The sequence below is a fragment of the Hypanus sabinus genome, chromosome 26 (genome assembly GCF_030144855.1).
Source record: "Hypanus sabinus isolate sHypSab1 chromosome 26, sHypSab1.hap1, whole genome shotgun sequence".
Lineage (NCBI taxonomy): Eukaryota > Metazoa > Chordata > Chondrichthyes > Myliobatiformes > Dasyatidae > Hypanus > Hypanus sabinus.
In genome coordinates this window covers 37,104,143-37,173,621 of record NC_082731.1, presented here as the reverse complement: position 1 = coordinate 37,173,621, position 69,479 = coordinate 37,104,143, and the positions used below count along the sequence as shown (strand labels likewise).

At 46.9% G+C, this 69,479-nt stretch overlaps 1 protein-coding gene across 2 annotated transcripts; it reads right to left on the bottom strand.

Annotated features, from left to right (window-relative positions):
* Positions 1 to 31,707: 31,707 nt before the first annotated feature.
* On the bottom strand, positions 31,708 to 64,913 carry dmac2 (distal membrane arm assembly component 2). Of its 2 annotated transcripts, none has more exons than XM_059950874.1 (6): positions 64,441 to 64,913; positions 51,141 to 51,322; positions 48,186 to 48,266; positions 44,436 to 44,575; positions 42,569 to 42,731; positions 31,708 to 32,999 (listed from the first exon to the last, which is right to left on the bottom strand). In XM_059950874.1, the coding sequence occupies exons 1-6, from the start codon at positions 64,471 to 64,473 to the stop codon at positions 32,798 to 32,800; spliced, it is 801 nt and encodes a 266-aa protein (XP_059806857.1). In that variant the 5' UTR covers positions 64,474 to 64,913; the 3' UTR covers positions 31,708 to 32,797. The 2 variants fall into 2 exon arrangements, with proteins under 2 accessions (XP_059806857.1, XP_059806856.1); XM_059950873.1 differs by lacking the exon at positions 64,441 to 64,913 and adding an exon at positions 58,258 to 58,371.
* Between the last annotated feature and the right edge of the window lie 4,566 nt (positions 64,914 to 69,479).

Below are 69,479 nucleotides of genomic sequence, written 5' to 3'. Positions count from 1 at the left end.
CTCAAAGTGTGTCTATCAAAGTGTCTCTCCAAGTTTGTCTCTCCCAAAGTGTCTCTCTCAAAGTGTCTCTCAATGTGTCTCTCCCAAAGTGTCTCCTCAAATTATCTCTCAAAGTGTGTCTCTCCCAACGTGTCTCTCCCAAAGTGTCTCTCTCAAAGTGTGTCTATCAAAGTGTCTCTCCAAGTGTCTCTCCCAAAGTGTCTCTCTCAAAGTGTCTCTCCCAATGTGTGACTCTCCCAAAGTGTGTCTCTCAAAGAGTGTCTCTCAAAGTGTGTCTCCCAAAGTGTCTCTCCCAAAGTGTCTCTCCCAAAGTGTCTCTCTCAAAGTGTGTCTCTCAAAGTGTGTCTCTCCCGAAGTGTCTCTCCCAAAGTGTCTCTCTCAAAGTGTGTCTCTCAAAGTGTCTCTCCCAAAGTGTGTCTCTCCCAAAGTGTCTGCCTCAAAGTGTCTCTCAATGTGTCTCTCCCAAAGTGTCTCCTCAAATTGTCTCTCAAAGTGTGTCTCTCCCAAAGTGTCTCTCCCAAAGTGTCTCTCTCAAAGTGTCTCTCCCAACGTGTCTCTCCCAAAGTGTCTCTCTCAAAGTGTTTCTCTCAGTGTCTCTCTCAAAGTGTCTTTCTCAAAGTGTCTCTCCCAAAGTGTCTCTCCCAAAGTGTGTCTCTCAAAGTGCATCTCGCAAAGTGACACTCCCAAAGTGTCTCCCTCAAAGTGTCTCTCAAAGTGTCTCTCCCAAAGTGTCTCCCTCAAAGTGTCTCTATCAAAGTGTGTCTCTCAAAGTGTGTCTCTCCCAAAGTGTCTCTCCCAAAGTGTCTCTCTCAAAGTGTCTCTCCCAACGTGTCTCTCGCAAAGTGTCTCTCGCAAAGTATCTCTCTCAAAGTGTGTCTATCAAAGTGTCTCTCCAAGTGTCTCTCCCAAAGTGTCTCTCTCAAAGTGTGTCTCCCAAAGTGTGTCTCTCTCAAAGTGTGTCTCTCCCAAAGTGTGTTTCCCAAAGTGTCTCTCTCAAAGCGTCTCTCCCAAAGTGTGTCTCTCCCAAACTGTGTCTCTCAAAGTATCTCTCCCAAATGTCTCTCCCAAAGTGTCTCCCAAAGTGGCTCTCTCAAAGTATGTCCCAAAAAGTCTCTCTAAAAGTCTCCCTCAATGTGTCTCTCTCAAAGTGTGTCTCTCTCAAAGTGTGTCTCCCAAAGTGTCTCTCTCAAAGTGTGTCTCTCAGTGTCTCTCTCAAAGTGTCTTTCTCAAAGTGTCTCACCCAAAGTGTCTCTCCCAAAGTGTGTCTCTCAAAGTGCATCTCGCAAAGTGACACTCCCAAAGTGTCTCCCTCAAAGTGTCTCTCAAAGTGTCTCTCCCAAAGTGTCTCCCTCAAAGTGTCTCTATCAAAGTGTGTCTCTCAAAGTGTGTCTCTCCCAAAGAGTCTCTCCCAAAGTGTCTCTCTCAAAGTGTCTCTCAAAGTGTCTCTCCCAAAGTGTCTCTCTCAAAGTGTGTCTCTCAAAGTGTCTCTCCCAAAGTGTGTCTCCCAAAGTGTGTCTCCCAAAGTGTGTCTCTCAAAGTGTCTCTCCCAAAGTGTCTCCCTCAATGTGTCTCTCCCAAAGTGTCTCCCCCTAAAGTGTCTCTCTCAAAGTGTCTCTCCCAACGTGTCTCTCGCAAAGTGTCTCTCTCAAAGTGTGTCTATCAAAGTGTCTCTCCAAGTTTGTCTCTCCCAAAGTGTCTCTCTCAAAGTGTCTCTCAATGTGTCTCTCCCAAAGTGTCTCCTCAAATTGTCTCTCAAAGTGTGTCTCTCCCAACGTGTCTCTCCCAAAGTGTCTCTCTCAAAGTGTGTCTATCAAAGTGTCTCTCCAAGTGTCTCTCCCAAAGTGTCTCTCTCAAAGTGTCTCTCCCAAAGTGTGACTCTCCCAAAGTGTGTCTCTCCCAAAGTGTGTCTCCCAAAGTGTCTCTCAAAGTGTCTCTCCCAACGTGTCTCTATCAAAGTGTGTCTCTCAAAGTGTGTCTCTCCCAAAGTGTCTCTCTCAAAGTGTCTCTCAAAGTGTCTCTCCCAAAGTGTCTCTCTCAAAGTGTGTCTCCCAAAGTGTCTCTCCCAAAGTGTCCCTCTCAAAGTGTGTCTCTCAAAGTGTGTCTCTCCCAAAGTGTGTCTCCCAAAGTGTCTCTCTCAAATTTTCTCCCAAAGTGTCTCTCCCAAAGTGTGTCTCTCAAAGTGTGTCTCTCCCGAAGTGTCTCTCCCGAAGTGTCTCTCCCAAAGTGTCTCTCCCAAAGTGTCTCTCTCAAAGTGTGTCTCTCAAAGTGTCTCTCCCAAAGTGTGTCTCTCCCAAAGTGTCTGCCTCAAAGTGTCTCCTCAAATTGTCTCTCAAAGTGTGTATCTCCCAAAGTGTCTCTCTCAAAGTGTCTCTCCCAACCTGTCTCTCGCAAAGTGTCTCTCTCAAAGTGTGTCTATCAAAGTGTCTCTCCAAGTGTCTCTCCCAAAGTGTCTCTCTCAAAGTGTGTCTCCCAAAGTGTCTCTCCCAAAGTGTCTCTCCCAAAGTGTGTCTCTCCCAAACTGTGTCTCTCAAAGTGTCTCTCCCAAAGTGTCTCTCCCAAAGTGTGTCTCTCCCAAAGTGTGTCTCCCAAAGTGTGTCTCTCAAAGTGTGTCTCTCTCAAAGTGTGTCTCCAAAGTGTCTCCTCAAATTGTCTCTCAAAGTGTGTCCCTCCCAAAGTGTCTCTCCCAAAGTGTATCTCTCAAAGTGTCTCTCCCAACGTGTCTCTCGCAAAGTGTCTGCCTCAAAGTGTCTCTCAATGTGTCTCTCCCAAAGTGTCTCCTCAAATTGTCTCTCAAAGTGTGTCTCTCCCAAAGTGTCTCTCTCAAAGTGTCTCTCTCAAAGTGTCTCTCCCAACGTGTCTCTCACAAAGTGTCTCTCTCAAAGTGTGTCTATCAAAGTGTCTCTCCAAGTGTCTCGCCCAAAGTGTCTCTCTCAAAGTGTGTCTCCCAAAGTGTGTCTCTCTCAAAGTGTGTCTCTCCCAAAATGTGTCTCCCGAAGTGTCTCTCTCAAAGTGTCTCTCCCAAAGTGTCTCTCTCAAAGTGTGTCTCTCAAAGTGTCTCTCCCAAAGTGTCTCTCTCAAAGCGTCTCTCCCAAAGTGTGTCTCTCCCAAACTGTGTCTCTCAAAGTGTCTCTCCCAAATGTCTCTCCCAAAGTGTCTCCCAAAGTGGCTCTCTCAAAGTGTGTCCCAAGAAGTCTCTCTAAAAGTCTCCCTCAATGTGTCTCTCTCAAAGTGTGTCTCTCAGTGTCTCTCTCAAAGTGTCTCTCTCAAAGTGTCTCTCCCAAAGTGTCTCTATCAAAGTGTGTCTCTCAAAGTGTGTCTCTCCCAAAGTGTGTCTCCCAAAGTGTCTCTCTCAAAGTTTCTCCCAAAGTGTCTCTCCCAAAGTGTCTCTCTGAAAGTGTGTCTCTCAAAGTGTCTCTCCCAAAGTGTCTCTCCCAAAGTGTCTCTCTCAAAGTGTGTCTCTCAAAGTGTCTCTCCCAAAGTGTGTCTCTCCCAAAGTGTCTGCCTCAAAGTGTCTCTCAATGTGTCTCTCCCAAAGTGTCTCCTCAAATTGTCTCTCAAAGTGTGTCTTTCCCAAAGTGTCTCTCTCAAAGTGTGTCTATCAAAGTGTCTCTCCAAGTGTCTCTCCCAAAGTGTCTCTCTCAAAGTGTGTCTCTCCCAAAGTGTGTCTCCCAAAGTGTCTCTCTCAAAGTGTCTCCCAAAGTGTCTCTCCCAAAGTGTGTCTCTCCCAAACTGTGTCTCTCAAAGTGTCTCTCCCAAAGTGTCTCCCAAAGTGGCTCTCTCAAAGTGTGTCCCAAAAAGTCTCTCTAAAAGTGTCCCTCAATGTGTCTCTCTCAAAGTGTGTCTCCCTCAGTGTCTCTCTCAAAGTGTCTCTCAAAGTGTGTCTCTCAGTGTCTCTCTCAAAGTGTCTTTCTCAAAGTGTCTCTCCCAAAGTGTCTCTCTCAAAGTGTGTCTCTCAAAGTGTATCTCTCCCAAAGTGTGTCTCCCAAAGTGTCTCTCTCAAAGTTTCTCCCAAAGTGTCTCTCCCAAAGTGTCTCTCTGAAAGTGTCTCTCCCGAAGTGTCTCTCCCAAAGTGTCTCTCTCAAAGTGTGTCTCTCAAAGTGTCTCTCGCAAAGTGTGTCTCTCCCAAAGTGTCTGCCTCAAAGTGTCTCTCAATGTGTCTCTCCCAAAGTGTCTCCTCAAATTGTCTCTCAAAGTGTGTCTCTCCCAAAGTGTCTCTCCCAAAGTGTCTCTCTCAAAGTGTGTCTCTCAAAGTGTCTCTCCCAAAGTGTGTCTCTCCCAAAGTGTCTGCCTCAATGTGTCTCTCAATGTGTCTCTCCCAAAGTGTCTCCTCAAATTGTCTCTCAAAGTGTGTCTTTCCCAAAGTGTCTCTCTCAAAGTGTGTCTATCAAAGTGTCTCTCCAAGTGTCTCTCCCAAAGTGTCTCTCTCAAAGTGTGTCTCTCCCAAAGTGTGTCTCCCAAAGTGTCTCTCTCAAAGTGTCTCCCAAAGTGTCTCTCCCAAAGTGTCTCTCCCAAAGTGTGTCTCTCCCAAACTGTGTCTCTCAAAGTGTCTCTCCCAAAGTGTCTCCCAAAGTGGCTCTCTCAAAGTGTGTCCCAAAAAGTCTCTCTAAAAGTGTCCCTCAATGTGTCTCTCTCAAAGTGTGTCTCCCAAAGTGTCTCTCTCAAAGTGTCTCTCAAAGTGTGTCTCTCAGTGTCTCTCTCAAAGTGTCTCTCAAAGTGTGTCTCTCAGTGTCTCTCTCAAAGTGTCTTTCTCAAAGTGTCTCTCCCAAAGTGTCTCTCTCAAAGTGTGTCTCTCAAAGTGTGTCTCTCCCAAAGTGTGTCTCCCAAAGTGTCTCTCTCAAAGTTTCTCCCAAAGTGTCTCTCCCAAAGTGTCTCTCTGAAAGTGTGTCTCTCAAAGTGTCTCTCCCAAAGTGTCTCTGTCAAAGTGTGTCTCTCCCGAAGTGTCTCTCCCAAAGTGTCTCTCTCAAAGTGTGTCTCTCAAAGTGTCTCTCCCAAAGTGTGTCTCTCCCAAAGTGTCTGCCTCAAAGTGTCTCTCAATGTGTCTCTCCCAAAGTGTCTCCTCAAATTGTCTCTCAAATTGTGTCTCTCCCAAAGTGTCTCTCTCAAAGTGTGTCTATCAAAGTGTCTCTCCAAGTGTCTCTCCCAAAGTGTCTCTCTCAAAGTGTGTCTCTCCCAAAGTGTGTCTCCCAAAGTGTCTCTCTCAAAGTGTCTCCCAAAGTGTCTCTCCCAAAGTGTCTCTCCCAAAGTGTGTCTCTCCCAAACTGTGTCTCTCCCAAACTGTGTCTCTCAAAGTGTCTCTCCCAAATGTCTCTCCCAAAGTGTCTCCCAAAGTGGCTCTCTCAAAGTGTGTCCCAAAAAGTCTCTCTAAAAGTGTCCCTCAATGTGTCTCTCTCAAAGTGTGTCTCCCATAGTGTCTCTCTCAAAATGTCTCTCAAAGTGTGTCTCTCAGTGTCTCTCTCAAAGTGTCTCTCAAAGTGTGTCTCTCAAAGTGTCTCTCCCAAAGTGTGTCTCTCCCAAAGTGTCTCCCCCTAAAGTGTCTCTCTCAAAGTGTCTCTCCCAACGTGTCTCTCGCAAAGTGTCTCTCTCAAAGTGTGTCTATCAAAGTGTCTCTCCAAGTTTGTCTCTCCCAAAGTGTCTCTCTCAAAGTGTCTCTCAATGTGTCTCTCCCAAAGTGTCTCCTCAAATTGTCTCTCAAAGTGTGTCTCTCCCAACGTGTCTCTCCCAAAGTCTCTCTCAAAGTGTGTCTATCAAAGTGTCTCTCCAAGTGTCTCTCCCAAAGTGTCTCTCTCAAAGTGTCTCTCCCAAAGTGTGACTCTCCCAAAGTGTGTCTCTCAAAGAGTGTCTCTCAAAGTGTGTCTCTCCCAAAGTGTGTCTCCCAAAGTGTCTCTCTCAAAGTTTCTCCCAAAGTGTCTCTCCCAAAGTGTCTCTCTCAAAGTGTCTCTCCCAACGTGTCTCTCGCAAAGTGTCTCTCGCAAAGTGTCTCTCTCAAAGTGTGTCTATCAAAGTGTCCCTCCAAGTGTCTCTCCCAAAGTGTCTCTCTCAAAGTGTGTCTCCCAAAGTGTGTCTCTCTCAAAGTGTGTCTCTCCCAAAGTGTGTTTCCCAAAGTGTCTCTCTCAAAGCGTCTCTCCCAAAGTGTGTCTCTCCCAAACTGTGTCTCTCAAAGTATCTCTCCCAAATGTCTCTCCCAAAGTGTCTCCCAAAGTGGCTCTCTCAAAGTATTTCCCAAAAAGTCTCTCTAAAAGTCTCCCTCAATGTGTCTCTCTCAAAGTGTGTCTCTCAAAGTGTGTCTCTCCCGAAGTGTCTCTCCCAAAGTGTCTCTCTCAAAGTGTGTCTCTCAAAGTGTCTCTCCCAAAGTGTGTCTCTCCCAAAGTGTCTGCCTCAAAGTGTCTCTCAATGTGTCTCTCCCAAAGTGTCTCCTCAAATTGTCTCTCAAAGTGTGTCTCTCCCAAAGTGTCTCTCCCAAAGTGTCTCTCTCAAAGTGTCTCTCCCAACGTGTCTCTCCCAAAGTGTCTCTCTCAAAGTGTTTCTCTCAGTGTCTCTCTCAAAGTGTCTTTCTCAAAGTGTCTCTCCCAAAGTGTCTCTCCCAAAGTGTGTCTCTCAAAGTGCATCTCGCAAAGTGACACTCCCAAAGTGTCTCCCTCAAAGTGTCTCTCAAAGTGTCTCTCCCAAAGTGTCTCCCTCAAAGTGTCTCTATCAAAGTGTGTCTCTCAAAGTGTGTCTCTCCCAAAGTGTCTCTCCCAAAGTGTCTCTCTCAAAGTGTCTCTCCCAACGTGTCTCTCGCAAAGTGTCTCTCGCAAAGTATCTCTCTCAAAGTGTGTCTATCAAAGTGTCTCTCCAAGTGTCTCTCCCAAAGTGTCTCTCTCAAAGTGTGTCTCCCAAAGTGTGTCTCTCTCAAAGTGTGTCTCTCCCAAAGTGTGTTTCCCAAAGTGTCTCTCTCAAAGCGTCTCTCCCAAAGTGTGTCTCTCCCAAACTGTGTCTCTCAAAGTATCTCTCCCAAATGTCTCTCCCAAAGTGTCTCCCAAAGTGGCTCTCTCAAAGTATGTCCCAAAAAGTCTCTCTAAAAGTCTCCCTCAATGTGTCTCTCTCAAAGTGTGTCTCTCTCAAAGTGTGTCTCCCAAAGTGTCTCTCTCAAAGTGTGTCTCTCAGTGTCTCTCTCAAAGTGTCTTTCTCAAAGTGTCTCACCCAAAGTGTCTCTCCCAAAGTGTGTCTCTCAAAGTGCATCTCGCAAAGTGACACTCCCAAAGTGTCTCCCTCAAAGTGTCTCTCAAAGTGTCTCTCCCAAAGTGTCTCCCTCAAAGTGTCTCTATCAAAGTGTGTCTCTCAAAGTGTGTCTCTCCCAAAGAGTCTCTCCCAAAGTGTCTCTCTCAAAGTGTCTCTCAAAGTGTCTCTCCCAAAGTGTCTCTCTCAAAGTGTGTCTCTCAAAGTGTCTCTCCCAAAGTGTGTCTCCCAAAGTGTGTCTCCCAAAGTGTGTCTCTCAAAGTGTCTCTCCCAAAGTGTCTCCCTCAATGTGTCTCTCCCAAAGTGTCTCCCCCTAAAGTGTCTCTCTCAAAGTGTCTCTCCCAACGTGTCTCTCGCAAAGTGTCTCTCTCAAAGTGTGTCTATCAAAGTGTCTCTCCAAGTTTGTCTCTCCCAAAGTGTCTCTCTCAAAGTGTCTCTCAATGTGTCTCTCCCAAAGTGTCTCCTCAAATTGTCTCTCAAAGTGTGTCTCTCCCAACGTGTCTCTCCCAAAGTGTCTCTCTCAAAGTGTGTCTATCAAAGTGTCTCTCCAAGTGTCTCTCCCAAAGTGTCTCTCTCAAAGTGTCTCTCCCAAAGTGTGACTCTCCCAAAGTGTGTCTCTCCCAAAGTGTGTCTCCCAAAGTGTCTCTCAAAGTGTCTCTCCCAACGTGTCTCTATCAAAGTGTGTCTCTCAAAGTGTGTCTCTCCCAAAGTGTCTCTCTCAAAGTGTCTCTCAAAGTGTCTCTCCCAAAGTGTCTCTCTCAAAGTGTGTCTCCCAAAGTGTCTCTCCCAAAGTGTCCCTCTCAAAGTGTGTCTCTCAAAGTGTGTCTCTCCCAAAGTGTGTCTCCCAAAGTGTCTCTCTCAAATTTTCTCCCAAAGTGTCTCTCCCAAAGTGTGTCTCTCAAAGTGTGTCTCTCCCGAAGTGTCTCTCCCGAAGTGTCTCTCCCAAAGTGTCTCTCCCAAAGTGTCTCTCTCAAAGTGTGTCTCTCAAAGTGTCTCTCCCAAAGTGTGTCTCTCCCAAAGTGTCTGCCTCAAAGTGTCTCCTCAAATTGTCTCTCAAAGTGTGTATCTCCCAAAGTGTCTCTCTCAAAGTGTCTCTCCCAACCTGTCTCTCGCAAAGTGTCTCTCTCAAAGTGTGTCTATCAAAGTGTCTCTCCAAGTGTCTCTCCCAAAGTGTCTCTCTCAAAGTGTGTCTCCCAAAGTGTCTCTCCCAAAGTGTCTCTCCCAAAGTGTGTCTCTCCCAAACTGTGTCTCTCAAAGTGTCTCTCCCAAAGTGTCTCTCCCAAAGTGTGTCTCTCCCAAAGTGTGTCTCCCAAAGTGTGTCTCTCAAAGTGTGTCTCTCTCAAACTGTGTCTCCAAAGTGTCTCCTCAAATTGTCTCTCAAAGTGTGTCTCTCCCAAAGTGTCTCTCTCAAAGTGTCTCTCTCAAAGTGTCTCTCCCAACGTGTCTCTCACAAAGTGTCTCTCTCAAAGTGTGTCTATCAAAGTGTCTCTCCAAGTGTCTCGCCCAAAGTGTCTCTCTCAAAGTGTGTCTCCCAAAGTGTGTCTCTCTCAAAGTGTGTCTCTCCCAAAATGTGTCTCCCGAAGTGTCTCTCTCAAAGTGTCTCTCCCAAAGTGTCTCTCTCAAAGTGTGTCTCTCAAAGTGTCTCTCCCAAAGTGTCTCTCTCAAAGCGTCTCTCCCAAAGTGTGTCTCTCCCAAACTGTGTCTCTCAAAGTGTCTCTCCCAAATGTCTCTCCCAAAGTGTCTCCCAAAGTGGCTCTCTCAAAGTGTGTCCCAAGAAGTCTCTCTAAAAGTCTCCCTCAATGTGTCTCTCTCAAAGTGTGTCTCTCAGTGTCTCTCTCAAAGTGTCTCTCTCAAAGTGTCTCTCCCAAAGTGTCTCTATCAAAGTGTGTCTCTCAAAGTGTGTCTCTCCCAAAGTGTGTCTCCCAAAGTGTCTCTCTCAAAGTTTCTCCCAAAGTGTCTCTCCCAAAGTGTCTCTCTGAAAGTGTGTCTCTCAAAGTGTCTCTCCCAAAGTGTCTCTCCCAAAGTGTCTCTCTCAAAGTGTGTCTCTCAAAGTGTCTCTCCCAAAGTGTGTCTCTCCCAAAGTGTCTGCCTCAAAGTGTCTCTCAATGTGTCTCTCCCAAAGTGTCTCCTCAAATTGTCTCTCAAAGTGTGTCTTTCCCAAAGTGTCTCTCTCAAAGTGTGTCTATCAAAGTGTCTCTCCAAGTGTCTCTCCCAAAGTGTCTCTCTCAAAGTGTGTCTCTCCCAAAGTGTGTCTCCCAAAGTGTCTCTCTCAAAGTGTCTCCCAAAGTGTCTCTCCCAAAGTGTGTCTCTCCCAAACTGTGTCTCTCAAAGTGTCTCTCCCAAAGTGTCTCCCAAAGTGGCTCTCTCAAAGTGTGTCCCAAAAAGTCTCTCTAAAAGTGTCCCTCAATGTGTCTCTCTCAAAGTGTGTCTCCCTCAGTGTCTCTCTCAAAGTGTCTCTCAAAGTGTGTCTCTCAGTGTCTCTCTCAAAGTGTCTTTCTCAAAGTGTCTCTCCCAAAGTGTCTCTCTCAAAGTGTGTCTCTCAAAGTGTATCTCTCCCAAAGTGTGTCTCCCAAAGTGTCTCTCTCAAAGTTTCTCCCAAAGTGTCTCTCCCAAAGTGTCTCTCTGAAAGTGTCTCTCCCGAAGTGTCTCTCCCAAAGTGTCTCTCTCAAAGTGTGTCTCTCAAAGTGTCTCTCGCAAAGTGTGTCTCTCCCAAAGTGTCTGCCTCAAAGTGTCTCTCAATGTGTCTCTCCCAAAGTGTCTCCTCAAATTGTCTCTCAAAGTGTGTCTCTCCCAAAGTGTCTCTCCCAAAGTGTCTCTCTCAAAGTGTGTCTCTCAAAGTGTCTCTCCCAAAGTGTGTCTCTCCCAAAGTGTCTGCCTCAATGTGTCTCTCAATGTGTCTCTCCCAAAGTGTCTCCTCAAATTGTCTCTCAAAGTGTGTCTTTCCCAAAGTGTCTCTCTCAAAGTGTGTCTATCAAAGTGTCTCTCCAAGTGTCTCTCCCAAAGTGTCTCTCTCAAAGTGTGTCTCTCCCAAAGTGTGTCTCCCAAAGTGTCTCTCTCAAAGTGTCTCCCAAAGTGTCTCTCCCAAAGTGTCTCTCCCAAAGTGTGTCTCTCCCAAACTGTGTCTCTCAAAGTGTCTCTCCCAAAGTGTCTCCCAAAGTGGCTCTCTCAAAGTGTGTCCCAAAAAGTCTCTCTAAAAGTGTCCCTCAATGTGTCTCTCTCAAAGTGTGTCTCCCAAAGTGTCTCTCTCAAAGTGTCTCTCAAAGTGTGTCTCTCAGTGTCTCTCTCAAAGTGTCTCTCAAAGTGTGTCTCTCAGTGTCTCTCTCAAAGTGTCTTTCTCAAAGTGTCTCTCCCAAAGTGTCTCTCTCAAAGTGTGTCTCTCAAAGTGTGTCTCTCCCAAAGTGTGTCTCCCAAAGTGTCTCTCTCAAAGTTTCTCCCAAAGTGTCTCTCCCAAAGTGTCTCTCTGAAAGTGTGTCTCTCAAAGTGTCTCTCCCAAAGTGTCTCTGTCAAAGTGTGTCTCTCCCGAAGTGTCTCTCCCAAAGTGTCTCTCTCAAAGTGTGTCTCTCAAAGTGTCTCTCCCAAAGTGTGTCTCTCCCAAAGTGTCTGCCTCAAAGTGTCTCTCAATGTGTCTCTCCCAAAGTGTCTCCTCAAATTGTCTCTCAAAGTGTGTCTCTCCCAAAGTGTCTCTCTCAAAGTGTGTCTATCAAAGTGTCTCTCCAAGTGTCTCTCCCAAAGTGTCTCTCTCAAAGTGTGTCTCTCCCAAAGTGTGTCTCCCAAAGTGTCTCTCTCAAAGTGTCTCCCAAAGTGTCTCTCCCAAAGTGTCTCTCCCAAAGTGTGTCTCTCCCAAACTGTGTCTCTCCCAAACTGTGTCTCTCAAAGTGTCTCTCCCAAATGTCTCTCCCAAAGTGTCTCCCAAAGTGGCTCTCTCAAAGTGTGTCCCAAAAAGTCTCTCTAAAAGTGTCCCTCAATGTGTCTCTCTCAAAGTGTGTCTCCCATAGTGTCTCTCTCAAAGTGTCTCTCAAAGTGTGTCTCTCAGTGTCTCTCTCAAAGTGTCTCTCAAAGTGTGTCTCTCAAAGTGTCTCTCCCAAAGTGTGTCTCTCCCAAAGTGTCTCCCCCTAAAGTGTCTCTCTCAAAGTGTCTCTCCCAACGTGTCTCTCGCAAAGTGTCTCTCTCAAAGTGTGTCTATCAAAGTGTCTCTCCAAGTTTGTCTCTCCCAAAGTGTCTCTCTCAAAGTGTCTCTCAATGTGTCTCTCCCAAAGTGTCTCCTCAAATTGTCTCTCAAAGTGTGTCTCTCCCAACGTGTCTCTCCCAAAGTCTCTCTCAAAGTGTGTCTATCAAAGTGTCTCTCCAAGTGTCTCTCCCAAAGTGTCTCTCTCAAAGTGTCTCTCCCAAAGTGTGACTCTCCCAAAGTGTGTCTCTCAAAGAGTGTCTCTCAAAGTGTGTCTCTCCCAAAGTGTGTCTCCCAAAGTGTCTCTCTCAAAGTTTCTCCCAAAGTGTCTCTCCCAAAGTGTCTCTCTCAAAGTGTCTCTCCCAACGTGTCTCTCGCAAAGTGTCTCTCGCAAAGTGTCTCTCTCAAAGTGTGTCTATCAAAGTGTCCCTCCAAGTGTCTCTCCCAAAGTGTCTCTCTCAAAGTGTGTCTCCCAAAGTGTGTCTCTCTCAAAGTGTGTCTCTCCCAAAGTGTGTTTCCCAAAGTGTCTCTCTCAAAGCGTCTCTCCCAAAGTGTGTCTCTCCCAAACTGTGTCTCTCAAAGTATCTCTCCCAAATGTCTCTCCCAAAGTGTCTCCCAAAGTGGCTCTCTCAAAGTATGTCCCAAAAAGTCTCTCTAAAAGTCTCCCTCAATGTGTCTCTCTCAAAGTGTGTCTCTCTCAAAGTGTGTCTCCCAAAGTGTCTCTCTCAAAGTGTGTCTCTCAGTGTCTCTCTCAAAGTGTCTTTCTCAAAGTGTCTCTCCCAAAGTGTCTCTCCCAAAGTGTGTCTCTCAAAGTGCATCTCGCAAAGTGACACTCCCAAAGTGTCTCCCTCAAAGTGTCTCTCAAAGTGTCTCTCCCAAAGTGTCTCCCTCAAAGTGTCTCTATCAAAGTGTGTCTCTCAAAGTGTGTCTCTCCCAAAGAGTCTCTCAAAGTGTCTCTCCCAAAGTGTCTCCCTCAATGTGTCTCTCCCAAAGTGTCTCCCCCTAAAGTGTCTCTCTCAAAGTGTCTCTCCCAACGTGTCTCTCGCAAAGTGTCTCTCTCAAAGTGTGTCTATCAAAGTGTCTCTCCAAGTTTGTCTCTCCCAAAGTGTCTCTCTCAAAGTGTCTCTCAATGTGTCTCTCCCAAAGTGTCTGCTCAAATTGTCTCTCAAAGTGTGTCTCTCCCAACGTGTCTCTCCCAAAGTGTCTCTCTCAAAGTGTCTCTCTCAAAGTGTCTCTCCCAAAGTGTGACTCTCCCAAAGTGTGTCTCTCCCAAAGTGTGTCTCCCAAAGTGTCTCTCAAAGTGTCTCTCCCAACGTGTCTCTATCAAAGTGTGTCTCTCAAAGTGTGTCTCTCCCAAAGTGTCTCTCTCAAAGTGTCTCTCAAAGTGTCTCTCCCAAAGTCTCTCTCAAAGTGTGTCTCCCAAAGTGTCTCTCCCAAAGTGTCCCTCTCAAAGTGTGTCTCTCAAAGTGTGTCTCTCCCAAAGTGTGTCTCCCAAAGTGTCTCTCTCAAAGTTTCTCCCAAAGTGTCTCTCCCAAAGTGTGTCTCTCAAAGTGTGTCTCTCCCGAAGTGTCTCTCCCGAAGTCTCTCCCAAAGTGTCTCTCCCAAAGTGTCTCTCTCAAAGTGTGTCTCTCAAAGTGTCTCTCCCAAAGTGTGTCTCTCCCAAAGTGTCTGCCTCAAAGTGTCTCTCAATGTGTCTCTCCCAAAGTGTCTCCTCAAATTGTCTCTCAAAGTGTGTCTCTCCCAAAGTGTCTCTCTCAAAGTGTCTCTCCCAACCTCTCTCGCAAAGTGTCTCTCTCAAAGTGTGTCTATCAAAGTGTCTCTCCAAGTGTCTCTCCCAAAGTGTCTCTCTCAAAGTGTGTCTCCCAAAGTGTCTCTCCCAAAGTGTCTCTCCCAAAGTGTGTCTCTCCCAAACTGCGTCTCTCAAAGTGTCTCTCCCAAAGTGTCTCTCTCAAAGTGTGTCTCTCAAAGTGTCTCTCCCAAAGTGTCTCCTCAAATTGTCTCTCAAAGTGTGTCTCTCCCAAAGTGTCTCTCTCAAAGTGTCTCTCCCAACGTGTCTCTCGCAAAGTGTGTCTATCAAAGTGTCTCTCCAAGTGTCTCTCCCAAAGTGTCTCTCTCAAAGTGTCTCGCAAAGGGTCTCTCCCAAAGTGTGACTCTCTCAAAGTGTGTCTCTCCCAAAGTGTCTCTCCCAAAGTGTATCTCTCAAAGTGTCTCTCCCAACGTGTCTCTCGCAAAGTGTCTGCCTCAAAGTGTCTCTCAATGTGTCTCTCCCAAAGTGTCTCCTCAAATTGTCTCTCAAAGTGTGTCTCTCCCAAAGTGTCTCCCCCAAAGTGTGTCTCTCAAAGTGTGTCTCTCTCAAAGTGTGTCTCCCAAAGTGTCTCCTCAAATTGTCTCTCAAAGTGTGTCTCTCCCAACGTGTCTCTATCAAAATGTGTCTCTCAAAGTGTGTCTCTCCCAAAGTGTCTCTCTCAAAGTGTCTCTCAAAGTGTCTCTCCCAAAGTCTCTCTCAAAGTGTGTCTCCCAAAGTGTCTCTCCCAAAGTGTCCCTCTCAAAGTGTGTCTCTCAAAGTGTGTCTCTCCCAAAGTGTGTCTCCCAAAGTGTCTCTCTCAAAGTTTCTCCCAAAGTGTCTCTCCCAAAGTGTGTCTCTCAAAGTGTGTCTCTCCCGAAGTGTCTCTCCCGAAGTCTCTCCCAAAGTGTCTCTCCCAAAGTGTCTCTCTCAAAGTGTGTCTCTCAAAGTGTCTCTCCCAAAGTGTGTCTCTCCCAAAGTGTCTGCCTCAAAGTGTCTCTCAATGTGTCTCTCCCAAAGTGTCTCCTCAAATTGTCTCTCAAAGTGTGTCTCTCCCAAAGTGTCTCTCTCAAAGTGTCTCTCCCAACCTCTCTCGCAAAGTGTCTCTCTCAAAGTGTGTCTATCAAAGTGTCTCTCCAAGTGTCTCTCCCAAAGTGTCTCTCTCAAAGTGTGTCTCCCAAAGTGTCTCTCCCAAAGTGTCTCTCCCAAAGTGTGTCTCTCCCAAACTGCGTCTCTCAAAGTGTCTCTCCCAAAGTGTCTCTCTCAAAGTGTGTCTCTCAAAGTGTCTCTCCCAAAGTGTCTCCTCAAATTGTCTTTCAAAGTGTGTCTCTCCCAAAGTGTCTCTCTCAAAGTGTCTCTCCCAACGTGTCTCTCGCAAAGTGTGTCTATCAAAGTGTCTCTCCAAGTGTCTCTCCCAAAGTGTCTCTCTCAAAGTGTCTCGCAAAGGGTCTCTCCCAAAGTGTGACTCTCTCAAAGTGTGTCTCTCCCAAAGTGTCTCTCCCAAAGTGTATCTCTCAAAGTGTCTCTCAAAGTGTCTCTCGCAAAGTGTCTGCCTCAAAGTGTCTCTCAATGTGTCTCTCCCAAAGTGTGACTCTCCCAAAGTGTGTCTCTCCCAAAGTGTGTCTCCCAAAGTGTCTCTCAAAGTGTCTCTCCCAACGTGTCTCTATCAAAGTGTGTCTCTCAAAGTGTGTCTCTCCCAAAGTGTCTCTCTCAAAGTGTCTCTCAAAGTGTCTCTCCCAAAGTCTCTCTCAAAGTGTGTCTCCCAAAGTGTCTCTCCCAACGTGTCCCTCTCAAAGTGTGTCTCTCAAAGTGTGTCTCTCCCAAAGTGTGTCTCCCAAAGTGTCTCTCTCAAAGTTTCTCCCAAAGTGTCTCTCCCAAAGTGTGTCTCTCAAAGTGTGTCTCTCCCGAAGTGTCTCTCCCGAAGTCTCTCCCAAAGTGTCTCTCCCAAAGTGTCTCTCTCAAAGTGTGTCTCTCAAAGTGTCTCTCCCAAAGTGTGTCTCTCCCAAAGTGTCTGCCTCAAAGTGTCTCTCAATGTGTCTCTCCCAAAGTGTCTCCTCAAATTGTCTCTCAAAGTGTGTCTCTCCCAAAGTGTCTCTCTCAAAGTGTCTCTCCCAACCTCTCTCGCAAAGTGTCTCTCTCAAAGTGTGTCTATCAAAGTGTCTCTCCAAGTGTCTCTCCCAAAGTGTCTCTCTCAAAGTGTGTCTCCCAAAGTGTCTCTCCCAAAGTGTCTCTCCCAAAGTGTGTCTCTCCCAAACTGCGTCTCTCAAAGTGTCTCTCCCAAAGTGTCTCTCTCAAAGTGTGTCTCTCCAAGTGTCTCTCCCAAAGTGTCTCCTCAAATTGTCTCTCAAAGTGTGTCTCTCCCAAAGTGTCTCTCTCAAAGTGTCTCTCCCAACGTGTCTCTCGCAAAGTGTGTCTATCAAAGTGTCTCTCCAAGTGTCTCTCCCAAAGTGTCTCTCTCAAAGTGTCTCGCAAAGGGTCTCTCCCAAAGTGTGACTCTCCCAAAGTGTGTCTCTCCCAAAGTGTGTCTCCCAAAGTGTGTCTCTCAAAGTGTGTCTCTCTCAAAGTGTGTCTCCCAAAGTGTCTCCTCAAATTGTCTCTCAAAGTGTGTCTCTCCCAAAGTGTCTCTCCCAAAGTGTATCTCTCAAAGTGTCTCTCCCAACGTGTCTCTCACAAAGTGTCTGCCTCAAAGTGTCTCTCAATGTGTCTCTCCCAAAGTGTCTCCTCAAATTGTCTCTCAAAGTGTGTCTCTCCCAAAGTGTCTCTCCCAAAGTGTGTCTCTCAAAGTGTGTCTCTCTCAAAGTGTGTCTCCCAAAGTGTCTCCTCAAATTGTCTCTCAAAGTGTGTCTCTCCCAAAGTGTCTCTCCCAAAGTGTATCTCTCAAAGTGTCTCTCCCAACGTGTCTCTCGCAAAGTGTCTGCCTCAAAGTGTCTCTCAATGTGTCTCTCCCAAAGTGTCTCCTCAAATTGTCTCTCAAAGTGTGTCTCTCCCAAAGTGTCTCTCCCAAAGTGTCTCTCTCAAAGTGTCTCTCCCAACGTGTCTCTCGCAAAGTGTCTCTCTCAAAGTGTGTCTATCAAAGTGTCTCTCCAAGTGTCTCTCCCAAAGTGTCTCTCTCAAAGTGTGTCTCCCAAAGTGTGTCTCTCTCAAAGTGTGTCTCTCCCAAAGTGTGTTTCCCAAAGTGTCTCTCTCAAAGCGTCTCTCCCAAAGTGTGTCTCTCCCAAACTGTGTCTCTCAAAGTATCTCTCCCAAATGTCTCTCCCAAAGTGTCTCCCAAAGTGGCTCTCTCAAAGTATGTCCCAAAAAGTCTCTCTAAAAGTCTCCCTCAATGTGTCTCTCTCAAAGTGTGTCTCTCTCAAAGTGTGTCTCCCAAAGTGTCTCTCTCAAAGTGTGTCTCTCAGTGTCTCTCTCAAAGTGTCTTTCTCAAAGTGTCTCTCCCAAAGTGTCTCTCCCAAAGTGTGTCTCTCAAAGTGCATCTCGCAAAGTGACACTCCCAAAGTGTCTCCCTCAAAGTGTCTCTCAAAGTGTCTCTCCCAAAGTGTCTCCCTCAAAGTGTCTCTATCAAAGTGTGTCTCTCAAAGTGTGTCTCTCCCAAAGAGTCTCTCCCAAAGTGTCTCTCTCAAAGTGTCTCTCAAAGTGTCTCTCCCAAAGTGTCTCTCTCAAAGTGTGTCTCTCAAAGTGTCTCTCCCAAAGTGTGTCTCCCAAAGTGTGTCTCCCAAAGTGTGTCTCTCAAAGTGTCTCTCCCAAAGTGTCTCCCTCAATGTGTCTCTCCCAAAGTGTCTCCCTCTAAAGTGTCTCTCTCAAAGTGTCTCTCCCAACGTGTCTCTCGCAAAGTGTCTCTCTCAAAGTGTGTCTATCAAAGTGTCTCTCCAAGTTTGTCTCTCCCAAAGTGTCTCTCTCAAAGTGTCTCTCAATGTGTCTCTCCCAAAGTGTCTGCTCAAATTGTCTCTCAAAGTGTGTCTCTCCCAACGTGTCTCTCCCAAAGTGTCTCTCTCAAAGTGTGTCTATCAAAGTGTCTCTCCAAGTGTCTCTCCCAAAGTGTCTCTCTCAAAGTGTCTCTCCCAAAGTGTGACTCTCCCAAAGTGTGTCTCTCCCAAAGTGTGTCTCCCAAAGTGTCTCTCAAAGTGTCTCTCCCAACGTGTCTCTATCAAAGTGTGTCTCTCAAAGTGTGTCTCTCCCAAAGTGTCTCTCTCAAAGTGTCTCTCAAAGTGTCTCTCCCAAAGTCTCTCTCAAAGTGTGTCTCCCAAAGTGTCTCTCCCAAAGTGTCCCTCTCAAAGTGTGTCTCTCAAAGTGTGTCTCTCCCAAAGTGTGTCTCCCAAAGTGTCTCTCTCAAAGTTTCTCCCAAAGTGTCTCTCCCAAAGTGTGTCTCTCAAAGTGTGTCTCTCCCGAAGTGTCTCTCCCGAAGTCTCTCCCAAAGTGTCTCTCCCAAAGTGTCTCTCTCAAAGTGTGTCTCTCAAAGTGTCTCTCCCAAAGTGTGTCTCTCCCAAAGTGTCTGCCTCAAAGTGTCTCTCAATGTGTCTCTCCCAAAGTGTCTCCTCAAATTGTCTCTCAAAGTGTGTCTCTCCCAAAGTGTCTCTCTCAAAGTGTCTCTCCCAACCTCTCTCGCAAAGTGTCTCTCTCAAAGTGTGTCTATCAAAGTGTCTCTCCAAGTGTCTCTCCCAAAGTGTCTCTCTCAAAGTGTGTCTCCCAAAGTGTCTCTCCCAAAGTGTCTCTCCCAAAGTGTGTCTCTCCCAAACTGTGTCTCTCAAAGTGTCTCTCCCAAAGTGTCTCTCTCAAAGTGTGTCTCTCAAAGTGTCTCTCCCAAAGTGTCTCCTCAAATTGTCTCTCAAAGTGTGTCTCTCCCAAAGTGTCTCTCTCAAAGTGTCTCTCCCAACGTGTCTCTCGCAAAGTGTGTCTATCAAAGTGTCTCTCCAAGTGTCTCTCCCAAAGTGTCTCTCTCAAAGTGTCTCGCAAAGGGTCTCTCCCAAAGTGTGACTCTCCCAAAGTGTGTCTCTCCCAAAGTGTGTCTCCCAAAGTGTGTCTCTCAAAGTGTGTCTCTCTCAAAGTGTGTCTCCCAAAGTGTCTCCTCAAATTGTCTCTCAAAGTGTGTCTCTCCCAAAGTGTCTCTCCCAAAGTGTATCTCTCAAAGTGTCTCTCCCAACGTGTCTCTCGCAAAGTGTCTGCCTCAAAGTGTCTCTCAATGTGTCTCTCCCAAAGTGTCTCCTCAAATTGTCTCTCAAAGTGTGTCTCTCCCAAAGTGTCTCTCCCAAAGTGTGTCTCTCAAAGTGTGTCTCTCTCAAAGTGTGTCTCCCAAAGTGTCTCCTCAAATTGTCTCTCAAAGTGTGTCTCTCCCAAAGTGTCTCTCCCAAAGTGTATCTCTCAAAGTGTCTCTCCCAACGTGTCTCTCGCAAAGTGTCTGCCTCAAAGTGTCTCTCAATGTGTCTCTCCCAAAGTGTCTCCTCAAATTGTCTCTCAAAGTGTGTCTCTCCCAAAGTGTCTCTCCCAAAGTGTCTCTCTCAAAGTGTCTCTCCCAACGTGTCTCTCACAAAGTGTCTCTCTCAAAGTGTGTCTATCAAAGTGTCTCTCCAAGTGTCTCTCCCAAAGTGTCTCTCTCAAAGTGTGTCTCCCAAAGTTTGTCTCTCTCAAAGTGTGTCTCTCCCAAAGTGTGTCTCCCGAAGTGTCTCTCTCAAAGTGTCTCTCCCAAAGTGTCTCTCTCAAAGTGTGTCTCTCAAAGTGTCTCTCCCAAAGTGTCTCTCTCAAAGCGTCTCTCCCAAAGTGTGTCTCTCCCAAACTGTGTCTCTCAAAGTGTCTCTCCCAAATGTCTCTCCCAAAGTGTCTCCCAAAGTGGCTCTCTCAAAGTGTGTCCCAAAAAGTCTCTCTAAATGTCTCCCTCAATGTGTCTCTCTCAAAGTGTGTCTCTCAGTGTCTCTCTCAAAGTGTCTCTCTCAAAGTGTCTCTCCCAAAGTGTCTCTATCAAAGTGTGTCTCTCAAAGTGTGTCTCTCCCAAAGTGTCTCTCTCAAAGTGTCTCTCCCAAAGTGTCTCTCTCAAAGTGTGTCTCTCAAAGTGTCTCTCAAAGTGTCTCTCCCAAAGTGTCTCTCTCAAAGTGTGTCTCTCAAAGTGTGTCTCTCCCAAAGTGTGTCTCCCAAAGTGTCTCTCTCAAAGTTTCTCCCAAAGTGTCTCTCCCAAAGTGTCTCTCCCAAAGTGTCTCTCTCAAAGTGTGTCTCTCAAAGTGTCTCTCCCAAAGTGTGTCTCTCCCAAAGTGTCTGCCTCAAAGTGTCTCTCAATGTGTCTCTCCCAAAGTGTCTCCTCAAATTGTCTCTCAAAGTGTGTCTTTCCCAAAGTGTCTCTCTCAAAGTGTGTCTATCAAAGTGTCTCTCCAAGTGTCTCTCCCAAAGTGTCTCTCTCAAAGTGTGTCTCTCCCAAAGTGTGTCTCCCAAAGTGTCTCTCTCAAAGTGTCTCCCAAAGTGTCTCTCCCAAAGTGTCTCTCCCAAAGTGTGTCTCTCCCAAACTGTGTCTCTCAAAGTGTCTCTCCCAAAGTGTCTCCCAAAGTGGCTCTCTCAAAGTGTGTCCCAAAAAGTCTCTCTAAAAGTGTCCCTCAATGTGTCTCTCTCAAAGTGTGTCTCCCAAAGTGTCTCTCTCAAAGTGTCTCTCAAAGTGTGTCTCTCAGTGTCTCTCTCAAAGTGTCTCTCAAAGTGTGTCTCTCAGTGTCTCTCTCAAAGTGTCTTTCTCAAAGTGTCTCTCCCGAAGTGTCTCTCTCAAAGTGTGTCTCTCAAAGTGTGTCTCTCCCAAAGTGTGTCTCCCAAAGTGTCTCTCTCAAAGTTTCTCCCAAAGTGTCTCTCCCAAAGTGTCTCTCTGAAAGTGTGTCTCTCAAAGTGTCTCTCCCAAAGTGTCTCTGTCAAAGTGTGTCTCTCCCGAAGTGTCTCTCCCAAAGTGTCTCTCTCAAAGTGTGTCTCTCAAAGTGTCTCTCCCAAAGTGTGTCTCTCCCAAAGTGTCTGCCTCAAAGTGTCTCTCAATGTGTCTCTCCCAAAGTGTCTCCTCAAATTGTCTCTCAAAGTGTGTCTCTCCCAAAGTGTCTCTCTCAAAGTGTGTCTATCAAAGTGTCTCTCCAAGTGTCTCTCCCAAAGTGTCTCTCTCAAAGTGTGTCTCTCCCAAAGTGTGTCTCCCAAAGTGTCTCTCTCAAAGTGTCTCCCAAAGTGTCTCTCCCAAAGTGTCTCTCCCAAAGTGTGTCTCTCCCAAACTGTGTCTCTCCCAAACTGTGTCTCTCAAAGTGTCTCTCCCAAATGTCTCTCCCAAAGTGTCTCCCAAAGTGGCTCTCTCAAAGTGTGTCCCAAAAAGTCTCTCTAAAAGTGTCCCTCAATGTGTCTCTCTCAAAGTGTGTCTCCCATAGTGTCTCTCTCAAAGTGTCTCTCAAAGTGTGTCTCTCAGTGTCTCTCTCAAAGTGTCTCTCAAAGTGTGTCTCTCAGTGTCTCTCTCAAAGTGTCTCTCAAAGTGTCTCTCAGTGTCTCTCTCAAAGTGTCTTTCTCAAAGTGTCTCTCCCAAAGTGTGTCTCTCAAAGTATCTCTCTCAAAGTGCCTCTCAGTATCTCTCTCAAAGTGTCTCTATCAAAGTGTGTCTCTCAAAGTGTCTCTATCAAAGTGTGTCTCTCAAAGTGTCTCTATCAAAGTGTGTCTCTCAAAGTGTGTCTCTCAAAGTGTCTCTCCCAAATTGTCTCTCTCAAAGTGTGTCTCGCAAAGTGTGTCTCTCAAAGTGTCTCTCAGTGTCTTTCTCAAAGTGTGTCTCTCTCAAAGTGTCTCTCTCAATGTATGTCTCCGGAGCAATCTGAACAGCTCCTTTTACACTTTTGGTCATTGCATGATACTTCAAGAAACAAAGTCACAGCTGTCCAGTACATTACGTACTGTCCCAAGAATTGAAACTGGGGTACATAACACACAGATTTACAGAACATCACGCACCGTCCCTGGTGTTGAAACTGGGGTCCATAACACACAGATTCCCAGTACATTAACTACTGTACCAGGTGTTGAAACTGGAGTTCATAACAATATATAATTTATATATTATATTGTATCTGGCATTATTATGGGTTTTTAAGGTTGTTGTAGGTAAGAGTGGTAATGTGGACAAGCTCCCACTACTTATTAAATGCTCCAAATGATGTGTGTCTCAAAAAGCCCCTGACAGCCAAGTCCAGCTCCTGGCCTTCATGTGTGACTCAGCTACTAAGCCCCGCGGAACCGTTTCTGACAGCAGAAGGGGCAAAGGCAGGTTACTGGTGCCTGAAAACCAGTCACTTCGAGCAGATGGGGCTTAATCCTGACACCCTCGGCTAGGAGTTTGTACTTGTCCCCGTGAAATGTGCCAGTTTCCCCCAGTGCTCCAGTTTCCTGTTACAGTCCAAAGACAGTGTCGGTTAAAAGGTTGATTGATCATTGTAAATTGGCCCATGAGAATTACATTATAGTTTTGATAGTAGCCATTACAATTTTAAAAAATTTATCTTTACAGCTCTGTGGGGTTGATTATTTTTTTTTTACATGTTGTAATAGTTGGCCTGGAGTTTTGTAGTGGGAGGGTGGGGAAGATACTAAGTTTACATGATTTTATTTTGGGTGCTGTTTCCTTATTGTTGTGAATTATATATTTCATATGCTTATTTTGCACTGTATTGATCTTCATGTTGTAGTTAGGCTTTTTGTTTATAGTTGTTTTGTAGAAACACATTAAAAAAATCAATTTGAAAGGAATTGTCCCATAAATAGGTTAATGCTAAATTGGGAGCGGCAGGGCAGCGTGGCTCAAGGAAATAAAAAGTCCTATTCTGAGCTGTGACCCTAAATACACGAATAACACCAGAAAGTGATAAGGTGGTTACACTGGTTGAACATCATAATTTCCCTGGCAGAACAGGTTTATATTTATCCTTCCTAAAACACCAACCTGATTTTCCACAATCTAGTTGCGTATTGCAATGCACCATCATTACAGCAACATTGTCCTGCTAACGTGCCTTTTCTGTCAGCTGTTGTAATCTGTATCTGCAATGCTCCCCGGAGAGCAAAGGGCACGAGGAGGCACAGAAGGCGGCATGGTCACCCACTGCAACCAAGGCCGACCCCAGTCACGACGAACGCTTGCAGACTTCCGAGGTCGAGAGTCAAGTCAAATTTATTTATAAAGCACGTTTAAAAACAACCCACGTTGACCAAAGTGCTGTACAAACCATAACAGGTGGCTAAAATCACCAATACAAAAAACACAGATGTATACAACAAGGCACTCAGCTTTTAGGCACAAAATAAACAGCACATGAGCCGAGGCACAAGCTACAAATCAGCCACATCAGGAAGATTCAAACTCTAGTGAATAAAGGTAAGAGTTGAGCCTGGACTTAAAAGAGTGGATGGAGGGGGCAGATCTGATGGGGAGGGGAATGCTGTTCCACAGTCTAGGGGCTGCAACACCAAAGGCGCGGTCACCCCTGAACTGAAATTTAGATCGCGGAACAGCCAGGAGCCCCAAGTCAGCCGACCTGAGGAACCAGGAAGTAGACTAAGGGGTTAGAAGGTCTGCGATACAGGAAGGGGCCAGCCCATTTAGAAAGCGCGGAACTGCCCCAGTGCAACGGATTTTCCACTTTGAAAACTCTACCTCACGGATTGCCTGGCATCATTCGATACAATGGACAACCACCACCACATAATGTAGTCACATATTATGGTCATTCCCACCCGAGGGTTTCTGAGAAAAGGAATGAAAACAGAACAATGATGAGGAAAGAGAGAAAAATAAAAATTTATACTTCTCTAGCACTTTTTTTAAACTTCAAGACATCCCGTAGCACTTTGTGGCTAAAGGAGTACTTTCAAGGCATGAAATGGGGGATGGCGGCGGGGGGGGGGGGGGGGGGGGGGGGCGCTGTTGTTGCACAGCAAGATCCCATTATTAGTCACCAGTACATCTATCTTTTTTGTTTTCTTCCTGACAGAGATACTACCTGAGGAACTGATATTGACCCCTCCAAAAAGACCACAAACTTGTCGTTGGGTTTGGAGGCTTGCGTGCCTCAATGACCCGGCGAGCTATGTTGGGCTAGAGTCAGGACTCTTGGTAGGGTCACTTATGACAAATAGGTCAAAGGGTAGGGGCTAGGCTAAGAGTGGTCTACCAGTCCTCCAGGTTCAGGGCTAACAACCCTGACAGGTCAAAAACAAAATTGTTACGGAAACAGCAATGAAGAAACCTCCTACATCAGAGTGCAACGGTATTTCTGAGTCTCCACCCGGGCTTGCGTGACTGACAGTAGTGAAAACCGAAAGGAAGCGACTGACGCGACAAAGGAAGCTCTGAACACCGCCAGAGATGGAGGGTCTTCTAGCTGCCCAAAACACCAGCGACATAATGGGGCAGTAAGTAAGCAGTGATATTGAACGGTTACCTATGAGAATTGCCCAAATAGTGGCCATGGGATATTTGACTTCACCAAGCAACAGTGTAAGGAACATTGAAATAGGGGGTATACATTCAACTCTTCCACTCTGCACAGTGTAACCTCCTTCTGGGTACCAGGATTTGTCCAGTAATACCTTTAGCAAAAAAAAACAATGAACTCGATATAAAAATAACTAAATGGCTCCCTTGCCAATTCCAGAAGAGAATTTCTATATTTGTACTATTCTGAACTTCTCACTGTCAGATAGGGCTCCCCAACTCCCCAAGTGACAGAAGTACCTACAGTATCAGTGCTCCTTGAAACCCTCAATTAAATAATTTTAGAGTTACAACGTGGAATAGACGCTTCAAGCTGCACTGCCTAGCAACCCCCAATTAACCGTAGCCTAATCACAGGAGAATTTACAATGGCCAATTAAACTACTAACAGCTGATAAACACAAAAAAGTCTATAGACGCTGGAACTCCAGAGCAACACACACAAAAAACGCTGGAGGAACTCAGCAGGCCAGGCAGCATCAGTGGAAGTGAATGAGCAGCTGATACTTCGGGCCGAGACCCTTCTCTAGGACTGAGAAGGAAGGGGGAAGATGTCAGAATAAAAAGGTCGGGGTGGGGAGCGGGGGAGAGGAAGGAGGCTAGCTGGAAGGTGATAGGTAAAGCCAGGTGGGAAAGGTCAAGGGCTGGAGAAGAAAGAATCTGAGAGGAGAGGAAAGTGGACCATAGGAAAAAGTGAAGATTGAGGGGCCCAGGGAGAAGAAGTAAAAGGTCTTTGGACTATGGGAAGAAATCAGAGCACCTTCCTTTCCTCCACCATTCCTGTTTCTGTCTCTTACCTTATCTCCTTACCCGCCCATCAACTCCCTCTGGTGCTCCTCCCCCTCCCCTTTCTTCCATGGTCTTCTGTCCTCTCCTATCAGATTCTCCCTTCACCAGCCCTTTATCTCTTTCACCAATCAACTTCCCAGCTCTTTCACTCAACATCCTCCCCCTCTCCCGGTTTCACCAATCACCAAACACCTTATACTTCTACCTCTCCTCCCCTCACCTTCTTACCCTGACATCTCATCTCTCTCTCCAGTCCTGATGAAGGGTCTCGGCCCGAAACGTCGACGGTCTTACTCTTCTCCATCGATGCTGCCTAGCCCGCTGAGCTCCTCCAGCATTTCGTGGTGTGTTGGTTTGGCAAGCTCGCATTCACTGGGCGCTGAGTACAGCAGCTGGAGCAACATGCTGCCACTGCAAGAGTTGACGGCAAGCCCACGCTCTGAGAGGCGAATCCTGAACACAAGAGATACTGCAAATGTTGAAAATCCAGAGCATACATGCAAAATGTAGGGGAAACACAACAGGTCAGGCATTGTCTATGGAGGGGACTGCCTTTTAATCGTTGGTGGGATGGCTCCATGCTCTGCTATTGGAGAGGGGAGACTGCCTTTTGTCTGCTAGTGGGATCGCTCTGCAATTGGAGAGGGGAGACTGTCTTTTGGACACTGGTGGGATCACTCTGCTTTTGGAGAAGGAAAGACTGCCTTTTGGATACTGGTGGGATGGTTCTGCTATTGGAGATGGCTCTGCGCTCTGCTGTTGGAGAAGGGAGATTGCCTTTCAATTATCTGCGACTGGAGAGGGGAGAGCCTGCCACTCTGCCCGGAGAACGTTACCCAGGTTTTCTGCGTTTTGGATGTGGACTTGGATTCTGCATTTATTTTCAGCCTTATAGTTTTTTATATTCTGTTATTTTGCTGATCTTTCTTGGGGTTTTTTGTGCGGGGCAGGGGATTTGGGGGGGGTGGATGTTTCTGGTCCATTTTTGTTCTTTTTTTTATTGGGGAGGGGGGAATTTGGGAGTTGCTGATCAAGCTGCTGTTCTTTTCTTTCTGGCTTCCGTGACAATCTGGAGAAGAAGAATCTCAGAGCTGTGTACTTTGATAGTGAATGAACCTTTGAATCCTTTTTACAGTCGGTGGCTCGTCCGGACTGGAAAGGAAGGGGGAAGAAGCAAGAATAAGGAGGTGAGGGGAGGGGAAGGATGAAGTAAGGAGCTACAGTCTTGTGTGCAGTTCAGGTCACCTGGGGGTAGGAAGGATACCATTTAAGCTGGAAATTGTGCAGAAAAGAGTCACAAGACCGATCACTGGGATTGAAGGACTGGAGAGGCTGTATACACAGAGACTGTTTTCCCCTGACCAAAGAAGTCTGAAAAGTGACCTTATCGACGTGCCTAAAACTAGAAGACACAGATTTAAAAGGGAAATTCCTTCACACAAAAGGTGCAGGGAATTATAGAACAAGTTGGCAGAAGAAGTTGTAGAGGTGGATATGTCAAAAAGACCTTTGGACAGGTACACTGGCAGGAGAATGTTTAGATGGTGGGGGGTGGAACCAATACCATTAAGCAAAGAGTTCGTGGACCCCAGGTTGAGAACCCCTGGTTTAGGGGGATATGGGCCCAAATGCAGACAAATGGGATCAGCTTAGATCGACATTTTGGTCAGCCGTGATGAGTTGGGCTGAATGGCTTGTTATCATGCTGGGTGACTCTGCCACTGTTGACACAAATAACAGTATACGAGATGGGCGAAGCCACCTTCTCCTGAGGGTATTAATTGCTGGACCTTCTCACCATGGGAACATTTTCATCCGCGAGTGGGAGGAGCTAAAGATGGCACCAGTGGGCTTTGCAGACCCAGGTGACGACTTTCAGTTTGTCCACGAAACATCTCTTCTTGTGTCCCTCCTTTTTTTTCTTTTCAAAGAGGCTGCGGGCCTGTCGGTGTCGGTGTCTTCAGGGTTCTAGAACCACGGCCTGTGGTTCTTCACGGGCGGTGTGCGACCTGGGAGTCATGCGCCTTCAGGGTGCGGCCCCATAGATGACCCAGTTCCTCAACAAAGTCGCCAGCAGAAGTGTCATGAGAGACTGAAGCATCGAGACAGCAGGCGGTGTGCGTTGCTGTCAGAAGAAGGGCCCCCGTACTCGATCGATCTCTCCCTCACTCGACGGTGAATGAGTCTGTTGCTCCATTCGGAGGAACTCGCAATCTTTTCATGAAGCCTCTATTTCTTTAATTCTTAAAAAAGATAAAGACCCTATTGAATGTGCATCCTATCGGCCTTTTTCCTTGCTGAATACAGATTTTAAGATTTTTAGTAAAATTTTAGCTACTAGATTAGAAAATATATTACCTCAAATCATTTCTGAAGATCAGACTGGATTTATTAAAAATTACTATTCATCTTTTAACATTAGAAAATTAATTAATATTATTTATACTCCTTCACCCAAAATACCAGAATGTGTCATTTCCTTAGATGCTGAAAAAGCATTTGATAGAGTTGAATGGCCATATTTATTTAATACATTGCAGCATTTTAATTTTAGTTCAAAATTTATATCATGGATTAAATTAATATACTAAAAACCCTTGGCTTCGGTTTTTACCAATAATCAAAGATCTCCTTTTTTTCAGTTATTCTGTGGTACAAGGCAAGGTTGTCCTTTAAGTCCTTTACTATTAGACATTGCTTTGGGACCTTTGGCTATAGCCATTCGTGAATCACCTAATATTTTGGTTATTACTCGTAGGGAAGGGACGTATAAGTTATCATTATATGCTGATGATTTGTTACTATACATATCTGACCGAGAGATCTATTCCTGCTATTTCGTCCTTGCTTGCACAGTTTAGTAACTTTTCTGGTTATAAATTGAATTTTAGTAAGAATGAATTATTTCCATTAAATATGCAAGTTCCAATTTATAAACATTTACCATTTAAAGTTGTTACAGATTATTTTACTTATTTAGGTATTAAAATTACTAAAAAACATTAAGATTTATTTAAAGCTAATTTTTTTTACCTTTAATTGACCAAATTAATCAACTTGTTACCAGGTGGTCTCCATTATCTTTGTCATTGGTTGGTCGAATTAATGCTATTAAGATGATGGTATTACTCAAATTCTTATATTTATTTCAAGCATTACCAATTTTTATTCCTAAATCTTTTTTTGATATTATTGACTCCAAAATATCTTCTTACCTGTGGCAGAATAAAAATCCTAGACTAGGCAAAAAATATTTACAGAAGCCTAAGAAGGAGGGTGGTTTGGCCTTGCCAAACTTGAGATTTTACTATTGGACAGTTAATATACGATATTTAATATTTTGGACACAAGAATCAACTATAGCTGCTTGCCCACAATGGGTAAACCTGGAAAGTAAATCTGTACAAGACTTTTCATTGTTTTCAATTTTAGGATTTTCACTTCCTTTTTCTTTATCTAAATTGAATAAACAAATAACTAATCCTAGTCAAATATACATTGCGAATTTGGTTTCAATTTCGTAAATTTTTTGGTTTGAATAAGTTCATTTTATCATGCCCAATAATATCTAACTATTTTTTCAGCCCTCTTTTATGGATCAAGCTTTTCTTTTATGGAAAACAAAAGGTATAACATGTTTTCGTGATTTGTTTTTGGATGATAGCTTTATGTCCTTTGAACAGCTATCTAATAAATATAATTTACCTAAAACTCATTTTTTTAGATATTTGCAAGTTAGAAATTTTTTGTATAATGAGTTACAGTCTTTTCCAAAACTATGTCCATTGGACATTGCGGAAAGAATTTTAGCTCTGAATCCTTGTCAAAAGGGTTTAGTAGCTGTCATTTATAATATGATCATGAAAATACAGCCAGAAGTATCAGAAAAAATTAAGAAGGAATTGGAAGAAGAACTTCATTGTCTTATATCCACTGAGCAGTGGGAGAAAATTTTACTATTAGTCAATTTGTCCTCTATTTGTGCTAAACATGCCCTAATACAATTTAAGGCTGTACATTGAGCTCATATGCCTAAGGATAAACTTGCTAGATTTTATTCTTATGTTAATCCAACCTGTGATAGATGTCATTCTGATGTTGCTTCATTGACCCATATGTTTTGGTCTTGCCCTTGTTTGCAAAATTACTGGAAAGATATTTTCAGTATTATTTCAAGAGTTCTGAATATCATTTTCCAACCGCATCCTATTACTGCAATTTTTGGTTTACCAATGGTGGATAATAGTCGTTTATCCTCTTCATCTCGAGGAATGATTGCATTTGTTACATTAATGGCTAGAAGATCTATTTTATTCAATTGGAAATAAATTAATCCTCCAACTATATTTCAGTGGTTTTCTCGAACTATCTCTTGTTTGAGCTTAGAAAAAATTTGAGCTTAGAAAGTGTTGTTTTTGATCCTTCAGCTAAATTTGAAGAAACTTGGAGAGCATTTATTCAACATTTTCATATGAGTTAAATTGTCTTTTCCTAAACCTCACTTCTATTATCCTTAATTATTTGGATGGAGGTTCGGAGTTATTGGCACTACTGTATATATCTGACATTATGCAATGGCCCATGTTGGTTAGTGTGTTTTTTTCTTCTCTTTTTTTTGGGTTTTTTTCTCTTTTTATTTCTTTTGTTTATAAATACTATGAGTTTGGGAGGTTATATATATTGATTATTATATATTTGAATGTCTACTTAAACTATTAACTATGTACTCTCAAACTCTTTGTATTCATGTTTCATTTACGTTTGCTTAAAAATTAATTAAAAGATGTTAAAAGAAAGAAAGGAGGAACTCGGCCAAGTGGCACGGCAGATCCTGACATCGAAACGGTAAGCTGCTGGTCTCCCTCATTGTCGTTGCAGAAGCGAGACCTCTCTCCCTCGCTAGTGAGAGACAGCCTGTCTGAAATGTCCAAGTGTTGGAAGGGACAGTAGGTTTCTGATGGACTCTAGATCTAGATCTCGTATTACTGTTGGCGCATGGCCAAGTGGCTTAGGCGTTGGTCTAGTGATCTGAAGGTCGCCAGTTCGAGCCTCAGCTAAAGCAGCGTGTTATGTCCTTGATCAAGGCACTTAACCACACGTTGCTCTGCGACGACACTGGTGCCAAACTGTATCAGGTATTGCCCTTCCCTTGGACAACATCGGTGGCATGGAGAGGGGAGACTGAACTGGTCTCCCATACAACCCTGCCCAGACCAACGCCCTGGAAACCTTCCAAGGCACAAATCCATGTCTCTCAAGACTAACGTATGCCTATATAAATAGATCATGGTCTCTTTTGGGGGGGGGGGGTCTTTGCTACTGCTGGCATGGTAAGAGAGGGGTTGGTGCTGTTGCTGGAGCAAGTGGGGGTAGGGGAAGGGGGGGTTGATGATTTTGCTGCCGCTCTAACGTTTGCTTTGGGTTTTTCCTGTTCCATGGGTGTCTGTGAAGAGGAAGAATTTCAGGTTGTATACCGTATACATTCTCTGATATTACATTGAACCATAAGGACTGCTCAGCAATTCAAAGCAGTGTCTCATCTCCAGCTTCTTGAGGGCAATTAGGGACAGCCGAAAAATGCTGGCCCTGTCGCTCTCCGAGAATGAACACTGGGAAGTACTCTTTGCAGGCACTCGCCACAACGACACCACCAGTCAAACCCTACTAATGACATCATGCATGGCTGGCTACTGCAGCACCACCAATCAGGGTTTAATTTCCCCAGCAAGGAACCGCTTCTCCACTCACTGTGTCGCCACCCACAGCTCCAATCTGCTAATTAAATTTGCTGATGACACTATATTGATTGGCCTTATCTCAAATAATAACGAGGCAGCCTACAGTGCAGAAATCATCACCCTGACACAGTGGTGTCAAGAAAACAACCTCTCCCTCAATGTCGCAAAAACAAAGGAGCTGGTTATGGATTACAGGAGGAATGGAGACAGACTCACCCCTATAAACATCAAAACATGGGGTTGAGAGGATGAACTGCTTTAAGTTCCTCGGCATACACATCCCCGAGGATCTCATGTGGTCTGTACATATCGGCTGTGTGGTGAAAAAAGCACAACAGCGCCTCTTTCATCTCAGACGGTTGAAGAAGTTTGGTGTGAATCCCCAAATGTTAAGGACTTTCTACAGGAGCACAGCAGAGAGCATCCTGACTGGCTGCATCACTGCCCGGTGTGGGAACTGTACCTCCCTCAATCGCAGGACCCTGCAGAGAGTGGAGCAGACAGCCCAATGCATCTGTAGTTATGAACTTCCCACTATTCAGGACATTTACAAAGAAAGGTGCATAAAAAGGGCCTGAAGGATCTTTGGGGACCCAACTCACCCCAACCACAAACTGTTCCAGCTGCTATCATCAGGGAAATGGTACCGCGCATTAAAGCCACGACCAATAGGCTCTGGGACAGCTTCTTCCACCAGGCCGTCAGACTGATTAATTCCCACTGATACAATTGTATTTCTATGTTATATTGACTGCCCTGTTGTACACACTATTTATTACAAATTACAGGTCGACCTTCTATAATCGAGCACCATTGGGACCTGAGGAGTGCCGGATTTGTGAAGATGCCGAATTACAGAAGGATCACATTAAGCAATAGCTAACCGCCTCATCATACCTTTAAAATATCATGTAAATCAGTATGTTAGATAATAATGAAACAAAAATATTAAATGAGTAGCAAGTGAATGTACAGGCACAGATAAAATAAAGGGTACAGGTAAACATACAGGAATTAACTTATACAGAACAGTTGAGCACTTCTGCTTCTAAAGTGAGACGTTTAATATACCTTCAGGCAAAGTTACATGTTTGCAAGTGTGGGGTTGTCAGGATCATCAACATCTTCATCTTGCAAAATGAGTGAAGCATCAGGAGCTGGTGCTGAAACTGGCAAAAGAGTTTTTTCAAAAACTGTTGATGTTGGTGGCAGCACGTCTGGGTGAGCAGAAGCAGAAGTCAGAGAAAGGAGGTCTTCTATACGCCATATTTCACACAACCGCCAGGCGGCCAGGGATTTGGCGCTGGGCTCTTCCCTCTTCACTGGTAGATACTAAAGGAATTCTTGTTAGTTTCTTTTCCCCTGCTTAGTACTGTGTTTAAATTCAGCGGGTCGCCACGTCTGATCTGAGGTGATAGGCAGAAGAGAACGGAGTGTCGGCCAGGCGATGCCGGAGGGCAGTGCGCGACTGCCGGTAGGCGGGCAAGAAGGCCGACCGACACAACATGCGCCAGACACCCCCCCCCCCCCCCCCCCCACCACCACTGGCGGCCGCGCCTCACGCAAATTATATTAATAAATGTAGGAAAACAAGCAGGAATCACCTGTCTGTGCTTAGAAGAGCATGCCGACACGTGAACAGATCTAGTGCAACCAAAACAATTCGTAGCAGATTGGTACGGTGGCCCGGGAAATTTGAAATCAGTGCCAGATTATCCAAGGAACTGGATTACAGGTAGTCAGATCAGTGAAGGTGGACCTGCACATTGCACATTTAGATGAAGACATAACGTAAAGATTTTTACTCCTCATGTATATGAAGGATGTAAGAAATAGTCAATTCAATTCAATCCTTCCCCTCTGCCATCCAATTCCTAAATGAACATTGAACTCATGAAAACTACTTCACTACTTCTTTATTTTTATTATTCCACTGCTTTAATGATTTTATATATTTACTGCAATTCAGTTTTTTTCCCTATTATCATTTATTTGATTGTACTGTTGCCACAAAGACCACAAATTTCACGACATTATGCCTGCGGTGTTAAGCCTGAATCCAATTCTGAGTTTGTACGCCGTTCCCGTGACCATGGGGGTTTCCTCTGGGTGCTCCTGTTTCCCTCTCACAGCCCAAAGACGTACGTTTAGAGTTGGCGCTCGTGGGTTGTGGGCACGCTATGTTAGCGCCGGGAGCAAGTCAACACTTGCGGGCTGCCCCCAGCACGACCTCAGATTGCGTTGGTCATTGACGCAGAACGATGCAATTCACTGTTTCGATGTACAGCTGACATATAAAGTTAATCTTTAAGAAAAATTTAAACTTTTAAATAACTTCAGATACCTGAAACGAGTGATTGGACTTAAACTGAGGCAAAAACTTAATTAGGGAAGAAATTGATTAATTTAAGATTGATTAAGGTTAGCACTACAATAAGTTCTCCTGTGATTAAAGGCTGGAACACAGATTTGAAATCAGTCCTCACCAACCTAGTTAATTCACTTTAAAAGAACAAAGTTATCACTGACTGCTCCTGCTCTGCCCTCCTGTGGCTTGTTTGAGAACAGGCTGATGGTGCTGGGGAACAGACCAGGGAGATGTTGAAACCTCTTCAAAATGCATTAAGTCTGCTGGGTGTCCGTCAGGAAAGCTCGCTCCAACCCAATTGCTTGTTTGAATGTGGAGAGGGATCGTTCTGTCCGGGAAGGGGCTGTGGTAACAATCCATCTTCGTACTCGATCCCCACAACTACACACCGCGGAAGGGTCTCCTCCAGCAGAATCCTCACGAGTCCTCGGTTGTTCACTAAGGGAAGGTGCGACAGGTCCAGGCGCTTGAGGTTCCTGTGCAAAACAGACAACAGTCAGTGGCTGGATTGAATTCAAACAGAGGTCAAAGCAAGGAACCAGGTCCCACATAAAGTGGGAGACTCAACGTGGCTATTTTGAAATGCAGACCTTGGTATTGTGCATTGACTTGTAAGATAAAAGTGCTCTCTGGGGGCACGGAGAGCATTCTCACTGCTTGCATCACTATCTGGCATGGAAGCACCAATGTACAGTGTCAGAGAAAAGTACAGAGGGTTGTCTACTTGGCCAGGTCCATCATGGACACAAGCCTCCCCACCATTGAGGACATCTTCCCAGAAGGTGGCATCCATCATTAAGGACCCTTCAGCCAGAGGGTGGTGAACCTGTGGAATTTACTGCCACAGATGGCCAGGGAGGCCAATTCATTGGGTATGTTTAAGGCAGAGGTTGATGGGTTCTTGGTTAGTTAGGGTGTCAGAGATTACAGGGAGAAGGCAGCAGAATGGGGGGATTGAGAGAGAGATAATATATCAGCCATGGAGAGGACTGGCCCAACTTTGGTCCTATGCCATCTGCTTTTATACACTTAGTTCCAATGCAGTTTATTCCTCAACCCTTTGATAGGAGCAGTTAGACCACAGCTCGAGAGCTGCCAGCAGTTCTGATCACCACTTTACAGGCAAGACGTGATTAAATTGGAGAGGGTACAGTGGAAGATTGACAAGTGTGCTACCAGGTTTGGTAAACGTATTTACGAGGAGAAACTGGAGAGATGTAAGCATGGCCAGCTCCATCATGGGCACTAGCCTCCCCACCGTCAAAACACGATGCTTCAAACAGCTGACATCTATGATAAAGTACTCCCACCACCCAGGAGATGTTCTCTTCTCATTACTACCATCAGAGAGGAGGTACAGGACCGGAAGACCCACGATCAACATTTTAGGAACTGCTTCTTCCCCTCTGCCATCAGATTACTGATTGGTCAGGAACCCATGAACACCATCTCACTATTTTTGCTCACACCTCACTATTTTCCTCACTTTTTGCACTAATTATTATCTTTCAGATTTTTTATTGTAATTCTCACCATAATTTTATATTGAGGGGTATAGATTGGGGTAATTGCAAGTAGGCTTCGTCCACTGGGTTTGGGTGAGACTTGAACTCAAGGTCATGGGTTAAGGGTGAAAGGTGAAATATTTAAGGGGAACATGAGGGGAAACGTCTTCACTCGGAGGGTGGCGTGAGTGTGGAACGAGCTGCCGGTAGAAGGAGTTCGATTTCAACATTTAAGGGGGGTGCGCGGATGGGAGGGCTGTGGAGGGCTATGGTCACCACTTTACAGGTAAGATGTGATTATATTGGAGAGGGTGCCGTGGAGATTGACAATGATGCCACCAGGTCTGGAGGGAAAAACCGACAAGCTGAGAACTCAGCCAGCTCCATTTCTTGGGCACCAGCCCCTCCAGCACTGAGGACACCTTCAAAACGCAATGGCACAAACAACTGACATCCATCATTAAGGACAGCCACCACCCAGGACATGCTGGCTTCTTGTTACTACCATCAGACAGGAAGTGCAGGTGCAAAATTCAAAAGTGTTTAATGTCATTTCCTGTGCACAGGTCTAAAGGAGAATGAAATTACTGTTACCCTGGATCCAATGCAGCACAAAAATAAACACAAAAAAGATAAAGAACACAATAATAATAATAAAACACAATAAGTACATAAGACAGCTCCTATACATAGGTTGAGTGTCTGTCCATAAAGTGATGCTAGGTTGTACATAAGGTGACTGACAGTAAATGATACAGTAGCGGTGGAGTTAGTGAGAGGAGGTGTTGCTCAGCCTTACTGCCTTAATGTTGCCTGGGCTTCAGCAACTAAGTTACAGAGGAAGATTGAACAAGTTAGGTCTTTATTCTTTGAAGTGTAGAAGGTTGAGGGGGGACTTGATAAGAGGTATTTAGAATTATGAGGGGGATAGATAAGAGTTGACGTGGATAGGCTTTTCCCATTGAGAGTGGGGGTGATTCAAACAAGAGGACATGAGTTGAGAGTTAGGGGGCAAAAGTTTAGGGGTAACACGAGGGGCAACTTCTTTACTCAGAGAGTGGTAGCTGTGAGGAACAAGTTTCCAATAGAAGTGGTAGAGGCAGGTTCAATATTGTCACCTTTTAAAAAATTGAATAGGTATTTGGACAGGAAAGGAGTGGTGGGTTATGGGCTGAGTGCAGGTCAGTGGGACTAGGTGAGAGTAAGTGTTCGGCACGGACTAGAAGGGCTGAGATGGCCTGTTTCCGTGCTGTAATTGTTATATGGTTATATATGGTTACTGCTTGGGGAAAGTACTGTCAATGTTTTTGAGTCTAGTAGCCCTGGTGTGGATGCTACATAGCCTCCTCCCCATGATCTTACTGGCCCTTTTCCAACACCTTTCAAAATATATATGTCCTTGAAGGCAGGTAGGCTGGTGCTGGTGATGTTTTGGGCAGTTCTGACTACCCCTCGTAGACTCTTCCTGTCCGCCACAGTGCAGTTTCCGTGCCAAGCGGGGCTACAGCTTGTTAGGATGCTCTCTATTGCATACCTCCAGAGTGACGTGGGTTTGGATGTACAAAGTTGACCTCTCTTCAGCTTCCTGAGAAAGCAGAAGAGTTGGTGAGCTTTCTTGACCGTGTAGGATGTGCTTGGGACCAGGAAAGGTTGTGTGTGATTTACACTCCCAGGAGTTTGAAACTGCTCATGGCTGTGCTGCCTTTGCAAAGCGGGGGTCAGTGTGACTGCTGCAAGTTCTCCTGAAGTCACCAACCATCTCCTTTGTCTTGCTGACAATGAGGAAGTGGTTATGTGCCTGGCACCAGGACCGCAGCTCTTCCGCCTCCTCCCTGTACGCCGTCCCGCCACTGTCGCGTCGCCAGTGAACTGGGTGCCCTGACCATTCCGCTGTTTGACCGCGCACTCACGTGTGAGCGGAGTGCAGAGTGGCGGGCTCAGCACCGGTGTCCAGGAGCGGCTGTGCGTCCTGACTGCGCAAGGTCTATTCAACCCAACCGAACAGCACAGCAGCGTAAGACCAAGGATTAGGAGCTTGTTCACGCAACGGGGGCTGAAGACACACACTCTACTTTCTATGTCCTCCTCTGCCAGATTTCTGAACGGACAATAAACCGGCCCATCAACACCACTTCATTGTTTCTGCTGTCCTTTTGAACTACTAATTTAATCTAATTATTTGTATATATTTCTGATTGTAATTTATGGTACTAATACTCTGCTAACCATAAATTCCAAGATATTAAACCTGATTCTGAGGTCAGATTATTTTCCTTCAAACAAACAAGGACAGGGGAGGTTATCATATAACCATAAACAATTACAGCACGGAAAAAGGCCATCTCAGCCCTTCTAGTCCGTGCCGGACGCTTACTCTCACCTACTTCCACCGACCTGCACTCAGCCCATAACCCTCCATTCCTTTCCTGTCCATATACCTATCCAATTTTACTTTAAATGACAATACCAAACCTGCCTCTACCACTCCTACTGGAAGCTCGTTCCACACAGCTACCACTCTCTGAGTAAAGAAGTTCCCCCTCGTGTTACCCCTAAACTTTTGCCCCTTAATTCTCAACTCATTGTTGTTTGAATCTCCCCTCCTCTCAATGGAAAAAGCCTATCCACGTCAACTCTATCTATCCCCCTCATAATTTTAAATACCTTTATCAAGTCCCCCCTCAACCTTCTACACTCCAAAGAATAAAGACCTAACTTGTTCAACCTTTCTCTGTAACTTAGGTTCTGAAACTCAGGCAACATTCTAGTAAACCTCCTCTGTACTCTCTCTATTTTGTTGACATCTTTCCTATAATTACGTACAATTACGTGAGGTCTAGATAGCGGTAAGATGGTGGAGCCTTCGAAGGCAGCGGCCTCTCAGGAGCCAAACAAAGGTGTATTTTTCCTTTAGGAGTGTGTTTTTTATGATTGTAAGACTATACCGGACTCCAAGAATTTCGGGTACTGGTCGTTGATCAAAGTACCTGCTGAAGGAGCCAGCTGGTGGGTCAGAGGAGGAGGAGGAGCCAGATTGGGCTCTGAGGAGCTGACCTGGGTGCAGACCGCGTTGCTGCCTGCTACTCGAAGGCATCGCAGTTGGCGCACGAGGGTGGCGGGCAGTGTAACCGCAGGTGATTGTCTTGGACGTTCCGCACGCCATCGCAAGACCCGATTGGTCATTGACAGCATAAGGTGCCGCAGGCCCGTTTTGCCTCGTTTGGTGGCGAGGGAGCTGTGCTGCCTCGGTTGAAGCGGGGACAAGACGTCAAGCCGTGGGCTTGCCTGCTGCTGCATTCCAGGTGAGCATGGTGTCAGTGCTCAGCTGAGGACTGGCCTCTCCTGTTGGTGCTGCCCTCCAGTGTTCGACAGGCTAGATTGCTAGCAGCTGTACCATCAACTTGTGGGACATGTTGCTCAGGGTCTTGGATATATGTGCTTATTTTGCATGGTTTTTTTGCTTGCTATTTTTTAATGTGCTGTGCATGTTTTGCACCTTGGCCCCAGAGGCGTTCCAGAGGGCTGTATCCATAGCTGGTTGACTGATAACTCAACTTGATTTGATTTAGTATTATAATATCATAAATAAAAGGGACCCATCTCCTGGCGCGAACAGGTCAAAGGCCAGCAGTAGTAGAAGGAATAGAGAGGAGGTGGGGGAACAGTGGGGACTGAAAGCTATTGCCTGACAGGGTTGGAGGGACAGAATCCCCCATTACAGTCGCAAAGCATCTGGACATGTCCTTGAACATCTGTGGCCTGCAGGGTTTGGGACCTCGTGCTCTGCAGTGGGTTCAGGCTCTGCAGCTCTTATTTTTGACCAGCACAGATACAGCGGCCTCTTTCTCGGTTGTACATTTTCTGATTTTACTCTGCCCAGCTAAAATCGAGTGTGCAAACCCCACAGAGGCAGCACCCAACACCAGAATTGAATTTGAGCCACTCGAGCTCTGAGGTGGAAGTTCTACCAGCAAGGATGAGGGTTCTTCTGACTGGGGCATCCGTATCCAAGAGTCATAGTCTCAAAGCACAAGATTCTCCATTCAGGACAGATTGGAGAAGGTTTTTGTTCTCCAACAGCATGGGTTCCCAACCTTTTTTATGTCATAGAGCCTTACCATTAACCAAGGGGTCCTTGGACCGCAGGTTGAGTGAGAACCCTTGGCTTAAGGGATGGTGAATCTTTGCCCAAAGGGATTGTAGAGGCTCAGTAAGCGACAGAGACTATTAGAATTTTAGATAGAAGGAAATAAAGAGCGAAGATGGACCTTTGAAAGACTGGGAGATGAAAGACTTTGCAGCCAATGATGTACTCTTAAGACTGTTGTTAACAATGTGGTATGGGAAATGAGACAGCTCTATTGTGCAGAGGATCCTCTGCGAGAGCCACAACCTGTCCTAGGGTTTGCAGGCTTGTGTGCCTCAATGACCTGGAGAACTAAGCTGGCTGGAGTCAGTGCTTTTGGCTCTTGGTAGGGTCATCCATGCCCAACAGGTCAGAGGGTAGAGGTCAGACTAAGAGTGGCCCCGGTCCTCCAGGTTCGGGGGTTCAGCTCAGGGCTAACAATCCTGCCTAGCAAAATTCCTACAGAAACAGCAATGAAGAATCCTTCTGCATCTGAGTACAACGGCAGTCCTCAGCCTCCACCTGCGAGACTGACAGAAGTGAAAACTGAGAGGAAGCTACTGACACGACGAAGGAAGCCGTGACCACTGCCAGAGATGGAGGACCTTCATTGCTGCCCTAAACGTCAATGGCGTAACGGGCAAAAGAGAGAGAGTGCAGCAGACGACCCCATAAGCAGCAACAGGAAAGGCTAGCTCCATCATGGGCACCAGACTCCCCACCATCAAGGACATCTTTAAGAGGCAGAGGCTTCCTTCATTAAGAACACTCGCCGTCCAGGTGTTTTAGGAACAGCTTCTTCCTCTACCATTATATTCCTGAAGAGTCCATGAACACCACACTTGCTCGCTTCTTGTGCCAAGGATGCAAAGAGGACACTGGAATTCATTGCCACAAAGGGTTGTGGAAGCCAGGTCACTGGGCACATTTAAAGTGGAGCTTGATAGGTTCAGATTAATAAGGGCGTCAAAGGTTACGAGCAGGAGGGTTGAGAGGGATAATAAATCAGCCATGATTAAGTGGCAAAGCAGATTTGACAGGCTGAATGGGCTAATTCTGCTCCTATGTTTTATGATCATACAAATATATTTTCAGTTGCAACGTTATTTCTAAAGTATTGCACTGTACTGAACAACAAATCTCACGACATGTCAATGACATTATTTATTTCGTTGTTCCTGTCCCGCGTGGGGTATCGGGGGCAACCTTGCCGTTCCTTTAGCATTTATGTTTTTTTTATGAGGCCGAGTTGCTGGCTCAACACTCAACCCAAAGTAGACGGAAAGCATGTAAGGAGCCCGGCTAGATTCGAACCAGGGACCATCCGCCTCGAAGTCCAGTGCGGATGCCACTACACCACCAGCCAGTTTGCAATGATTCCGATTTCGATTCATCGGCTGAAGACAAAGAGGATAATTTCCTAGACTCTGAAAGAAAGTTAGAGGAACCTTTATAACCTGCTAAGTGTGCTGTCTTGCTGATGGAACCACGGGTTCAATGATTCATCAGCAGGATTGCAGTCCCTCAGTGCTACCCCTGGAATCAGCCTGCATTGGATACTGGAAACACGAGAGACCTGGAAATGCCGGAAATCCGGAGCAACACACCAAGGAGCTGGAAAAACCCAGTGGATCCACCCAGTGGGTGAGGGAAAAACCCCTCATCGGGAATGGATTGAGTACTGGAGCCTCTGAAGTGAGGCTTGGACCCACAACCTGATTACAGAGAGACAAGAGTCTTCACACAAGAGTGGGTAGCGCGGAAGCATTTAGCGCACTACTCTACAGCATCAGCGACATGGGTTCAATTCCTGTCACTGTCTGTAAGGAGTGTGCACATTCTCCCCGTGACTACGTGGGTTTCCTCCTGGTGTTCTGGTTTCCTCCCGCATTCCAAAGGCGTACAGGTTAATTGGTCGCATGGGTGTAACTGGGCTCTTTGGGCCTGCGACCTTGTGGTACAGGACTGTGCAAAAATCTGTGGCACATAGGTTTAGCTGGGCAGCTAAGACTTCTACACAGTACTGTATTTTGTCAATGTGGAGCGGAGAGCGAGTTTGTAAATCTAGGATTTTGTGAATGGCAAGGTTGGAGCGCCAAGGGAGAGATGTGAGACAGGTGGCACAGAAGGAGTGCCGGTGGGGGGGTGGTGCTGGCAGGGTGCAGACACCAGGCAGGGTCATTTGATTCCAAATAATTGGCTTATTGGTTATTACAGAATGTCTCTCTGGTACTTCCCTCTCCCTTCCCCTTTTCCCAACCACGATTCCCCTCTCCCTGCCCCCTTCCCACTCTCGGTCCATAATAGACACCCAGATCAGAATCTGGTTTATCATCACTCACATATGTCATGAAAATTGTTTTTTTTTTGTGGCAGCAGTACAGTGCAATACATAAAATTACTGCAGTACTGTGCAAACGTCTTGGGCACTTGCTATATATATCTATCTAATATATATCTCTAAGACTTGTGCACAGTACTGTATCTCTTTAAAAAATTTTCTATTTCATATTTTACGGCACCACCTCAGCGTAGCGGTCAGCGCGATGCTATTACAGCTCGGGGTGTCAGAGTTCGGAGTTCAATCATCTGCAAGGAGTGTCTGCACGTTCTCCCTATGGAATGCAGGGTTTCTCCCCTGGTACTCTGCTTCCTCACACCAGTTAGTGGGTCAATTGGTCATTGCAAAAAATGTCCCATGATTAGACAAGAGTTAAAATCGGGGGGGGGGGGGGGGGGTGTTGCTGGGCACCGCAGCTCTTTGGGCTATGAGTGCCTACTCCGCACAGTATCTCAGTAACTGAAATTCTGCAGGAAATTAGCAGGTCAGGCAGAAACCACGGAAGGGAATAAATGAAAGCTGTCACACAGGAGTACTCTGCATCACGATGAGACCTGATAGAAGTTTATCAAACTATGAGAGGCACAGACAGGGTAAATAGTCCTAAACTGTTCTTCCTCCAGAGCAGGAATGTCAAATTGTAGAGGATTTGTTTAAAGGTAAGAGGTAACAGCCTCACTACAGGAAGGGTGGAAGCCATAGAAAGGGTGCAGAGGAGATTTACAAGGATGTTGCCTGGATTGGGAGCATGCCTTAGGTTGAGTGAACTTGGCCTTTTCACCTTGGAGTGATGGAGAATGAGAGATGACCTGATAGAGGTGTATAAGATGATGAGAGGCATTGATCACGTGGGTAGTCAGAGGCTTTTTCCCAGGGCTAAAATGGTTGCCAGAAGAGGACACAGGTTTAAGGTGCTGGGGAGTAGGTACAGAGGAGATGTCAGGGGTAAGTTTTTTACGCAGAGACTGTTGAGTGCGTAGAATGAGCTGCCAGCAATGGTGGTGAAGGCGGATATGATAGGGTTTTAAGAGACTTTTGGATAGGTACATGGAGCTTAGAAAAGTAGAGGGCTAGGTAAGCCTAGTAATTTCTAAGGTAGGGACATGTTCGGCACAACTTTGTGGACCAAAGGGTTCTGAGCTCCTCCAGCGTGTCTGTACGTGTTGCTTTGACCCCAGCAGGAAGCACGAGGGCCGGTCAGTCAGTGCACACGGAGCTCAGCAAGGCCGAAGGCCAATTGCAAGTCCAGAAATGAAGGCCTGAGGGCTGAATTCTGGAGGCAGGGGTCCGGGACCGGGCCCTGGACCCTGCCCTGGAGTTGGCCGTCTGTCCATTTGTGTGGGGGTGCATGGGAGGGGCTTGTTTTGCTGTTGTTGCTTTCTGTGTCGTTCTGCCCAGCATTATGGGCATGCCCTGTTGGTGCCCGCAGATGCAGTCGCCCCCAGCGTATCCCTAGGCTGTGTTGGGTTATAACGCAAACAACACACTTCACTGTGTGTAAACGCGAGTGGCCTGTCTGATTTAGACTGGGGCGCCTTGGCAAAGACTGGCTCTGCGGCCTGCACTGGTTACTGTTACAACGCTGAACTGACGAAGGGTCTCAGCCCGAAACGCTGACTGCTCGTTTCCACGGATGCTGCCCGACCTTCTGAGCTCCTCCAGTGTGTTTGTACGTGTTGCTTTGACCCCAGCATCTGCAGTGTACTTTGTGTTTACTGAGCACTACCGGACTCCTGGTTTGATGTTTGACATTCTATGCATTGTACACTCACTTTTCGTCGTTTGCGCAATTTGCTTTTCTTTTATTTTCGTGCATCGGGTAATTGATGCTTTCTTGAATGAGTTCCGTGGCATTTTTTTGTTTTGTGGCTGCCAGCCGGAGGCTAAGTCTCTGAGTTGTATTCGGTAATAAACGTACTTTGAGTCTTTGACTGAAATAAATTGGAATCTGAGAGCGGTGGGCACCTGCCGGGGTAGTGATAGAAACAGATGTGACAGAGGGGTTTAGACTGGCACGTGAGCAGGAAGGGGAGGGAGGGATTGCCACACCCGTAAACGGCTGGCCCAACTTACTTCAGGTGATGTAGCGAGGCCAGGCCTCTCTCCGTGATCCTGGGACAACCTGCCAGCCCCAGCTCTTCAAGCGACTCTCCAAAGACGTGCAGGCGGCTCAGGCACCAGTCGTCAACGTAGGGGCAGTTGTTGAGATGCAGGTACTTCAGCTCCTTCAAGCCCACTAAATGAGCAAAGGCATGTGAATGAAAAACTGGGACTTCTATCAGTCTCGCACACTGTTTCACAAGAACATCACAATCACAAGAGAAATCGCAGAGTTATACAGCATAGCAACAGGCTCCTCACCATAGGCAGATGGTCAGCACCTTTTCTTCCACGTCCCTCCTGACAAGATCTCAGCTGAAAAGACCGTCCCATGTCTTATGAGGAAAGGTTAAGTGAGCTAGGGCTTTTCTCCTTGGAATTAAGGAGGCTGAGAGGCGACTTGATAGAGGAGTACAAGATTTGTCTGTGCGAAGACAAGACTCCGTTGTACGCTGCATGCATACTTTGATAACACTGGACAACAAAGATCACCATTTTTTTGAAATTGTCTATAGTTGTTATTTCAATTCATAATTCAAGTCAGAATAACTAATGGCATTTTTTGTTGGTCCACAAATCAAACAGATCATCGATGGCAGACAATTTGAATAACTTCTAGTGGGACCGGAGAAAATTGCTTGCATTCAAGGATGTTGTTGAAAATTTTCTCGGCAACTACAGAGCACCAAACTATGTGCAGCTGGCTGACAACATGCCTCAAGCATACAAAACCATGAAGTGCAACATGTCACTAAAGATTCATTCTCTGCATTCCCAGTTCAACCTCTTCCCTGCAAATCTTGGCACTGTCAGTGACAAACACGGTGAAAGGTTTCACCAGGACATTGAGGTCATGGAGAAACTCTATCAGGGCAAATGGAATCCATCAACGCTGGCTGATTATTGTTGGAAACTTAAGTGACTCAGACACTGAGTACAAACAAAAGTCATGAACAAAACATTTTTAGCTTAGTTGAACTATTGCAAAGCGTCAGCCTTGTTATGTAATTAAACACATCATATTCAATAAAAGTTAATTTCTGTTTCTCCAAATTCCTATGTGACACAAGTAGTCTGAAATTATATTTGTGTTCAGCTTGAAATAGTCTATTATAAACAAAAGAAAATTCTGAGGAAGCAACACTTTTGGAAAAAGTTTGTTGACCAGTGTAATAAACAGTAAGGTCTCTATCGGTCAGAGCTGACCATGGATATTGTGCCCTAGCTGTCTAGATACGCAAGCCTGTGCAGTACGATTTGGAGAGCTAGCTCCCCCTATGTAGCAAGTCCCCCCCTTTCCATTGTGGTAATACCACAGGACATCTTTTTAAGGTGAGCAGAGGAAAGGAGGTGAAATTTTTACACAGAGTGACTGGAATTCACTGCCGGGGCTGGATGATGGTTGTGGCTGATACACTATGGACATTTAATAGTCTCTCAGATAAGCACATAAATGAAAGAAAAACAGAGTTGTGAGCTGTGAAGATGTGGGGTTAGATTGATCATGGAGTAGGTTTATATACGTAGGTCAGCAGAACGTGTCTCGCTTGGTGGCGCAATAATGTCAGCGCCAGACTCTGGAGTGAAGGTTCCCGATTACAAATCCAAGTCAGGTTGAGTGATGAGCTAGCAACTCGGCCTCATAAAAACAAGAATAGCTTGCTACAGAAACACCGTCAAAAGGCGGTGCCCCAATAACTCCACTGCCAAGTTATTCTTTTTCTTCAGCAGAATATTGTGGGCCAAAAGGCCTGTACTGTGTTGTACAGTTCTACATTCTATAAAAGGAAGACTGACAGTCACTGAGTCACCGTCGTTCCCAATTTCACTCACCACTCACCCAAGTTCTCCAATCCGTCGTAGGTTATCGAGCAGCCGCTGGCATCCACCGCTTCCAGTGGGACCTCTTTGAAGTTGAGGAAGTCCCAGCTGAACTTTCCCTTTTTGTTTGGCCTTATCCATTCGTCCTTCCCTGCAAAGCTGCAAATGAAAAAAAAATGATGGGAATCGGAGACTACGAGGTAGACGTTGGGATCTGGAACAACACACAAAGTGCAGGAGGTTCAGGCAGCATCTTTGTACGGAAATGAACAGTCATCGCTTTAAGTTGAAGCTGTGGGTGTTCATTTTCCTCACAGATGCTGCCTGAGCTGCTGAGTTTCCCCAGCACTTTGTGCGTTGATCAGAATCAGGTTTAATATCACTGGCCTACGCTGTAAAATTTGTTGTCTTTGCGGCAGCAGTACAATGTAATACATAATAATGGAGAAAAAACTGAGTCCATTAAGTATACATATGTCTGTTACGTAGTTGTTAAAATAAGTAGTTTAAAGTTAACAGAAATAAAAAAGTAGTGAGGTAGTGTTCATTGGTTCAATGTCCATTCAGAAATCAGATGGCAGAGGGGAAGAAGCTGTTCCTGAATCGCTGAGTGTGTGCCTTCAGGCTTCTGTACCTCCTCCCTGATGGTAACAGTGAGAAAAGGGCATGTCTTGAGCGGTGGGGTTTCCTTAATGATGAACGATGTCTTCCTGAAGCACTGCACCTTGAAGATGTCTTGGATACAACGGAAGCTAGTACCCCGATGGAGCTGACTAATTTTACAACTTTCCGCAACTTACTTCAGCCAAGACCGCCATGAATCCGACACAGACAGGCAGAATGCCTGTGCCCACTCAGTGACGGAACACGCCGTGGTCCACAAAACCCCTCGGTTGATGGTAGTAAGGTTGGGAACTCCTGCTCTTGCCCAACTCTTCAAATGATGATGATGTCAGCTCAGGCCTGAGAGGCCAGCGTCGGGCATTTACAAGGTGCGGAACGAAAGACCGTGTTGCACGCCACTCCTCACACAGACACTTCGCAGTATCTTTCTTTATCTTACGAGGTCGAGTTGGGAGCTTAACACTCAACCCGGCACGGATGGAAAGTGTTCTCGGGAACAGCCCGACTGGAGTCAAACCTGGGAACCTCCGTTCCGGAGTCCGGCGCTGATGTCACTGCGCCACCGGCCGGTCTAACTCTTCAAAAGGCAAAGACATCTGCAAAGGTAAATCCAGTGCTCAACAGGTCAGGTAGAAATTGAACAGAATCTGTGACAGAGTGAATCGCAGCTAACATTTCATGTCAGCGAATTTCATCAGGACTGGAAGGGTGATGTGATGCACTACCAGGAGAGGTGCTCACGGCAGAAAATACAACACCAGTCCCTAACAGGTACATAGACAGGCGGGTGGATGAGCAGGGACTGGAGGGACACCGTGCAGGCAAGAGGGATGAGTTTGTATTGGCATTGTGGTCGGCACAAACGTTGTGGGCTGAAGGGCCTGCTCCTGGGCTGTATTGTTCTATCGTCTATATAACGGGTTGTACATATGTATAGGGCCAGGGCGAAAGGAGAACAGAGATAGGGTACAAAATTAAAAGATAGATGATGAGTTTCCCAGGGAACCAACTCTGGGGTGAAGGAAGATGGAGACAGCTTGAAGTTATGGAAGATTGTGAGAAGACTCAGTGAAATCTCAGATGCTCTTCCCCCAGGTTAGGGTCATCATCACTGGAACAGAAAACACAAGAAATCTGCAGATGCTGGAAATTCAAACAACAACACACACAAAATGCTGGTGGAACACAGCAGGCCAAGCAGCATCTATAGGGAGAAACGCTGTCGATGTTTCGGGCCAAGACCCTTCGTCAGGACTGGAAGAGAAATGTCGTTTTCATAAGAGTAACAAGGATCTACAGTAACATTGGAGCTAATAAGATGAGGACAATCTACAGCCATACCAGTCTGGGACCTGGGCTATATTATTTTGTTTGCTCTGTGACTGTCTGTTTTTCTGGTACTGTAACCACATGCGCTGTTTGTGTTGACGGTAACATGTTTTGCACCTTGACCCCGGAGGAACGTGGTTTTGTTTGGCTGTACTCATGGTTGAATGATAATTGAACTTGAACATACGGGAGTATTTCTCCCTCCCTACACGCAAGAGGGATTGATACAGCATTGACATCAATGGCAATCTTCCGTTTTGGGAACTTCATGATCCGCAGGAACATAAACGGAATAAGAAATAATGTTAAGGAGTGCACCTTAAACGCAAGAGATTCTGCACTGGGAAGTGCTGGAGGAACTCAGCAGGTCAGGTGACATCTATGGAGGGGTTTCAACAGCCAACGTTTCAGGTCAAGACGCTTATCAGGATTCTGATGACTCTTCTTCCCACATTCCCTGGAAGAGAGCCTGATGATCCAAAAGTCAGACACCTTCCCTCCTCCACCAGCTCCTGAGTCACGTATTAAACTGTATAATCTTCCTAGATCACAACTCTGGAGATCCTGTTCTTTAACTTAGCACCCAACTCCCTGAACTCCCTATGCAGAACCTTGTCACACTTCCTACCCATGTCATTGGTACCTACCTGGACCACGACCTCTGGCTGCTCACCCTCCCACTTAAGAATGCTGAGGACTCAATCCAAAACGTCCCAGACCCTGGCATCTTAGATTAGATTATGAGGACACTCAGTCCTCGTTTATTGTTATTTAGGAATGCATTCATGCATTAAGAAATGATACTATGTTCCTCCGGAGTGATATCACAAAATTTTTAAAAAAGGGACAAACCAAGACTCACACTGACAAAACCACATAATTACAGCAGTGCAAAACAATACCGTAATTCGATAAACACAGACTATGGACGCGGTTTTAAAAAAGTCTCAAGTCCCGACCGACTCCGATAGTCCCGATATCAGGCAGCAAAAGGGAGGAACTCTCCCTGCCATAAACTTCCAGGCACCGACAACTGATGCCTGGGAAGCACCCAACCACAGCAGACTCTGAGTCCATCCGAAAACTTTGAGCCTCCGACCAGCCCCTCTGATACAGCCTCCCGAGCGCCATCCTCTGCCAAGCCATCCCAGCCGCCGAAACAAGCAAAGCCCAGGTCTCTGAGGCCTTCTCCTCCGGAGATTCCGGACCGCACAGCAGCAGCGGCAGCGAAGCGGGCATTTTAGAAGTTTCTCCAGATGTTCCTCCACGCTCTCACATCTGCCTCCAAATCAGGATTGTGCACGGATCCCTACTTAACACGGAACGGATATCCATTCTCCAGAGAGGCCGCACACACTGCGTCGCGCCGCCATCTTCTCCTCCTCTGAGGGGTAAAGTAACATCCAGAAACTCAGTCTTGCCTACGGAACCTCCTTTCTGTTCCCCGAGCTAATGGATCCTCTTCACTACAGCTCGCCTCTTCTCCCCTGTTCCCTTCTGAGTCACAGAGCCAGACTCAGTGCCAGAGACCTGACCACCATGACTTTCTTCTTCTAAGTTCTCAACGGCCTGGGACGAAGGGCTCCTTTGTTATTATGTCACGTGTTACAGACGAGTGGTCACAACAGAACATGCCAACTCCTGCACAGGTCAGGAAGGGACGGGGGTCACCAAAGCTGTGAAGCAGGAGCCTTCACTGTGCTGTCTTTCACTTGCACAGGAACGATGAGCCAAACGGCCGCTTCTCCAACAGCTAACACATTTACCCGCTCTGCGTTATCAGTACTGTGCAGGGAGAACTAGAGCTATGACTTACCGCACTGCTCCTCGCTGGCTCAGGATGTAGTAGGCCGCTGCGATGTAAATGCCGTACGTTTTCTGGGTGTACCCGTAGTACCTGGAACGAGGAGAAAGGCCCGGTTAAGAGGCTCATTGCAGGCACATCCCTCCCCATCATCAGCAGCATCTGCAGGAGGCACTGATTCAAAAAGGCAAGACTGTGCCAAGCTCTCAGGCACACATATACAGCAAGGGTGCCTAAGACTTTTGCACAGTACTGTACTCGTCCACGTGAGCTTGTAAATCTGACAGGAGCAAAGAATGTTGGGAATGGCGAGGGTGGATTCCCCTTCCCACTCTCAGTCCACAACAGAGACCCAGATCAGAATCAGGTTTATCATCACTCACGTACGTCATGAAATGTTTTTTTTTGTGGCAACAGTATGAACGGAGTGGAAGATAGCGCTAAGTAGGGTCATCAGTTGAATCCTTCCTATTCTAATGTCTCTATTTTTCCCTTCAGGGTGGCTGGGGTCCTGTCGGGACCCTTGAACTACGGCGACACTCAAACCGCGGTTCTGCACGGCGGCCTGCTCCTGTTCTTGGAGCTCACCGATAGGTACATCCGGGTTCAGCCTGAAGTCGGACGACTTAGGGGCTGCGTGGCCCTGTGGACCGGAATTCTCACCGGTGTCGTGTACTGGGGAACAGTGGGAGTCGGAACGTTGAGGGCAGTGAGAGTCGGAGGTTGTAGTCGATTTGCCGATTCCCGAGTCAGGGAACTCGAAATAAAAGCAACAGTGCTTCAGACTGACTGTAACAGAGAAACAGCGACTGTATCTCCCCTGTCACTGCGGAAGCAGCGATACCGGACTCTCCCTAGTTAGTGAGAGAGAGAGCCTAAGGGATGTTGAAATGTTGGAGTGAACAGTTAGTTTTTGATGGTCTCTCTCTGGGGGCTTTGCTGTTGCTGGCTTGGTGGGTGGTGGGGGTGCTGATGCTTTATGCTGGAATATTTGGGGGGGATTGATGCTGCTTGTGCTTGGCAGTGGGGAAAGGGAAACTTTATCACGTGGTGTGAGCAGAATCATCTGCAGCTTAATGTAAGAAAGACTAAGGAGCTGGTGGTGGACCTGAGGAGGGCCAAGGCACCAGTGATCCCTGTTTCCATCCAAGGGGTCAGTGTGGACATGGTGGAGGATTACAAATACCTGGGGATACGAATGGACAATAAACTGGACTGGTCAAAGAACACTGAGGCTGTCTACAAGAAGGGTCAGAGCCGTCTCTACTTCCTGAGGAGACTGAGGTCCTTTAACATCTGCCGGACGATGCTGAGGATGTTCTACGAGTCTGTGGTGGCCAGTGCTATCATGTTTGCTGTTGTGTGCTGGGGCAGCAGGCTGAGGGTAGCAGACACCAACAGAATCAACAACCTCATTCGTAAGGCCAGTGATGTTGTGGGGGTGGAACTGGACTCTCTGACGTTGGTGTCTGAAAAGAGGATGCTGTCCAAGTTGCATGCCATCTTGGACAATGAATCCCATCCACTCCATAATGTACTGGTTAGGCACAGGAGTACATTCAGCCAGAGACTCATTCCACTGAGATGTAACACTGAGCGTCATAGGAAGTCATTCAACTTTACAACTCCTCCCTCGGAGTGTCAGACACCCTGAGCCAAGAGGCTGGTCCTGGACTTATTTCTACTTGGCATGATTAACTTATTATTATTTAATTATTTATGGTTTTCTATTGCTATGTTTTGTAAAGGCGGTTTCTTCTTTTTTTTCTTTGTTACTGTTGGGTCAGGGTTTCTTTGTTTGTTAAAAGCAGGAATGTTTCTTTGTTTCAAGAGAGTGCTGGAAGCTTGTTTGGGTTAAAATTTACTGATAACGAGAATGGTATTCCTTTGTAAACCAAATGGGGATTAATGTTCTTTCTTCTGAGTCTGTAAGTTTTTGTTGACGGGCTTTTGGGGAGATTGGCGCGAGGGAGTCGAGAGAGAGGACGCAATGCTGTAAGCTGGGTGAGGATCGGACCCCAAGCGGGGGTCCGAGGCCGGGAGGTACTCCGAGGAGGGGGGGGGGGGATGAAGCTAGATGTGCTTGGTTGACCACTCGGAGGGTCCTGAGCTGTTTGGAGAGTCGAGGAGTTCGGAGGGGATCGAATGGTGGCCAGAAGACTTCAGAAATTGAGCTCCAACGGTTGTGCATGAAGTAGTTTGGACTTTGATAAGTTTGGCACCTTTTCATTATTTTTTCTCTTCATATATACTGTATCGTTATTAATCACTTAGTTATAGTAACCCTTATAAATTGTACTCATTTAATCGCATACGGTGTACTGTCTGTTTTTGGGTGAGGCGGGGACATCATACAGCATCCACACCAGCTGATTACCCAGTTTGGCGGGGCCGAAGGCTGCTCCCCCTAGACGAAACGAGCTGAGCGAGCCTGAGGCGACCCAGGGGGTTACATTGGGAGTGTCAGACACCCTGAGCCAAGAGGCTGGTCCTCGACTTATTTCCACTTGGCATGATTAACTTATTATTATTTATGGTTTTATATTGCTATATTTCTACACTATTCTTGGTTGGTGCGGCTGTAACAAAACCCAATTTCCCTCGGGATCAATAAAGTATGTCTGTCTGTCTGGGATTCTTACATCTTTTTTCTGTCATTCATCCTTTGGGGTTTTTTCTGTTTCGAGGATGACAGTGGAAAGTAAGAATTTCAGGTAGTATACTGTATACATTCTCTGATATTAAATGGAACTATTGAACTATCACATTTCTCCCCCATTCTGACGTTTGGTCTGAACAACAGCTGAACCTCTTGACCACGTCTGCATGCTTTTACGCATCGACTTGCTGCCATGTGATTGGCTGTTTCAGGTGTACTGAATGAAGAGGCCAGACGGTATAAGCCTCAGATGTGGTTAATTATGGGGATCCCTCTCGACGCTAATTTTGTTGACAAGTAGCACATACGCATTTTTCCTCCTCAGGTTCCAGTTTCTCAAGGCCATGCTCCAATTGAAAAGGTTTTCAACATCATAGAAACGCTCGTAAAGTTTCAGCAGGCCACGCTGCATCCAGTGAACGTGCTTTGGCTTCGAATTGTGGGAGTGTGCCTGGCAGCGGAGTGGCGCTAAGACCTGGTAGCCTCGCATCTGGAATTAAATGTGTCGGCGTTAGAGGCAGAGAATACAAAATCAACTCCCAACCCTTAGTGGTCACATAGGGGCTGACCAAATCATCCGTCCACAACGCAATGACCAGTGCTGAGGCGTACATAACATGTTATCTGTCCCCAACCCCATACATAGGGGCTGCCCTTCAATCACCTTCCTCAAGTGAACAAATACACATGCACTGTCCCTCAATCACCTTCCAACAGTAAACAAACACACAGGGACCGTCCCCAAATCACCCAACAGTGAACAATGACACAGGGACTGGCCCCAAATCACCACCCTCAACAGTCAACAAACACACAGGGACCGTCCCCAAATCACCCAACAGTGAACAATGACACAGGGACTGTCCCCAAATCACCATCCTCAACAGTCAACAAACACACAGGGACTGTCCCCAAATCACCATCCTCAACAGTCAACAAACACACAGGGACCATCCCCAAATCACCTTCAAGTCAAGTCAAGTCACTTTTATTGTCATTTCGACCATAACTGCTGGTATAGTACACAGTAAAAATGAGACAACTTTTTTCAGGACAATGGTGTTACACAACACAGTACAAAAAACCAGACTGAACTACGTAAAAAAAAACAGAGAAAGCTACACTAGACTACTGACCTACACAGGACTACATAAAGTGCGCAAAAACAGTGCAGGCATTACAATAAATAATAAACAGGACAATAGGGCAAGGTGTCAGTCCAGGTTTCAGGTATTGAGGAGTCTGATAGCTTGGGGAAGAAACTGTTACATAGTCTGGCCATGACAGCCCGAATGCTTTGATGCCTTTTCCCAGGCGGCAGGAGGGAGAAGAGTTTGTATGAGGGGTGCGTGGGGTCCTTCATAATGTTGTTTCCTTTGCAGATGCAGCGTGTAGTGTAAATGTCCGTGATGGTGGGAAGAGAGACCCCGATGATCTTCTCAGCTGACCTCACTATCCACTGCAGGGTCTTGCGATCCGGGATGGTGCAATTTCCGAACCAGGCAGTGATGCAGCTGCTCAGGATGCTCTCAATACAACCCTGTAGAATGTGATGAGGATGGGGGGTGGGAAATGGACTTTCCTCAGCCTTTGCAGAAAGTAGAGAATCAGGGACGCGCTTAGGAACTGTTCTCAAATCTTCATTGACAGTGAACACACAGGGACCATCCCCCAATCACTTTCCTCAACAGTGAACAAACTCAGGGACTGTCCTCAAATCTTCCTCAACAGTGAATACTCAGGGACCGTCCCCAAATCTCCCTGAATGGTCAACAATCACAACGACTGTCCCCCCTCATCCATTTCTTTCTACAAAACTACAAAAGGTTATTTACATAACAAATATGCAAAGTGCAGACAATCAGTATTTACAAGACAGTGAGCAGATTCAGAATATAATTTGATCACTACTGTCTATAAAACAGTCAATTTCCCGGAGGGCCACTGTATCCACTGTGAACGCATGCTACCTCCCCAAGGGCAGCTGGATATAAAGAGGGGCAGGCTGTTGGCCCGGGCAGACTCCTCAACTTCCCACCGACTAGACCCGTAAATGGCCATCTCGGCGAGACCCAGGAGTTTCACGTGGTGTCAGTGAATCTGCTTAAAACCCTTTTGTATAGTACTGCCCTATGCAACACCTTCCACCCCAGGTCCCCAATGTACAGCAGCAAAGCCCCAAAATACTAGGGACTCTACTACTACTATTTCTGCTAGGGACTTCCTCCATCTCCCAATCACCTTCCTCAACAACAAGCAACCACAGGGACCGTCCCACACCACCTTTCCTGACAGAACCACACAGGGACCGTCTCCCAATCACCTTCCTCAACAGTAACGCACATCGGGACTGTTTTCCAATCACCATTCTCCAGTGAACCATGCAGGGACCGTCCCCCAACCACCTTCCTCAACAGTGAACCTCACAGGTATCGTCCCCCAGTCACCTTCCTCAATGGTCAACCACACAGGGACTGTTCCCGAATCACTTTCCTCAACAGTGAACCACATGGGTACTGTCACCCAATCACCCTCGTCAACAATGCAGGTACCATCCCCAAATTACCTTCCTCAACGATGAACAAATAGGGACCATCCGCCAACTTCCACAATGGAACCACACAGGGACCATCCTTCAATCACCTTCCTCAATAGTAAACCACACAGGGACAATCCCCCAATCACCTTCCACAACAGCGAACCACAAAGGGACAATCCCTCAATCACCTTCTTCAACAGTGAACAAACCAACAGGGACCATCCTTCAATCACCTTCCTCAATAGTAAACCACATAGGGACAATCCCCCAATCACCTTCCTCAACAGCAAACCACAAAGGGACAATCCCCCAATCACCTTCTTCAACAGAGAACAAACCAACAGGGACCGTCTTTCAATCGCCTTCTTCAACAGTGAACAAACCAACAGGGACCATCCTTCAATCACCTTCCTCAATAGTAAACCACACAGGGACAATCCCCCAATCACCTTCCTCAACAGCGAACCACAAAGGGTCAATCCCCCAATCGCCTTCCTCAACAGTGAACAAACTCCCATTCATCTACAAAGACAAATTGCACCTCTTCAAGAAGTCAATAACACGGGGATTATTCTGCCAGAGATTAACCAGACTCTTTGGATTGGAGGGTTATCGTGTCATGAGCCGTGAAAGAGACTGAGTCAATCTTCTTTGGAAATTAGGAGAGTGGAAGGTGCCCTTATTAGCACATAAAACAGCACAGCAAAGGAACAGGCCTTTTGGCCCACAATGTTGTCCCAAACCATATGAACTGATAATTAAATGGCTAACTAAACTAATCACTTATGTTACAGACAAAGAGAGAATCTGCAGATGATGGAAATCAAAGCAACACACACACAGTGTCGGAGGAACCCAGCAGGCCAGGCAGAGTAAACAGTCAACGTTTCAGGCCGCGACCCTTCGACAGGACTGCAGAAAAAAAGCTGAGGAGTAGATTTTAAAGGTGGGGGGGAGGAGAGGCGGAGAGGCAGAGATGCACAAGGTGAGAGGTGAAACCTTGGGGGGGGGATGAAGTAAGGAGCTGGGAAGTTGATTGGTGAAAGAGATACAGAGCTGGAGAAGGGGGTAATCTGATCAGTGGAGATAGAAGGCCATGGAAGATAGAAAAGGGGGGAGGAGCACCAGAAGGAGGTGATGGGTGAGAGAGGGAAAAGGGGATGGGGGGGCATTACCAGAAGTTTGAGAAATCAATGTTCACGTGATCAGGTCGGAGGCTACCCAGATGGAATATAAGGTGTTGTTCCTCCAACCTGAGTGTGGCCTCATCACAACAGTGGAGGAGGCCATGGATGGACGTATCGGAATGGGAATGGGAAGTGGAATTAAAATGGGTGGCCACTGGGAGATCCCGCTTGTTTTGGTGGACGGAGTGTAGGTGCTCAGCGAAACAGTCTCCCCATATACAGGAGGCCACACTGGGAGCACCAGATAAGGTAGATGAAGACTCACAGGAGAAGTGTCGCCTCACCTGGAAGGACTGTTTGGAGCCCTGAATGGTGGTGAGGGAGGGGGTGTAGGGGCAGCTGAAGCGCTTGTTCTACTCACCAGGAGGGAGATCAGTGTGGAGGGACGAGTGGACAAGGGAATCGCGTAGGGAAAGCAGGAAGTGGTGGGGAGGGGACAGAAGGATGTACTTGGTGATGGGATCCCGTTGGAGGTGGCGGAAGTTTCAGAGAATAATGTGCTGGACGCGGAGTCTGGAGGGGTGGTAAGAGAAGAGGAACCCTATTCCTGATAGGGTGGTGAGAGGATGGGGTAAGAGCAGACATGCATGAAATAGAAGAGATGCGGTTGAGGGCAACGTTGATGGTGGGGGAAGGGAAGCCCCTTTCTTTGAAAAAAGAGGACATCACCTTTGTTCTAGAATGAAAAGCCTCATCCTGAGAGCAGATGTGGTGGAGATGGAGGTATTGAGAGAAGGGGATGGTGTTTTTACAAGTAACAGGGTGGGAAGAAGTAGTAGTCTGGTAGCTGTGAGAGTCTGTGGGTTTATAATAGACATCAGTAGACAAGCTGTCTCCAGAGACAGAGACTGTGAGATCGAGAAAGGGGAGGGAGGTGTCGGAAATAGTCCAGATAAATTTGAGGGCAGGGCGGAAGTTAGAGGCCAAGTGGATGAAGTTGACGAGTTCAGCCTGGATGCAGGAAGCAGCACCAACGCAGTCGTCAATGTAGCGTAAGAAAAATGGGGGACAGACACTGGCGTAGACTTGAAACATGGACTGTTCCACATAGCCGACTGAAAGGCAGGCATAGCAGGGACCCATGCAAATGCCCATGGCTACACCTTTCGGTTGAAGGAAGTGGGAAGCACCAAAGAAGAAATTATTTAGAGTGAAGACAAGTTCTCACTGGAAGAGAGTGGTGGTGGAGGAGACCTGGTTGGATCCAGTGTCCAGAAAGAAACGGAGAGCTTTGAGGCCCTCCTGGTGGTGGATGGAGGTGGATAGGGCCCGGACATCAGTGGCAAAAATAAGATGATGAGGGCCAGGGAACTTGAAATCCTTGAACAGATCCAGAGCATGTGAAGTGTCACGGTGGATGTAGGTAGGGAGGGACTGAACTTGGGTGGGGGGGGGGGAATAAGGGAGAATTGAGTATGCAGATATGAGTTCAGTGGGGCAGGAACAAGCTGAAACAATGGGTTTTTCTGGACAAGTGGGTTTCTGGATCTTGGTGGGAGGTAGAAATAGGAGGTGCAGGGTGCAGGAACAGTGAGGTTGATGGCGGTGGATGGGAGATCTAATGTCAGAGCTGGTGTGGGAGACAACGGCCTGGTGCTCCTTAATGGGATCCTGTTGGAGGGGTAAGTAGAGGAGGTGTCTGACAGTTGTCACTGGGCCTCAGCGAGGTAGAGGTCAGTGTGTCAGACCACCTTTATCTGCGGGTTTGGTGGCAAGGTTAGGATTGGTGCAGAGGTGGTGGGGAGCAGAGTATCCGGAAGGGACGAGTTTGGAATTGGAAAGGAGTGTTGAAGTCTAGATGGTTAATGTCCCATCGGCAGGTGGCAGTGAAAAGGTCCGGGGCAGGCAGAAGACCAGGGCCAGGAATCCGGGAAAAGGAGGAGGGTTGAAGAGGCGAGAAGGGGTCATCAGTGCGGGCTGGAGAGACCTTGCCGAAGACGTAGGCCGGGAGACAAAGGCGGCAGAAGAAAAGCTCAGCATCACGGCGGGCGTGGAACTCGCTGAGGTGTGGGCACAGGGGGACATTCTACCTCAGAGAGGGGAAGGTCAGAGAGAATGGGGAAAACCCGGCACGGATGACAACCGGGATCGGAAGGGGGTTGGTCGTGTCTGAGGAGAAAGGAGGTTTGGGCTATTCAGGACTGGTGGGGTGAGAGGAAGATGTTATTGCAAATTTTAAAATGCTACAGGGTCATGAGCAGGTAGACACTGAGATTCTAATGGAAATATCCAGTGAGAGGGCACCGTATGAAGGAATCAGAATCAGGTTTTTTTTATCACCGGCATATGTCGTGAAATTTATTAACTTAGTAGCAGCAGTACATTGCAATACGTTATAAAATAGAAAAAAAATCAATCAATTACAGTATATAGTAATTAAATAGTAAAATTAAAAATAGTGCAGAAACAGAAATAATGAAATGAGGTAGTGTTCATGGGTTCAATGTCCATTCAGAAATCAGATGGCAGAGGGGAAGAAGCTGTTCCGGAATCGCTGAGTATGGGCTTTCAGGCTTCTATACCTCCTTCCTGATGGTAACAGTGAGAACTGGGTGATGGGAGTCATTAATGTTGGTCGCAGCGTTTCTGAGGCATCGCTCCTTGAAGATGTCTTGGATACTATGGAGGCCGGTGCCCATGATGGAGCTCACTGGGTTTACAACTCCCCCAGATTACTTCGATCCTGTGCAGTAGCCCCCCACCACCTCCCCCCGTCATTTTTGGGAATTCATCAACCCAAACAGACATGGGACCAAGATCATTGAGGGCACTTAAAGAGGAGGGAGGTACATCTTTGAAAGATCAGGGAACTGAGGTCTATTGGGTACCGGCAAGGAGGTAGAGATCAGACAGAGATCATGCTTGAAGGGCCGAGTGGCCTAGCCCTCAACCCTGATCGGATACACAGGGCAAGGGGCAAGGCACTGGGTTCAGAGCTCAAAGCTCAAAGTAAATGTTATTATCAAAGTACATTTATGTCACCATATACAACACTAAGATACATTTTCCTGTGGGCATACTCAGCAAATCTACAGAATAGTAACTTGAGGATGATGGTGGATATTCATAGCTGGGGTTTAGGTGTCTGATGTTGCTGTGTTTGCCCAGCTTGGCTTTCCATAACTATAACTGGATCAATGAAAGATCAACCAGAGTGCAGAAAACAACAAACTATGTAAATGCAAATAAAAAATATAAAATAACAACATAAAGAGTCCCTAAAGTGAGATCATTGGTTATGGTTTCATCTCAATGATGGGCAATTGAGTGTAGTTGTCCCCTTTTATTCAAGGCCTGAAGATGTTTGGGGGCGGGGCCAATGTGGGATGGGGGCGTGGCTGCAGATGCGAAGGGCGGGGCTAGGTGGCGGGGACGAGGCGGGGTTATGTGGATGATTGGCAGTGTTGTGGGAGAGGCAGGAGCTGAGGCGAGCTGGAATTGGATTGGTCACAGAGATGATGGACAGCTGTGGTGGGCGGGACAGAGTATAGGGGAAAGAGCTGGAAAGGGGGCGGGGTTACGTGACGGGCAGGCGGGAGGCGGGGCTCGACCACTCGCCGGGCGCGAGCAGGCTTCCCGAGTACCATCACACGCAGGTCGGACCCAGGTCTCGGTTCTCGTTTCCCGATTCTCAACCTGTTTGCACTCCTTCCGCCGGGAGAAACGAGGAAACCTCCCGCCGGCCCCCTGCCTCCCTACCGTTCGCCTGGAGGACAGTCCTAGCCAGTGCCTCAGCACCGCCGCCGCCATCCCTCACCCCCGCGCCGAAGAGTGAGCGGACCGAGCAAGAGTGGTCCCGCTGAGAGGCGGGGGGGGGGGGGGGGGGGGCTCCGAACAGCGCCGCGGCCGGCGGGAGGACCGAGCAGCGCCGCGGCCGGCGGGAGGACCGAGCAGCGCCGCGGCCGGCGGGAGGACCGAGCAGCGCCGCGGCCGGCGGGAGGACCGAGCAGCGCCGCGGCAGGCGGGAGGACTGAGTAGTCCCAGAGCAGGCGAGGACCGGGCAGCCGCCCCGGCTTCTGCTGAACTCTTCAAACCGCTGGTAGAGGGAAGCAGATGGGAAGTTCCACGTGACTAATTTATTACCCTTTAATTAAATGCCACTTATGGGAGAAATAATCTGCACTACCATTAGACAGAAAGGACCAGAGCCTCAGGACTCACACCACCAGGTTCAAGAATATTTGTTTTGCGTGTCTGGAGTGTGGGTGTGAAGAAGGTATGTGAAACTATATGTAATTCAAAGGAAGCATTATAACTATAGCATTGTCCTGCTGTTACCTTTGATCTTAGCATATAAAATGGGCCAGGAGTATTTGTTGAATTTCTGTACCCACTAGCTTCACTGCCTCTGCAGTGACTTTGTTCACGTTACAACCGCGGGGATAAGCTCCAACTACCTGTTGAGTGCTCCCAATGGTGTACTGGGTGGTGAGTGGAGATACCTCTCCACCAAAGGAGGTGTAAGGCACTCCTTCCCCCCGCTAGCCTGCAGGTCACCCTTGGGCAAGGTGTAGCACCTACTCAGCCCCCGATCAGGGTCGCGTGAAACCATGGGAGCAGGTGGTGGACGGTCGTATGAGCAGCCGGTGCAGATCGCAAGACCTGGTTATGTGATCACTGACGCCAGGCAGACGATCTCTGAAGAGTATTGATAATGACTGGGGTCACCCGTCTTGTAAAGACACTGCCCAGAAGAAGGCAATGGCAAACCACTTCTGTTGAAAAATTTGCCAAAAACAGTCATGGTCACGGAAAGACCAGGATCGCCCACTTCGTAAGACAATCACATCACAAAACACATCTCAAATAGCCTCTGTCAGCTGAGGCCAGATGCTGACCTTCGCATGTGGCCCAGCTCTTAAGCCTGGCAGAACTGTTTCTACCAACACTATCAAAATCAGTGTGTGAAATCTAAACTATGAAGTTATGAATGTGGTTTGGCTCTGGGCCGTTAGGAAGCTACATTACAGGGTGTGACAAGATAGTGGTGAAAAAGGTGTTTGGCACATTGGTTTTCATCGTCAGGCACTGAGCATAGGAGCAGGCAAGTTCTTGTTTATTATTGAGAGACAGCGGAATAAGCTCTTCGAGCCACACCCCCCCCACCCCTGATTTAATCTGAGCTTAGTCACATGACAATGTCCAATGACCAATTAACCTAGAGGACCACAACCATGGGGTTTGGAGGCTTGCGTGCCTCAGTGATCAGGAGAGCTATGTTGGCTGGAGTCAGGGATTTTATGCTTTGGCTCAAACAGGTTAAAGGGTAGAGGCCAGACTAAGACTGGTTCACCGGTCCTCCAAGTTCGGGGCTTCACAACCCTGACTGGTTAAACAAAATTGTTATGGAAACAGCAATGAAGAACCTTTCTCAATCTCAGTGAGTCTCCGCCTAGGAGTTGTGAGACGAGAGTAGTGAAAACCGAGAGGAAGCTACTGACACGATGAAGGAAGCCCTGAACACCACCAGAGATGGAGGACCTCCATCACTGCCCTAAACGCCAGCGGCGTAACGAGTAGTAAGTAATCAATTAACAAACCAGCCGGTACATCTTTGGACTGGGAGGAAACCAGAGCACCTGGAGGAAACCCTCACTGTCACAGGGTGGAACGTACATATTCCCTGCAGGCAGCGACGGGAATTGAACCTGGGTCGTCTGCCCTGTGCCAACCGCTACACCGTCACGCCGCCCCAGTTCCGTTGCAACTGGTGAAGGCCATGGCTTGGGAGTATTATGTAGGGTTTTTATCACTCTGGTATGGGAAATGGTGCAGAAAACATTTACTAGAATGTTGCCTGGTCTCAGGGACCTGAGTTACAAGGTGAGGGCGTGTAGACTGGGACAATTCCCATAACTGTCAGAGATTCAGCATACAAAATGATGAAGGTGAAAGCACACAGCTTTTCCCCAAAGAAAAGCTGACAAATGCTAGAGGGCATAGGTAAGATCAAAGGAAAGAGATTTTAAAGGGACATCGGGGCTAGTTTCTTCACCAAAGGACGGTGCGTACTCGGAACGAGCTGCCAGAAATAGTGGTTGAGGTGGACACATTATATATAGCCATATAACAACTATAGCACGGAAACAGGCCATCTCAGCCCTTCTAGTCCATGCCGAATGCTTACTCTCACCTAGTCCCACTGACCCGCACTCAGCCCATAACCCTCCATTCCTTTCCTGTCCATATACCTATCCAATTTTTCTTGAAATGACAATACCAAATCTGCCTCTACCTCTGCATTAGTAATATTTAAAACCCATCCAGATGACGACATTGATAGGAGAGGTTCAGAAGGCCGTGGGCCGAACATGGGTGAGTGGGACTAGCTCATGGACGAGTTGGGCCGAGGGCCTCGCTTGGTCGGGGTCAGTACTGCGCCATAGCTGTCTGATGTTATACACAAACCGGAGCCAAACGATTTGGAGAGCACCCGCAGCCGGCTCCCCCTCTCCACGTAGCTGACGAAGCCAAAGGACACTTTGGTAGGGCACCGAGTGCAGTAGAACAGAGGGATCTGGGAATACAGATACAAAATTCCCTAAAAGTGGCGTCACAGGTGGATAGGGACATAAAGAGAGCTTTTGGTACATTGGCCTTTATAAATCAAAGTATTGAGTATAAGAGTTGGAATGTTATGGTGAGATTGTATAAGGCATTGGTGAGGCCGAATTTAGAGTATCGTGTGCAATTTTGGTCATCGAATTACAGGAAGGATATTAATAAGATTGAAAGAGTGCAGAGAAGGTTTACAAGGATGTTGCTGGGACTTGAGAAACTGAGTTACAGAGAAAGGTTGAATAGGTTAGGACTTAATTCCCTGGATCGTAGAAGAATGAGGGGAGATTTGATAGAGGTGTATAAAATTATGATGGGTATAGATAGAGTGAATGCAAGCAGGCTTTCTCCACTGAGGCTAGGGGAGAAAAAAAACAGAGGACATGGGTTAAGGGTGAAGGGGGAAAAGTTTAAAGGGAACATGGGGGGGGGGCGTCTTCACACAGAGAGTGGTGGGAGTGTGGAATGAGCTGCCAGATGAAGTGGTAAATGCGGGCAAACTTTTAACATTTAAGAAAAACTTGGACAGGTACACAGATGAGAGGGATATGGTCCAGGTGCGGGTCAGTGGGACTAGGCAGAAAAATGGTTTGGCACAGCCAAGAAGGGCCAAAAGGCCTGTTTCTGTGCTGTACTGTTCTATGGAATGGCAGAGACCAATACAGTTTGGCACCAGCAGTGCTGCAGAAGTTGCCAGTCAACACTAAACTCAATGTAGGATTACCTTAGGAACCTCGCCTCCAGATTTTTCCTTGGGGTTTTCTCCCGAAGCCTTCCCCGTGAGTGGGTACAGTCGCGAGGCAGCAGAGGTTTGAGATCAGAGTTTTCCTTCTCCAAGATGAGCTGCCAGCCACGGCTGACGAACCCCATCTGCCCAGTTTTTAGGTGCTTGTAACCCACCTTTGCCCCTTCTCCTGTCAGTAGAAACAGTTCCGCCGGGCTTAGTAGCCCAGCCACACAATTTACATATAAAAATACATAACTAAAATCATAGCAAACACAGCAGGCAGAGAGATTTGATTGTAACATGTGGGAGCTGATGAAACCTGGGAGCTCATTTTTAAAAAAAGACCAAACTCCCAGTGTGCAAGGAGAGGAAAAAAAAACACAAGTCGAGCAAACAATAAGAGCAAGGAACATCACGCAGGACATAAATGTGTCCATAGACACGAAGCCCGGAGTAGGCCCAGGGTCTTTGCCTCAGTGCGGCACACACGGAGCAAAGCATGGCGGGGGTCCCAGACACGAAGCCCGGAGCTGTCCCACGGCCTCAGTGCGGCGCACACGGAGCAAAGCACGGCGGAGGTCCCGGACACGAAGCCCGGAGCTGTCCCACGGCCTCAGTGCGGCGCACACGGAGCAAAGCACGGCGGAGGTCCCGGACACGAAGCACAGAGCTGTCTCACGGCCTCAGTGCGGCGCACGCGGAGCAAAGCACAGCGGAGGTCCCGGACACGAAGCCCGGAACTGTCTCACGGCCTCAGTGCGGCGCACGCGGAGCAAAGCACAGCGGAGGTCCCGGACACGAAGCCCGGAACTGTCTCACGGCCTCAGTGCGGCGCACGCGGAGCAAAGCACGGCGGAGGTCCCGGACACGAAGCCCGGAACTGTCTCACGGCCTCAGTGCGGCGCACGCGGAGCAAAGCACAGCGGAGGTCCCGGACACGAAGCCCGGAGCTGTCTCACGGCCTCAGTGCGGCGCACGCGGAGCAAAGCACAGCGGAGGTCTCGGACACGAAGCCCGGAACTGTCTCACGGCCTCAGTGCGGCGCACGTAGAGCAAAGCACAGCGGAGGTCCCGGACACGAAGCCCAGAGCTGTCTCACAGCCTCAGTGTGGCAAAGAGCAGAGCAGAGGCCACAAAGCAGTGAGGAGAACAGGGCCGGCCCTCGCCTCTGGTCCCGATGCCCTGCCTTTTCAAAGACCGCCTGGCCTGGAGTTTGAATTGTACGAACCGCCAGTAAGCTGGCGACCGCCTCCAGTAGCGCCACCTTAAATCGCCTGATTGTAGACTGGAATTATAATGCAGCCCGGGACCGCAGTCCCCCTGGAGCTGCTGACTGGAGTTGGCTGCAAACCGGAATGTACAGATTAACATTTGTTTTGGTGTGAAGAAGGTGGTGTGTGAAAACTACATCGAATTCACAGGAAGCATTGTAGATCCATTGTAACTATAGAGTTGTCCTGCTGTTACCTTTGATATTTAGCATGTAAAATGTCCATGAGACCATAAGGTATAGGGGCAGAAGTAGGCCATTCAGCCCATCAAATCTGCTCCACCATCCTATCATGGGCTGATCCAATTCTTCCAGTCACCCTCACTCCCCAGCCTTCTCCCCATACCCTTTGATGCCCTGGCTAATCAATAACCCATCTTTCTCTACCCATGACTTGGTCTTCACAGCCGCTCGTGGCAACTAATTCCACAGATTTACCACCCTCTGACTAAAGTAATTTCTCCGCACCTCAGTTCCAAATGAACGTCCTTCAATCCTGAAGTCGTGCCCTCTTGTCCTAGACTCCCCTACCATGGGAAATGACTTTGTCATATCTAATCAGTTCAGGCCTTTTAACATTCGGAATGTTTCTATGAGATCCCCCCTCATTCTCCTGAACTCCAGGGAATACAGCCCAAAAGCTGCCAGATGTTCCTTATATGTTAACCCTTTCATTCCTGGAATCATTCTTGTGCATCTTCTCTGAACCCTCTCCAATGTCAGTATATCCTTTCTAAAATAAGGAGCCCAAAACTGCACACAACACTCTGTGTGGTCTCATGAATGCCTTATAGAGCCTCAACATCACATCCCTGCTCTTATATCCTATACCTCTAGAAATTAAGTCCAACATTGCATTCGCCTTCTTCACCACTGACTCAACCTGGAGGTTAACCTTTGGGGTATCCTACACAGGGACTCCCAAATCCCGTTGCACCTCTGCACTTTGAATTCTCTCCCCTTCTAAATGATAGTCTGCCCATTTATTTCTTCCACCAAAGTGCATGACCATACACTTTCCAACATTGTATTTCATTTGCCACGTCTTTGCCCATTCCCCTAAACTATCGCAGGCTCTCTGTTTCCTCAACACTACCCGCTCCTCCACCTATCTTTGTATCATCGGCAAATTTAACAACAAATCCATAATCAATATTGGGTCGAGCAGGCCTCTTCTTACCAGAGTGTCTCGATATGATGCCTGTCTTGCTGAATAATACACTCCTGTATCAACTAGGTTCAGTGTCTCCAGTAACTTTGTCCATGTCACTGTACGTGTATATAAAACACACCACATTCTATAGATTATAGACTTACGATGCCTTACCGGAGGCCAGAAATCAGTATTCCCTGGTCCCATATGTCCTGAGTCAGCCACCCTACGGTTAACTAGCCCTGGAAGGAATACTCATTGCGTTCTGTAGGGCTCCACCATTTCAGACCGTAACACGCAGCCGCTTCAGTCCCGCTGCCACCAGTGGAAAGTTCCAGACCAGCCGATCACAAGGTGCAGCTCATCGTAAACAACACGGAGCCGAGAATGGAATCCGAACCGAGGAGAGGCAGGTTCTCCCGCGGGAGGGGAGGGAAACGGGCTGTCAGCTCGGCAGCGAGACTTTGAGGCTGCGCCCAGGGGAATCGAATTCACTGCTGAATCACAATCACTGTCTCACGTTATGAAGTTTGTCATTTTGTGGCAGCAGTACAAAGGTCAAAGTAACTTTTTTTTATCAAGTTAGTATATATCGCCTTATGCGACCCCAAGATTTATTTTCCCGTGTGCACTCACAGTACGTGGAAGAAAAATACTGAGACACTGTGAAAGACGTTAAGGGGTTAATGATTTTTTTCAAAAACAAAGAGTGTGAATTCAAAGCTGCAGTCAGTTATCTGTGGTTTAGGTACACTTGCGTGATTCAAACTTGCACTGTAGATGGGATGTGGGAATAGTTATGTACAGCAAACACGAGGAAATATGCAGATGCTGGAAATTCAAGCAACACACACACACACACACACACACACACACGCAAAGGGTCTTGGCCTGAAACGTTGACTGCGCTTCTCCTTATAGATGCTGCCTGGCCTGCTGAGTTCCACCTGGCCTGCTGAGTGTGTGTTGCTAGTTATGTCTACGCTTCTTTGTTCTGTGGATTGTCACATGTCTGCGATCGAGCAAGCCTGATGTACTTGTCTGGAACTGACACTTAAGCAGAGGTATAACTGTAACTGTTCAAGGACATACTGTGTAACTTCATTATTCTGTAGAATTATAGTCTAAACTCCTCCTTATGGTTAGATGCTTCTTGTCGTGTACACTTGTGATATAAATAAAAGTGTACTTTATTGTTAAGTGGAGTTCCAAGATCCCGGTTTTCGGTGCTTGGGCTTCCCATGGTATCACGTGATAAATAAAGGATTTTTCTATGGCACTCTCCCTCTGAGTCCGAGTATTTTTTCCACAACACAGTAGAACAAAGAAATAGAATCAATGAAAAACTACACACAAAGACTGACAAACAACCAATGTGCAAAAGTAGACAGTGCAATAAATAAAATTTACTCTAAATTTTAAGAATATTGTAATTAAAAAACTAAATAAAAAGAGCAAAAAATGTGAGGTAGAACCATACAGCATAGAAAACAGGCCATTTGGCCCTTCTAATCTGTACCGAAACTTTATTCCACTAGCCCCATTGACCTGCACCCTGTCCATAACCCTCCAGACCGCTCCCATCCATGTATCTATCCAATTTATTCTTAAAACTTAAGAGTGAGCCCACATTTACCACGTCAGAGGGCAACTCGTTCCACACTCCCACCACTGAGTGAAGTTCCCCCTAAACTTTTCTCCTTTCACCTGAAAGCCATGTCGTCTCATATTTATCTCTCCTAATCTAAGTGAAAAGAGCCTACTCGCATTTACTCTGTCTATACCCCAAGGTAGTGTTAACATAGGGTGACGGGTCCCTACCAAAGGAACTCTGCTAGCCTGCAGGTCACTCTTGGGCAAGGTGTAGCACCTGCTTAGCCCCCCGATCAGGGTCACACGAAACCACGGGAGCAGGTGGTGGATGGTCGTACGAGCAGCCGGTGTAGATCACAAGTCCCGGTTATGCGACCACTGACGTCAGGCAGACAATCGCTGAAAGGTATTGATGATGGCGTGGGTCACCTGTCTTGTAAACACATGGCCCAGAAAGTGGCCAAACCACTTCTGTAAAAAGTAAGTTGCCAAGCATAATCATGGTCATGGAAAGACCACGATCACCCATGGTCATACAGCATGGCGCATAATGATTATGTCATATGACATGGCACGGAATGAACAAGTGAGTGTTCATGGTTCAATGTCCATTCACAAATCAGATGGCAGAGGGGAAGAAGCTGTCCCTGAATTGTCGAGTGTGTGTCTTCAGGCTCCTGTACCCCCTCCCTGATGGCAGAGGGGAAGAAGCTGTTCCTGAATCGTCGAGTGTGTGTCTTCAGGCTCCTGTACCTCCTCCCTGATGGCAGAGGGGAAGAAGCTGTCCCTGAATCATGGAGTGTGTGTCTTCAGGCTCCTGTACTTCCTCCCTGATGGCAGAGGGGAAGAAGCTGTCCCTGAATCATTGAGTGTGTGTCTTCAGGCTCCTGTACCTCCTCCCTGATGGCAGAGGGGAAGAAGCTGTCCCTGAATCATTGAGTGTGTGTCTTCAGGCTCCTGTACCTCCTCCCTGATGGCAGAGGGGAAGAAGCTGTCCCTGAATCGTTGAGTGTGTGTCTTCAGGCTCCTGTACCTCCTCCCTGATGGCAGAGGGGAAGAAGCTGTTCCTGAATCGCTGAGTGTGTGTCTTCAGGCTCCTGTACCTCCTCCCTGATGGCAGAGGGGAAGAAGCTGTCCCTGAATCATTGAGTGTGTGTCTTCAGGCTCCTGTACCTCCTCCCTGATGGCAGAGGGGAAGAAGCTGTCCCTGAATCGTTGAGTGTGTGTCTTCAGGCTCCTGTACCTCCTCCCTGATGGCAGAGGGGAAGAAGCTGTTCCTGAATCGCTGAGTGTGTGTCTTCAGGCTCATGTACCTCCTCCCTGATGGCAGAGGGGAAGAAGCTGTTCCTGAATCGTTGAGTGTGTGTCTTCAGGCTCCTGTACCTCCTCCCTGATGGCAGAGGGGAAGGAGCTGTTCCTGAATCGTTGAGTGTGTGTCTTCAGGCTCCTGTACCTCCTCCCCGCTGGTAGTGACAAGAAGAGGGATCTTAATGATGGATGGTGCCTCTCTGAGATGGTGGGGAGGCTGGAGCCCCTGGTGGAGCTGGCAGAGTTTACAGCCCTCTGCAGCTTTTCCGATCCTGTGAAGTGGCCCCTCTGTACTGGGACGGTGTTGCACCCAGTGAGAGTCATTGAAGTGTGCTGTAGCGACTGATGTTCAAGTCTGACATTAGCCCGAGGCGGAAGACGTCAGGTGAGTGTCATTGCCGATTAAAGGACACTCTTAATTTCATCCTCAAAAACACAGCCTACTTACTTGTCCACAAGGAGACAAGCCTCGTGTCACCAAACTGTTACAAAAGTGTACTGGTCGCATACAGAAAATGGCCCACTGGTAATTGTGTGGACCATCAAATTCCTTATTCGCATCAGGAATCTCCAGTCACGCTACGACAACCATTGGTTATGTGGTGTGTTCTATGCCGAGGGTCATCGCGGTCTTCTTAGTGTTTTTGGCGATTTCATAGAAACATAGAAAATAGGTGCAGGAGTAGGCCATTCGGCCCTTCGAGCCTGCACCACCATTCAGTATGATCATGGCTGATCATCCAACTGAGAACCCTGTACCTGCTTTCTCTCCATACCCCCCATTCATTTAGCCACAAGGGCCATATCTAACTTCCTCTTAAATATAGCCAATGAACCGGCCTCAACTGTTTCCTGTGGCAGAGAATTCCACAGATTCACCACTCTCTGTGTGAAGAAGTTTTTCCTCATCTCGGTCCTAAGAGGCTTCCCCTTTATCCTTAAACTGCAACCCCTCGTTCTGGACTTCCCCAACATCGGAAACAATCTTCCTGCATCTAGCCTGTCCAATCCCTTTAGAATTTTATATGTTTCAATAAGATACCCCCTCAGTCTTCTAAATTCCAGTGAGTATAAGCCTAGTCGATCCAGTCTTTCTTCATATGAAGTCCTGCCATCCCAGGAATCAATCTGGTGAACCTTCTTTGTACTCCCTCTATGGCAAGAATGTCTTTCCTCAGATTAGGGGACCAAAACTGCACACAATACTCTAGGTGCGGTCTCACCAAGGCCTTGTACAACTGCAGTAGAACCTCCCTGCTCCTGTACTCAAATCCTTTTGCTATGAATGCCAACATACCATTTGCCTTTTTCACCGCCTGCTGTACCTGCATGCCCACCTTCAATGACTGGTGTACAATGACACCCAGGTCTCATTACATCTCCCCTTTTCCTAATCAGCCACTGTTCAGATAATAATCTGTTTTCCTGTTCTTGCAACCAAAGTGGATCACCTCGCATTTATCCACATTAAATTGCATCTGCCATGAATTTGCCCACTCACCTAACCTATCCAAGTCACCCTACATCCTCCTCACAGCTAACACCGCCACCCAGCTTTGTGTCATCCGCAAACTTGGAGATGTTGCATTTAATTCCCTCGTCTAAATCATTAATATATATTGTAAACAACTGAGGTTCCAGCACTGAGCCTTGTGGTACCCCACTAGTCACTGCCTGCCATTCTGAAAAGGTCCCGTTTACTCCCACTCTTTGCTTCCTGTCTGCCAACCAATTCTCTACCCACATCAATACCATATCCCCAATACTGTGTGCTTTAAGTTTGCACACTAATCTCCTGTGTGGGACCTTGTCAAAAGCCTTTTGAAAATCTAAATATACCACATCCACTGGCTCTCCCCTATCCACTCTACTAGTTACATCTTCAAAAAATTCTATAAGATTCCTCAGACATGATTTTCCATTCACAAATCCATGCTGACTGTCCGATGATTTCACCTCTTTCCAAATGTGCTGTTATCACATCTTTGATAACCAACTAGTATTTACCCCACCACCGATGTGAGACTAACCGGTCTATAATTCCCTGGTTTCTCTCTCCCTCCTTTGAACTAATCCAGAATCTAAGGAGTTTTGAAAAATTATCACTAATGCATCCACTATTTCTTGGGCTACTTCCTTAAGCACTCTGGATGCATCTACACTGCCTTCTGCTGGGCAGTTTCTTTACAAGATGGGTGACCCCACCCCCAGCCATTATCAATACTCTTCGGAGATTGTCTGCCTGGAGTCAGTGGTCGCATAACCAGCTACTTCTACGACCGTCCACCACCTGCTCCCATAGCTTCACAGGA

Excerpts from the sequence above, each read along its gene's own strand:
- dmac2 (XM_059950873.1), bottom strand. The coding sequence starts at position 58,308 with ATGGCGGCGGCGGTGCTGAGGCACTGGCTAGGACTGTCCTCCAGGCGA. Across the intron at positions 44,576-48,185 it reads AGCCAGCGAGGAGCAGTGCG|CTTTGCAGGGAAGGACGAAT; the intron begins GTAAGTCATAGC and ends TTTCATTTGCAG. Across the intron at positions 33,000-42,568 it reads GCCTCGCTACATCACCTGAA|GAACCTCAAGCGCCTGGACC; the intron begins GTAAGTTGGGCC and ends TGTTTTGCACAG.